The sequence below is a fragment of the Cervus canadensis genome, chromosome X, assembly GCF_019320065.1.
Source record: "Cervus canadensis isolate Bull #8, Minnesota chromosome X, ASM1932006v1, whole genome shotgun sequence".
Classification (NCBI taxonomy): domain Eukaryota; kingdom Metazoa; phylum Chordata; class Mammalia; order Artiodactyla; family Cervidae; genus Cervus; species Cervus canadensis.
The window spans coordinates 56,829,436-56,899,732 of NC_057419.1; the positions used below are offsets into that span (position 1 = coordinate 56,829,436).

The following is a 70,297-nucleotide window of genomic DNA, read 5'->3' on the forward strand; positions in this document are numbered from 1 at the left end:
TACAAAATAAGTGTTAATGACCTTGATAATCATGATGTTTATCTCACCGAGAGCCAGACATCCTGGAGTATGAAATCAAGTGGGCCTTATGAAGCATTACTATGAAAAAAAGCTAGTGGAGGTGATGGAATTTCAGCTGAGCTATTTCACATCCTAAAAGATGATGCTGTTAAAGTGCTGCACTTACTGTGTCAGGAAATTTGAAAAACGCAGTGGCCACAGGACTGGAAAAGGTCAGTTTTCATTCCAGTCCCAAAGAAGGGCAATGCCAAAGAATTCAAGCTACCATACAATTGCACTTATTTCACATGTTAGCAAAGTGATGCTCAAAATCCTTAAAGATAGGCTTCAATAGTACATGAAGCAAGAATTTCCAGAGGTACAAGCTGGCTTTAGAAGATGCAGAGAAACCTGAGATCAAATTGCCAATATTAGTTGGATCATAGAAAAAGAAAGGAAATTCCAGAAAAACATCTACTTCTGCTTCATTGACTACACTAAAGCCTTTGACTGTGTGAATCACAACAAACTGAAAAATTCTTAAACAGTTGGGAATACCAGACAATCTTACCTATCTCATGAGAAAGCTGTATGTAGGTCAAGAAGCAACAGTTAGAACTGGACATGGAACAATGAACTGGTTCAGAATTGGAAAAGGAGGATTTCAAGGCTGTATATTGTCACCCAACTTATTTAATTTATATGCAGAGTACTTCATGTGAAATGGTAGGCTAGATAAATCACAGGATGGAATCAAGATTGCTGGGAGAAATATCAACAGCCTCACACATGCAGATGATGTTACTCCAATGGCAGAAGGTGAAGAGGAACTAAAGAGCCTCTTGATGAAAGTGAAAGAGGACAGTGAAAAAGCTGGCTTAAAACTGAATATTCAAAAAACTAAGATCATGGCATCTAGTCCATCACTTAATGGCAAATAGAAGGGGGAAAAGTGAAAACAGTGACAGACTTAATTTCCTTGGGTTCCAAAATCACTGCGGACAGTGACTACAGCCGTGAAATTAAAAGACACTTGCTCCTTGGAAGAAAAACTATAACAAACCGAGACAGTATATTAAGAAGCAAATACATCACTTTGCCAACAAAGGTCTGTATATTCAAAGCTATGTTTTTTCCAGTAGTCATATACACATGTGAAAGTTGGAACATAAAGAAGGCTGAGTGCTGAAAAATTGATGACTCTGAATTGTGGTGCTGGAGGAGACTCTTGAGAATCCCTTGGACTGCAAGGAGATCAAACCAGTCAATCCTAAAGGAAATCAACCATGAATATTCATTGGAAGCACTGATGCTGAAGCTGAAGCTTCAATACTTTGGCCACCTGATGCAAAGGGTCGACTCATTGGAAAAGACCCTGATACTGGGAAAGATTGGAGGCAAAAAGAGAAAGGGGCAGAGGAGAATGAGATGGTTAGATAGCATCATCAACTCAATGAACATGAATTTGAGCAAACTCCATGAAATAGTGAATGACAGGGAAGCCTGGCATACTGCGGTCCATGGGGTTGCAAAGAATCAGATACAGCTTAGGGACCGAACAACAGCTCACAAAATTCAGATCTGAAGAAGGGTAGAATAGGAAGACAGTGATACTTTATGAGATAAAATTTCCAAAGTTCACCCTTAAGTGCTTCTATGGCATTGGCCTAATCATCAGATTCCTGGTTTTTGTCTAGAAAGACTGATTTAACACCTTCTGACTTTTTAGATGAAAGTCAGAGCACAGGTTAGGACCATGGATATGGTGAGATGCCCATATCATGGGCAAAAATAATGTTCTTCATTGTCCTTTTAAGACTTGCCCCCTCCCAACTTTCCCTTTAGGGGTCAGACAGCACTGTTTTCCTGGTCTCCAAGGCACACATATATTAGGGTAATCTTTGAATTCTTTTTGTAATGCCAAAGTGTAAATGTAATTCTTGCTCTCATTCTATCCTCCACTACCCCAGAGATCTCATTTGTGATCAAATCACATTCCTCCTGGCCTCTAGGTCCTACAAAAAATGGGTAAGAATGAAAAGAATGTTTTTACAATCACTCCTATGCTTTGAACTTTCTTTTCCGTATTGTATTTCCTGTAGATAAACATTTCATACATACCCACATACCAAAAATTCATAAATAAACTTTATTTTCTTAAATGAAGGAAATTTCCAAGATGTGAACTCATAAATGGAGATTTGCATGCCTGGTCAGGTTATTCAAAAGAGCTTCAAGTTTAAAATAGTAAATCATTCTCCAGAAATCAGTGGTGATTCAAATTTCAGAATGCATCAGAAGTCTCAGTAACTTCTTATTGGTCACTCATGACATCAACCTTTGATTTCTTCATATTTTTTGTGAGGTCTCTTCTCCCACCCCAGGAAGTGAGATCTGCCATTTTCTGATATTATGTTTTTCTCTGGTTCTAATTTGAAAGGTCTTTCTTCTGTACTACTCTGCCCCTTCAGATGGTTGCTCTGAGGATAGTCTTAAATTCAGAAATCTCCCCATAACACCACCTTTAGTGACAGTTTAGCAGCAAGAAAGTAACACTGCAACCCCACTGTCACATTAAAAAATCTACAATTTCACAAACACTAAATACTTTTACTAATCTTTTTAAATGCTGACAATTCCATGAAAAATTATATCTTATTATTGTTACTCTTTAAGATGTTTACTGCTAAGCACAGGGTTCAACAGATATTTTTGTTTTTACTGTACACTGGGCAAGAAGTCCCTTTGGAGTGAAGACTCAAGCTTCTCTGTTGTGCAAAACACTAAGCATGAACTGATTTTACATTTTGGGTTCTCTCCATACAAACTGGCTTCCTTGGTCCCATAACCCAAAGGTCATCTTGACTCAACTGTGGGTGAAGAAGGGTGAGAAAGAGAGCCCACAATGAGGATTTTTTAACACCTTTACTCAGATGAAATCCATAATGTGATGAACCTGGAGTCCTATTTTCAGTATAATGGATTTCCTTCTCCTTGCCTTTACCTCTGCCCCTTTCCACCAAGGCTGACATGGATGCTTATTTTTAAAAACTCACATTAGTTTTTTAAAACACTTGCTGCTTCAGTGTTGTCATCTTTGTGTGAGTGCTGCCTGAAGGCAGAGCTATTTTGATGTTTGCAGTAACTCCAGCACCCTGTGTAGCATCTGGCATGTGCACTAGATATTTTATTAAATGAGTATTTATTATCCGGACTGATGAAGGAGAAGTGAGCAGCAGGGATATGGACGCTTGGGGACTTCTCCCCAGACCTGCTACATTCAATGCTATTAGTGTGCAGTTCCTTAAAGATAGCTTCTCCTTGCTCTCCATTATTCAGTCTCCTGGCTTCTCTCTTGCCCTTGGGCTGCTCCTTCTGGAACTCTTACTTCTCTTTCTCCTTACATGTCAGAAACATCTGTATTGTCCAGGGTTGTAATCTAAAGGCATGACTGGTATTGAGTAATCACCTTCCAAGATGTTTTACTTATATAGTTTTTGACAGGAGACCTGAGTTTCTTGCTGATAATTATCATTAATCATATGGATATAAATTTGTATCTATGATGTGTAACAAAGAAAAAAATATGATGTTATTATCCCTAATGATTATACAGTGGAAGTGAGAAATAGATTTAAGGGACTAGATATGATGGACAGAGAGCCTGATGAACTATGGACGGAGGTTCATGACATTGTACAGGAGATAGGGAGCAAGGCCATCCCCAAGAAAAAGAAATGCAAGAACAAGAAAAGCGAAATGGCTGAATGAGGAGGCCCTACAAATAGCTGTGAAAAGAAGAGAAGCCAAAAGCAAAAGAGGAAAGGAAGGATATACCCATTTGAATGGAGAGTTCCAAAGAATAGCGAGGAGAGATAAGAAAGCCTTCCTCAGTGATCAGTGCAAAGAAATAGAGGAAAACAAGAGAATGGGAAAGACTATAGATCTCTTCAAGAAAATTAGAGCTACCAAGGGAACATTTCATGCAAAGATGGGCTCAATAAAGGATGGAAATGGTATGGACCTAAAGAAGCAGAAGATATTAAGAAGAGGTGGCAAGAATACACAGAAGAGCTGTACAAGAAAGATCTTCATGACCCAGATAATCTTGATGGTGTGATCACTCGCCTAGAACCAGACATCCTGGAATGTGAAGTCAAGTGGGCCTTTGGAAGCATCACTATAAGCAAAGTGAGTGGAGGTGATGGAATTCCAGTTGAGCTGTTTCAAATCCTCAAAGATGATGCTGTGAAAGTGCTGCACTCAATATCCCAGCACATTTGGAAAACTCAGCAGTGGCCACAGGAGCTGGAAAGGTCAGTTTTCATTCCAATCCCTAAGAAAGGCAATGCCAAAGAATGCTCAAACTACTGCACAATTGCACTCATCTCACACACTACCAAGTAATGCTCAAAATTCTCCAAGCCAGACTTCAACAATACGTGAACTGTGAACTTCCAGATGTTCAAGCTGGGTTTTAGAAAAGCCATAGGAACCAGATATCAAATTGCCAACATCCACTGGATCATCAAAAAAGCAAGAGAGTTCCAGAAAAAACATCTATTTCTGCTTTATTGACTATGCCAAGGCCTTTGACTGTGTGGATCACAATAAACTGTGGAAAATTCTGAAAGAGATGGGAATACCAGACTATCTGACCTGCCTCTTGAGAAATATGTATGCAGGTCAGGAAGCAACCGTTAGAACTGGACATGGAACTTATATGCAGAGTACATCATGAGAAACCTTGGGCTGGATGAAGCACAAGCTGGAATCAAGATTGCCAGGAGAAATATCAATAACCTCATATATGCAGATGACACCACCCTTATGGCAGAAAGTGAAGAAGAACTAAAGAGCCTCTTGATGAAAGTGAAAGAGGAGAGTGAAAAACTTGGCTGAGAGCTCCACATTCAGAAAACAAAGATCATGGCATCCGGTCCCATCACTTCATGGCAAATAGAGAAACAGTGCAAACAGTGACATACTTTATTTTTTTGGGCTCCAAAATCACTGCAGATGGTGACTGCAGCCATGAAATAAAAAGACGCTTACTCCTTGGAAGGAAAGTTATGACCAACCTAGACAGCATATTAAAAAGCAGAAACATTACTTTGCCATCAAAGGTCCATCTAGCCAAGGCTATGATTTTTCCAGTAGTCATGTATGGATGTGAGAGTTGGACTATAAAGAAAGCTGAGCACTGAAGAATTGATGCTTTTGAACTGTGGTGTTAGAGAAGACTCTTGAGAGTCCCTTGGACTGCAAGGAGATCCAACCAGTCCATCCTAAAGGAAATCAGTCCTGAATGTTCATTGGAAGGACTGATTTTGAAGCTGAAACTCCAATACTTTGGCCACCTGATGTGAAGAGCTGACTCATTTGAAAAGACCCTGATTCTGGGAAAGATTGAAGGCAGGAGGAGAAGGGGATAACAGAGCATGATATCCTTGGATGGCATCACCGACTCAATGGACATGAGTTTGAGTAAACTCCAGGAGTTGGTGATGGACAGGGAGACCTGGTATACTGCAGTCCATGGGGTCGCAAAGAGTCAGACACGACTGAGCGACTGGACTGAACTGATTATATGCTATAATGGGTGATTTAACCTCTTCGGGAGATCAAAGAACGTTTGATTAAAAATGATTAGTAAACTAGGCAGAAACAGGAACAATTGGCACTCTAGAAATAATATCATAAGTAAAGACTATGTGGAGCAGGAGAGAGCATGACCAAAATAAGAAACTGAAAGAAGTCTAGTATGGCCACTGCTGAGAGAAAAAGGGAATGGAAGCAAGTTGATGCTGAAGACACAGAGGTAGATACTTCTGACCATGCAGGGACTTGTACATATTGGTAAGGACAATATGTTTTCTTTTAAGAGTAAAGATAAAACCCATTGAAAGGTTTTGGGTAAGGAAGGAACATGGTCTTATTTCTACTTTAATTACATTACTCTTGCTGCTTCTAGATATCACAGCTGTAGGGGTTTGTTGTTGTTAAGTCACTCAGTCCTCCTGTCTGACTCTTTGTGACCCCATGGACTGTAGTATGCTAGGCTTCCCTGTCCTTCACTATCTCCCAGAGCTTGTTCAAACTCACATCCATTGAGTCAGTGATTCTATCCAACCATCTTGTCCTCTGTCATCCCCTTGCCTTCAATCTTTTCTATCATCAGGGTCTTTTCTAATGAGTAGGCTGTTTGCATCAAGTGGCCAAAGTATTGGAGCTTCACCTTCAGCATTAGTCATGATTAGTCATGAGCCATGCAGTTTTGATTTGGCATCCTCCCTCTTGCCCACCTAGTGGAAGAGACTGGGAAATGAGTTAACAGTATTAGCTAGAAGAGCCCATCACTGCTGAGCTTCATTCATGACCCTTTGCCTCAAGACAGCCACTGAGAAAAGACCTCCTATGCCTGAAAATATGAATCTGTGGACTCACAACAAAGCACTACTGGGCAGTGAAATGATTTTCAGAGTCTTATCTAAGAACAATAGTTAGTAACATTGACCACTTACCATGACAAACATTGTGCTAAGCACTTTCTAGTATTGTCTCATCTAGTTCTCACAGTAATTTTATGAGTTGGGAACTATCATCATTCCCATTTTACAAAACAGGAAACCTAGGCACAGGGAGATGAAATGACTTACCCAAGGCCACAATGCAAGTAAGTAGAAACAACATTATAGTGCAGGCAATCTTGATTCAGAATCCACATTCTGAATTATACTGCCTCTTGCCTATCAGTGGAAGGTTTTAGGCAAAATCAAACATACATTATTTGTCAGATTTTAAATGAGCAAACCAAAGTGAATCAATGATTTAGACCCCATGTTCAGTTCGTTTCTTTTTTTTTTTTTAAATTGGAGTTTAGTTGTTTTACAATGTTGTGTTAGTTTCTGCTATACAGCAAAGTGAATCAGCTATACATATACACATATCCCCTTTTTGTTGCCACAGAGCATTGAGTAGAGTTCCCTATGCTATACAGTAGGTTATCATTAGTTACCTATTTAGTACATAGTAGTGTATATATATCAATTCCAATCTCCCAAGTCATCCAACCCCCTTTTTCCCCCACTTGGTGTCCATACATTTGTTCTCTATGTCTGTGACGCTATGCTTTGCAAACAGGTTCATCTGTATCAGTTTTCTAGATTTCACATATATGCATTACTATATGATATTTGTTTTTATCTTTCTGACTTACTTCACTCTGTGTTACAGTCTAGGTCTATGTACATATCTGCAAATGGCACAAATTTGTTCCTTTTTATGGCTGAGTAATATTTCACTGTGTATATGTGCCACATCTTCTTCATCCATTCCTCTGTTGATGGACATTTATGTTGCTTCCATTCCTCCACTATTGTAAATAGTGCTGAAATGAACATTGGAGTGCATGCATTTTTTTAGTTATGGTTTTCTCTGGCTCAGGAGTGGAATTGCTGTGTTCAGTTATTTTCAGTTCCCTCTCCCTCATCTCCAATATGAAATCCCTTACCAAATTCTGTTGATAGTACCTCCTAAGTTTCTCTAAAATGAAACTTCTTTGCATCTTCAGTCTCTATCTAAGCTATAATCTAAGCTATGGTATAAATTACAATCTTTTATTGCTGAACTCCTGCACCAGCCTCCTAACTTGTCTCCCCTAATTTACCACAGCCTCCTCCAATCTGATCTCTACAATACAGCCAAAGATACATTTCAAAATACATACCTGGTTATGTTGCTCCTCTGCTAAAAAAATTAGTGGCTTTTTGGAGAAAAACAAAACTCTTTAGGATCTCTATAAACTCCTGTATAATCTGGCCCCTTTCTGTATCTCCAGCCTCAAATTGTGCTGTTCTCACTCACTTTCCTCCAACTTCTATGGCCTTTTTGATTTTTGGACATATATAAAACCCCATATGTAAGACCCTAGTGCTGACAGACCTTTGCCCATGATATTTCTTCTTCCTATGTACTTCCTCTTAACCTTACTAGCATTTACTCAACCTCTCAGGTAAGCTTTCTCTGATCTCCCTTGATATTTCAAGTCTCTTTCTCCCATAGCAATCAATATGTGCCAAACAAATACAAACTTGTGCACAGTGGTTTTCACAATGGTAGTTAAAGTTCCTGTTGCCTATTTGAGCATAACTAATAGCAAAAATCAGTACTCAAAGATTTTCTATTAGAGGCATACTCAAAGAGAGTGAGCTACATCCTGGGAATAGTTTCATATGTAGAATGCCTATTAGAAACCAGAATATCTCCACTACAATTCTGGTGCTGTGGAAGAATTTATTATTGATAGTATTTTTCTGGTATAATCCACTAGGACTAAATGAGAGGTTAATTGCTCCAGGTTCTAACTAACTGGGGATGCAGAACCCAGGATTCTTCCATGTCAGTCTCAATTATACCTTTAAAAGGCTGATTATATTTCATAGACCCAAGAGTTAGAACAAAAGGTATTATGTAGGGGATTTACTGCCCCTCCCATGAGTTTAGTAGCACTACTTCTGGGGGTTTTACTGAACTTTATGAACAAAGGGAATTATGTCTTTGAGATAAGAAAACAACATTGGAGTTAACAGATATTCTGACAGGCAGAACATTGAAATGAAGATGTAAATTAGTATTGGTTATACAGAGAGAAATTAATAAGAAAGGGACAGTACACTGAAGAAGGATGGGTGGTAGGTAGGCTTACCTAGCCTATAGATACCTGGCTGTGTAGCTAGGGTTACTTGCTGCAGACCAGGTGGGAGTGAAATCACTGCTAGTGATGTAATTGGCAGAATCCCAACAACAAGTTGGGTCTGAGATGGGACTTCTGATCATCCATTGCAGAAGTGGCCTTACTAAGAGGCAGAGTCATCTGACTTGCATCACATACCAGTAGCAGAAAGGAAAACCTGTACCAGTGCCTGTATCTGTACAGAGGATATCCAAAGGTAATCTGTTTCTAGGGACAGGGATGAAGAATTTTGATCTTTGGATTAAATTAATTTAGAACTCTGTGTCTGAGGTACCATATAAAGCATTCAAGCTCTCCTCTGCTACAGAGAGTACTGAGGTTATATATATATATATATATATATATATATATATATAGTCTAGGTATATGTATATACCTAGGCCAGAGTTCCAGAGAAGGCAATGGCAACTCACTCCAGTACTCTCGGGAAATCCCATGGATGGAGGGGCCTGGTAGGCTGCAGTCCATGGGGTCGCGAAGAGTCGGACACGACTGAGCAACTTGACTTTCACTTCTCACTTTCATGCATTGGAGAAGGAAATTGTAACCCACTCCAGTGTTCTTGCCTGGAAAATCCCAGGGACGGGAGCCTGGTGGGCTGCCTTCTATGGGGTCGCACAGAGTCGGACACGACTGACTTAGCAGCAGCAGCAGCAGGCTAGAGTTCTGGGAGCTGAACCCAGTTTGGGTTAGTGATGAAAAGAAGAGTCCTGCTCAATAGCGGATGTATTTGGGGGTCTGGTAAAACAATTCTTTTTTTGATTAAAAACATATTCTGTGATAAGAACTCCTACATAAGTTGGCTGTGTCATATATACAAAGCTGACAATAAACATGCTGCCAATGTCTCATCTTAAAATTAATAATCTTTCCATAAGCAGATCTGCATTCTATCTGAGCAATATACTATGAAGATTAAAGATTCATTGTATTTTAGTAACATAAACTAGAATGTAAAAGTCAATCTAACATTTGTTTACTGACACACATAATTGCTATTTAACTTCACTGTAATTAGGCATATATAGTAAGGAAAATTGGAAGGCCAATGAAAAATTTCTTTTTATTTAATGCTAGATAAATTGGAGGAAAGAATCTGCTTTTCAGAAGCTCTCTATACAGGTTTGTAGAATTATAAAAGTGCTTGTGAGAATTAGGTTAGGTTTTCACCTTGAGAGAGTAAAGATGTGGGATTAAAGAATCTCGTCAGTTTAGGGCTTCCCTGCTGGCTCAGATGGTAAAGAACCCGCCTGCAAAGAGGGAGACCTGGGTTCGATCCCTGAGTTGGGAAGATCCCCTGGAGGAGGGCATGGCAACCCACTCCAGTATTCTTGCCTGGAGAATCCCCATGGACAGAGGATCCTACAGTCCACAGGGTAGCAAAGAACTGGACGTGACTGAGTGACTAAGCACAGCACAGCACAGTCAGTTTAGGGAAGGGGGTCTGCATAAGGCCAGACCTCACAGTGGTCAAAGGAATCTGGATTACTTCTTTTTGTTGAAATTCTCAGAATATTTTTAAATGAAATACCAAAAATGTCCACAAAATTATGGTATGTTTCAAATTATCACATTAAACAAAATGGTATTTTAATAAGTATGAATAATACAATGCTATTGAAAGATTTTTTAAAATTGTTATATAGAAATATCAAAAATGTACCATAGGAAGCGTGCTCCCATCATGGGCTCCATATTTGAATTCATATGATGAATACTTTCAATGCTGCAATTTAGCAATAAAGATGAAAGTTGAAATTTGGTGTTTTTAGGGGATGTGAAGCCTTAGACAAGTGACATTTTTTTAAGGCTCTGCCTGTGATAGGCTTTTGAAGGAATTTAAAGCTGTTTGGAGAACTCTCTGAAGAATAAGTATTATCAAACACAGGTGATCAGTGTCAGTTATTGCTTCTCCAACAGGGAGAATGTGTCTGCCAGGAGTTCTGTGCAGACAGACAGATGATTAAAATTGAGAAGCTCTAAGCAACTGGGGAATGGGCCATTGCTAAAGCCACCAGACTAATTTTTTTTTCTAATAATAACCTCCCCAAAATATGATCCTTAACTATCATAAGGCTAGAATCTCCTACTTACACTACTGTCACCCCCATCCACCGAATTCAAAATGGGTACATTCAAAAGCCTGAGACTGACTAAGCATTGGGAGACAGTAGAGGTTAAACACACACACACATTCTAGCATGGACTTGGCCATAAGACTAGGATATTAACTCTGAGGGTGGTTGTATGGATTAAATAAGGCCAATATTGGGATTATCACAGTGCTCCACTAATGTTAGATAATGATGATGATGATTTATTCTCTCCAGTTGTGTTCTTCAGAGTCACCTTTGTCTTCCACCATCATTTTCATCACTGGGCCTTCAGCTTCTACCCAGGATAAAATGAGAGTTTCAGTGCCGAGGTGAAGGGTAAATGAAGTAATGTCTACAAAGTGCTTGACAGTGGAATAGGTATTCAGAATAAGGTAGTCATTATTATTAGCTACTTCTATACATGGAAAAAATATTTAATTAACTACACACAAAAAAATTTTTGTCCTGAAAATCAACAAAAAGAACTTCCTATGGATCAGTCAACTGTTGGTTTCTAATACCTGTAGAGCAATAACAGGCTATCAGGATGTATGTTCCCAGTACCCTAATGAGAAAAACACAGACTATTAGTTTCCTAAATATGGTTCCCAGAATAGCAGCATCAGCATAACCTGGGAATTTGCTAGAAATGAGAATCTTGGGTCCCACTCACAATCTACTGAATCAGAAACCCTGGGGTGGAGCCCTGCAATCTGTTTTTAACAAGACATCCAGGTGATCCTAATGCTCACTCAAGTGTGAGAACCATGATGTACTGGAGTAAGTACTGTCACAAAAATCTTGATTTTGTGCAAGGTAATTTTTTTTCACAAATATTGTACATTTCAGATGCTCTAAAATGAGAACAATAATATTGGCTGAAATTGTCAAGTCTAATTTTAAAGCAAATTCTAAATGCAAAAATAATTCCACAATAAATGACCCTTTTGGTGACCATGGAATAGTGCCTGCTGCTTCATTTCTACTAGAGTCATTAGATAAGACTTCCCTGTTCAAAATTTGTGCAGATTTAAGTTTCTTACTTAGATCTCTACACTAGGGGCCCCAAACCCCTGGGCCATGGACCTGTATTGGTTAGCAACAAGGGCCACACAGCAGGAGGTGAACCGCGGGCTAGAGAGCGAAGCTTCATCTGTATTTACAGCTGCTCCCCATTTCTCGCATTACTGCCTGAGCTCTGCCTCCTGTCAGATCAGCGTTGGCATTAGATTCTTATAGGAGTGCAAACCCTACTGTGAATTGTGTATGCGAGGGATCTAGCTTGCATGTTCCTTATAAGAATCTAATGCCTGATGATCTGAGGTGGAGCTGAGATGGTGATGCTAGTGCTAGGCAGTGGCTCAAATACAGATTATCATAAACAGAGAGATTTGACTGCACAGAGACCATAATCAATTGCTTGCAGACTCATATCACCACCCTATCAGTGAGTGGCAAATGAGAATTGTATAATTATTTAATTATATATTACAATGTAATAATAAAAGAAATAAAGTGTACAATAAATGTAATGTGCTTGAATCATCATGAAACCATCCCCTGGCCAGTCCATGGAAAAACTGTCTTCCAAAGAACTGGCCCCTAGTGCCAAAAGGATTGGGGACTGCTGCTCTAGAACATATTTCTGAGGATTCTGTGGCTTGTCGAATGTTCTTTGGACCCAGAAGCAATCAGGATAACTGAAAGGGGTGATATCCTATGTGATCTTGGCAAAGTTACTTAAGTTCTATCTTAATTTCTTCATCTGCAAAATAATAACAGTACTTTCAGGATTATTGCAGGAATTAAATGTCTTTCTACAGGTAGTGTCTAGAAGACTAGTTTTACCTGATTCGTGTGTATTATTATTATTACAGAGATATAGACTAATTTCAGCCCAAGCTCTTACCCAATTATTATTAATGGGAAAAACCTACTCCACTTAACCCTGCCTTCACTATTATGACCCCTTGTCATTCAGGCACATTCAGGAGCTTTATAGAGGAGAGGAGTCAAAGACACACACTTAGCAAAAAAAAAAAAAAAAAAATAGAAGATATTATTCAATTAGCTTGTGTGAGGTAACAAATATTTATTGATCATCTACTCTCTTCCAAGCAGCATGTTATACCGGAGAGTAAAACTGACCTGGATTCTGCCTTCACCAAAAATGAGGTCTAGAGACTTCCCTGGCAGTCCAGTGGTTAAGATTCTGGGCTCCCAATGCAGGAGGTATGGGTTTCATCTCTGGTTGGGGAACTCATGTCCCAAATACCGTGCAGAAACTAATCACACAGATGCACAACATGCCCGATTTAGAATTGTGATTGTTACTAAGGAAAATTATTCTGCCAAATATGTAAGGAGGAAGCATGACTTTCACCAGAATTCTGTACTTTGGCTTGCAAAGCATTGTCCTGACAGGTGGCAAGTCTTTGTTGAGGAGATGAGGCTAGGGAAAAATGTGTGAAACATTTATGAAGGCCTTTCTTGTAAGCTATGTTAAGATATTTTATCTATTATCTTAAGGACAATAAGACAGCACTGAGAAATTTCTGATTTTGGAATAATCAATCCTAGCTGCAGTGCATGAGAGCAAAAGTGGAGACAGGGAGACTAATTAGGAGTTTATTCTGATAATCTAGGTAGTGAAAGGTTGTTGCTAAACCATGAAAAGATGCCAGGATTCTTGGCCTCCAGAGAATAATTCAATCTGGGGCCAGAGATGAGGCTTGATTGCTCAGAGCTTTTGTGCAATAGAGTTTTATTAAAGTATGAAAGGGATAGAGAAAGCTTCTGACATAGACATCAGAAGAGGGCAGAAAGAGTACCCCCTTGCTAGTGTTAGCAATGGAGTTATATACTCTCCAATTAGTTATTACAATGAATCAAAAGAATGTCTGGAGGTTGTAAAGACCTCACTAGACCTACTCCCATAATTTACATTTTAAGATAACATGATTAGCCAGAAGGTTTTTTTCCAGAGACTGTCCTCAAGCAGGATACACTATTGTTATATAATCCTAAGGAATGTAGAGGGGAAAAAAGTTTGTCTTTTCTTCCTCCTTGAGAATTCCACACCCCTCTCTCCTTGGAGACCCCTGGAACTCTTATCAACCTGCCTAGGAAATTACTCTCTCAGTAGGAAATATGAGTGGTTCCTATTACTAGTGTTACATATACATACTACTTGAGTATCCTTTCTTTAAGCTGATGTGATTCAGGCAAGTGATGTTTATGATAGGATGCTGATTTACAAACAATTCATCCTATTTTATTCTAATTACAATACATACAAAGTTGTTATAGAAAATTTGGAAAACAGATAAGTATAAAAAAGGAAACAAATGTTCCATAATCCTTCAGTTACCTACAACTTTGATTCAACATCCAACTCAAAAAAATGTTCAAATTATATAAGTAATACATGCTTATTATAGAAAAATTGTAAAGTAAAATTGTCTTATAATTCTACTGTTATCCTTTTTTAATACTGGATATGTGTTTGTTTCTATGGTAAAAAATGTGTGGAATGTTTGCTGAACAAAAATTAAATGATAGTGTAAGTGTATTTTGTGTCCTATTTTTACGTTTAACATTATTACATAAATATTTCCCATGGTCACTGAGAATATTTGAAAACCTTAAATTTGAATAATTGTGTAATCATATGCATGTGCTATAATTTAGCTACCCAACAGCTTGTTGTGAACATTCAGATTCTTCCCAACTTTTCACTGTTATATTAAAATCTGGGATAAGCTTCCTTTGTCCCCATCTCTGCTTTCTGGTAATAGAGATATTTATACTCATCCTTGTAATTATTTACCTGGTAAACAATAGGGGGAGGTACGTTCATCTCTGTGAGACAGCATCCCTAGCCTAGAATTTCTGATCATTTTGTTCTAACCAACCAAGAAAACAGGTTGTTCAGGTTGTTGAAGGAATGGTAACCATACTATACAAAGGATGGATTAAGCAGTCAGGGACATTTATGGGAGGGAAATGAAAGTGAGACATTTGAAACTATGACATGGAAAAAGAAGTGGCCTTGCTCTTTTTGTTTTTCCAGAGGTTATTTCCCAAGATGCATAGGTATAATATCAAAAGGCATATTTCAGTTCAGGGCTTCCCTGGTGGCTCAGTGGTAAAGAATCTGCCTGCTAATGCAGGAGACGTGGGTTCAATCCCTGGGTCAGGAAGACCCCCTGGAGAAGGAAATGGCAACCCACTCCAGTATTCTTGCCTGGGAAATCCCATGGATGGAGGAGCCTGGTGGACTACAGTCCTTGGAGTTGCAAAGAAGTCAGACACAACTTAGCAGCTAAATAACAGCAACATATTTCAGTTCAACATAATAATAGTAAAAATTTGTATAATGCTTAGTCTACCAAGTACTGTTCTGAGCATGTTATATGTATATGTATTAAGTTACATAATCCTCTCAATATCCTATGAGGTAGGTACTATTATTGTTCCTATTTACAGATGAGCGCACCAAGGCCAGATACGTTAAATAACTTGTTCAGGGTTACACAACTAGTGAGTGGGAAGTCAGTATTCACACCCAGACATTGTGGCTGTAAATTATTCTATTCTACCAACTTTTATTGAGTACTCATTATATGACAAGTACTGTGTTAAAAATATAAAGATGATTGAACTCCTAACCTCAAGAAACTGATAGTAAAATGAATGAAACTTCCACATAAAAAGATAGTGTACTGTAATGTGGTAGGTCCTATTAAAGAATTAAGTCAGCATTCTATAAGGGCTAGAAGAGAGCCCCTCCTCCTTAGTTCAAACTGGAGGTTCAAGGAAAACTTTGTATAGAAGTATGCTCAGAAAGAGTATAAGTTTTCATCCAGGCTCAGTGGAAAACTTCCATGTTCTATTAGCAATTTTGTCATGGGCGTAGGAGGAGAAGGAGGCTTGCTGTATATTTGTTGATTTGAGGGTTAGACCGTCCTTTAAACCAAAGTGTCTAAGAAAGGAGCTACCAAATTGGGAAAATAATTGGATTCAATCATTGTTTGCTAAAGTTCAATTATTTACATTTCACTTTCATGTTTTAGACTATATCTGAATATCACCTGTACTATTATTTACTTAACATGCTTCCTTAAATAAACTGACTTATTTTACTAAAAAATTCATCAAAAATAGCCATACCATAAATAGAAAGTCAGTTTAACTTCCCATAAACAGAAGATGACCATAAAAATAAAGGCATACTTTTAGAAAATATTTAACTCTGTACCGCCCAAGATAATCCTTCATACCACTATTGATATGCCTAAGACATGTTGAAAAATGTAAATGAAGTGACCTCTTCAGGCCCTTCCTGCAACAACATTCTGTGCTTGGGTGACTAACTCTTACTTCTAAGTGTGTGCCTTCAATGTTTTATTTTCATCATATTTGTGTATATATTTTTTTCACATAGTCTTGAACATTTCACCTATGTGTTTATACCATGTAAACAGGAGTAGTTGCCTAAATCCCCATGACATACTGTAGACTCACTTCCCAAATCAAATCATTTATCTCATGTTATGAAGTGAATTACCACTTCTAATCTGCCTGCCTTACTTTTTTAAATTCACTACTAGCCTGACTTGATAAGGTAATGTCTTGTCATTGTGGCTGCTATGACTTTATTTGTGATATGACTTGAGAGGAGGGCGCTACCACAATACAGGGCCATTTGGACAAACATAGAGCAGAGGAAGAAAAAAATAAAGATGAAGTACTTCAATAGGTATCTTAGTGAAAATGTTTTAAGAAAGCACCAAAGACATACTCCCATACTTCCCAACTTCTTTCTTCTCTCCCATGTACTTTCTCATAGAAATGATGAGAATACAATAGGCAAGAGGGTGAAAGCCATTTTCCCATTGGTTTTGGGGGCAGTGGAAGATGGGCACAACCTATCTGTTAGGGAAATGAGAGCTACTTGTGGTAATGCAAGGATGATAATCATAAGCTTGCCCTAGAGGGGCCTGCAGGGCCCTGGTGCCTCTCTGAATCAAGCTCAGTAATAAATAAGTTCCTGTTCTATTTATACATTTCCTTATGCAATTTTGTGTATTTATTAGTTTAATATGAAAGCAAGAATGCAAATATTTTTTCATGTATACTCAATAGAATCCTTTCCTGACCCAGGAATATACATTTTTTTGACCGGGTCAAGGATCTTATTCCTTTCTTTCAGATGATGCCAAGGACCCGTTTTTCTGCTTTGGTTTAGTTGCTGATTATGGTCTCGTCCCCCTCCCAGTTTATAGATCTAAATGATGGGAAAAATCCATGCTTACCCAACCCCTAGCCCTAACACACACACACACAAACACACACACACACACACCTTAGTCAAAAAGTTAGCAACCTGAGGCACAGCTAAACTCAATGGATGGTAAAAGGCTTGCTACAACTTATCTTGGATGGTGCTCTTCCAAGAGAATTTCAAATCCTGGTCACCTGCTCCTGGTCCATTGGCCATTCCTAAGGTGAATTTAGCCAGGCCTCTGAATGTCCCAAGCAAGCAGTTCAGTTATTAATTTTTATAAGGTAATAATATATAAAATATGGGAGTTATGGGAAACATGGAGGCATGTTCCCAATATCTGTGTCCAGAAAGGGATGCAATCTAAAGCTGATAGATTTAAGAAATGTCATTGCTAAGGATAATAGTTATCTTATTTTGAATTCTTTGCTTGTATGAGGCACTGTGCTGTAGGTTATAAACTCATCAAGGGCAGATCCAGGTTCGGGGGGCCTGAAGCTTATACAACTTTGGTGACTCTTTAAGAAAAACACACTGGTCCCTCTCACGATCTTGGAAATTGCCCATTCAAATGAGGGACCTCATTAATCTCAAGCTTCATTAATTTTACTGTAAAGTCACCTCTGCATCTTTATAAAACTTTTGACAATTCTGAGAAGTACTAACAGTATACCTTTAAAAGAAATAGGTGAGTAAACTGACTTTTAGAGAAGTGAGGTCACTTGCCCAAGGTTGTATAGTTTGTAAGCTACATCATTGTTTTTCTCCCACAATCTCCTTGCAGACTTTCTCTTTTCAGCTAACTAGATTTCCTTCTCTAAAATATCCTTTTCTGGCAAAATTTAGCACTGTCTTCTGGCATGTGTGAGGAACTTAACACTTGTTCAACATTAGCAGAAGGGCAAAAGGTCTCCTTCTAGCTGAGCTCACAGGGGGAATATGCCCTCTGGGGAACTGCAGACCAAGAAGAAAGCAGTTGAGGAGGGTAATTTTGTTCTATTAGGTCTGAACTATGCACTACCACACAATTGCACTCATCTCACATGCTAGTAAAGTAATGATCAGAATTCTCCAAGCCAGGCTTCAGCAATATGTAAACTGTGAACTTACAGATAGATGTTCAAGCTGGTTTTAGAAAAGGAAGAGAAACCAGAGATCAAATTGCCAACATCTGCTGGATCATCAAAACAGCAAGAGAGTTCCAGAAAAACATCTACTTCTGCTTTATTGACTATGCCAAAGCCTTTGTGTGGATCACAAGAAACTGTGGAAAATTCTCAAAGAGATAGGAATACCAGACCACCTGACCTGCTTCTTGAGAAGCCTGTATGCAGGTCAGGAAGCAACAGTTAGAACTGGACATGAAACAACAGACTGGTTCCAAGTAGGAAAAGGAATACATCAAGGCTGTATATTGTCACCCTGCTTATTTAACTTATATGCAGAAAACATCATGAGAAATGCTGGGCTGGAGGAAGCACAAGCTGGAATCAAGATTGCCGGGAGAAATATCAATAACCTCAGATATGCAGATGACACCACCCTTATGGCAGAAAGTGAAAAAGAACTAAAGAGCCTCTTGATGAAAGTGAAAGAGGATAGTGAAAAAGTTGGCTTAAAGCTCAACATTCAGAAAACTAAGATCATGGCATCTGGGCCCATTGCTTCTTGGCAAATAGATGGGGAAACAGTGGCTGACTTTATTTTTTGGGGGGCTCCAAAATCACTGCAGATGGTGATTGCAGCCATGAAATTAAAAGACGCTTGCTCCTTGGAAGGAAAGTTATGACCAACCTAGACAGCATATTAAAACACAGAGCTATTACTTTGCCAACAAAGATCCAGCTAGTCAAGGCTATGGTTTTTCCACTGATTGTGTATGGATGTGAGAGTTGGACTATAAAGAAAGCTGAGCACCGAAGAATTGATGCTTTTGAACTGTGGTATTGGAGAAGACTCAAGGGTCCCTTGGACTTCAAGGAGATCCAGCCAGTCCATCCTAAAGGAGATCAGTCCTGGGTGTTCATTGGTAGGACTGATGTTGAAGCTGAAACTCCAATACTTTGGCCACCTGGTGCGGAGAGCTGACTCATTTGAAAAGACCCTGATGCTGGGAAAGATTGAGGGCAGGAGGAGAAGGGGACGACAGAGGATGAGATCGTTGGATGACATCACCGACACAATGGACATGGGTTTGGGTGGACTCTGGGAGTTGGTGATGGACAGGTGGCCTTGTGTGCTGCGGTTCATGGGGTCGCAAAGAGTTGGACACAACTGAGCGACTGAACCGAATTGATGCACTACTTTCAGCTACGCATTTGCTTGCTGTTCCATGGATAAGAGACTTAAAAATGCAGGCTTTTCTGTTTATATACAACTTGACTCACCCATACCAGTTGTATTTTGCTGGGCCCCTATCTCTCCTTGCCCTCCCCTCCTTTCTTCACTTCACCCTATTCTGCCCAACCTTCCACTCAGCCCCAGCTCCCCAAGACTTTTTGTTGTTGTTGTTCTACTGGGAACAGGGAGGGTGAAGTCTTCTTAGTGAGGCTTTTCCTCCCCTTCTTCCAGCCCTCAGACTGGGCTCCACCCTAGTAGTTTGTCAGCTGGCTTTCAAGAAAAGGAGGAGAGGCAGGAGGAAGAAGAGGAGGAACAGACAAAGGGAAAAACAGCATATCTTGGACCCTGACACCTAGGGTGTCTGCATATTTCTTAGCTGTTGCTTATTGCTTCCATGCTTAATTTAACTCTTACACCCCTCACTCATCTGACTCTTTGGTTATACAGAGGAAAGCACAGGCTGCTACTTCAAGGAGGCAGTCTCCTTAAACCTTAAGATGGGATGGAAGGATTTGAAGATAGTGCAAGTTTATTTCTTAAGGCAACTAATAAAAAAGAGAGTCTGTGTTGCTTCCTAGGAGAGGGAAACTTATCACAATTTCTAGTTCTCCATACCTGCTCTCCCACACTTTTTTCTGTGACTACATGGGCACTTGCTGAATATTAATGTGTCAAGAGGCAAAGAATATAAAGGAAAAGTCCTGCATTTGCCATTAGCTGTGGTCATGGCATACATAATTACATGTGAGCCATTTTGAGTCCTAAATTGAAGGAAAAAAAAAGCCAGTTCTAAAGACTAAGGGAAATGTGGAGTAATTTATGTACTGTGGTGTTGTTTAGTCGCTGAGTCATGTCTTGCTCTTTGTATGGACAGCGAGAGGCTCCTTCACTGTAGTCTCTTGGATAAAATGGTCATTCCCATTGCTCCCCCTCATGCATGTATCAAGCATGGTATTTGATATACCACAAGTGCTCAATACATTTTATTGAGTAAATAAGTGTAATAATGGAATGGAAAAATCTTTGTTTCCCCTGTTTCAATAATTTATGTTTTTCAAAAACGAGTTTACTATCTGAAGTCTTAGTTTTCTCCACAAATAAAGTTGAGGCAGTATTTCTAAAAAAAAACAAAACAAAACAAAAAAAAAACTAGGGCTTAAAATAAATAAAAAAGACTTTTAATAATAAATAAACTGTTTCATTATCTATAAATGGTTAGGTTTTCTTGTGAAATTTTTCCAGATTGAAAAAGTAACTCATTAGGACCCTGAGGCACACCAAGTCTAGAGAAGGAATTCTGATGGCTACTCTCCAAAATTTTACTTCAATTTTACTCTCATTTTCATCTGCCTATCACAAAAAAATATATTCACTCTTGATATAAACATTTCAATGTCCTTTCATGCACCTTAATCCAAGAGAAAACTTTTCATTGTTGTTGGAAATAGTATTGGCTGGGGTAGTGGAAATTCTATGTTGAGTAGAACTCCCCAAATTTTATACATTGAGATACTAAGGCTACACAGGATAAAGTGATTCATTTTTAAAGAATGTGTACACTTGTCTATATGGTTCCATGTCAACACTTTGGTACATAGTTAATAGTCAAGAACTATTATTGTCAATAATAATACCTGGAATTCAGGTTACAGAGATGATAACATCTGGTGCCTAACCTCAAGGGGTTTTATAGTCTAGTATGAGCAAGCAATTATATCAACAAATATGTGCCCAGAGGTAGAGAAGGGCAGAGAGGAAGCAATGTCAAGTTCTGCCTGAAGGAATTAAGTAAGGAGGCAAGATGATCTTGAATTAGTCCTTCCAAGGAGGTAGAGAACTTAAGCCATTTCAGACAGAGAAAGAAAGGTGAGCCAAAGCATAGAGGATGGAAATAACCTGGCAGTCTCAGGGATTTGTAATACAGGTAAGGCCGAGAAAATCTGCAAAATCTCTTCTGCCTGAGAGGGTCCAGATCACAGCAGGCAAAAGAATGAGTCCCAGAGTGCTGCCTTGGATGTTGGGGTACATGGTGATATTGTTCAGGTAGTTGGTAAACTACAGCAGGAATAACCAAGTTTGGGGTGGAATAAGAAATGAAATGACTAGAGACATTCTGGCATAAATATCAAGCATGTGGGCATATATGTGTTGGGAAGTAATGGGTTGTGAACCTGTTTTCTTATTTTTAAAAAGGGGCTTGGGAATTCCCCTGGCTATCTAGTGGTTAGAACTCTGTGCTCTCATTGCCGAGGACCCAGGTTCAATCTCTGATCGGCGGGCTAAAATCCTACAAGCTGCTCAGCAGGACTAGAAAAGGCAGTTGGGGGTGGGGGGCTTATAGAGTATAATAGCACCTACTCTTCAGGGTTGTTATCAAGAATAAATGAGAAATGATGAATGCAAAAACACCTGGCTTAGTGACTTGCCCAAATTAGGTGCTGAAAATACAGTAGCTATTATTATTTCTCCTGTCTCTCTCCTCCCTCCCTCTGCTTTGTTTATTCCCTCTTCTTTGCTCCCCTTTAAAAGAATTGTGAAAGGCACTGAAAAAGGCTTGTGGTTGCCTGTAACTTCCTGGCCTCCTATTAAATAAGTTAGAGAGGGACTTTCAGGCAAGGGTGAAGAAATCCTGGAAACATGGTTGTTTTTGCTATGAATTCAGCTCTTCAGGGATCTTCCACAATGCCTGGGAAAGAGGCCATCTGATGGGGTTGAGGACTCTATTCTTAGAGGTTTAGTATCTGGGAGACTAAAAAGAACCTTTCTGTATTCACAATTCTTTCAATGCCTCCTTCTTCCCCACCCACCCTTTAGCCCTCAGCTCCTTCCCTTATCTCTTGCTAGAAAATGCCTCCAACTCCATTCTCCTTTGCATTTAGTCTCCCCCCTGAGAAGACACTGTGAACCCCGCTGTCCTTGCTAGTGCCATACTGTTCCTATGGAGAGCTAGGAGTGTAAATATCTTCAAATTGCCAGCTTTCTTGCTTTTCCCTTTCCCTATTCCTCTCTTCCTATACAACACCCACCCCCAATTCCCACATCCCTTTCACCTTCCTTCAGTGAGTTAGCTTGTGTTTGCAAGCCTCTTTGTGAATCAGATCACTTCAGTTCAATCTTTTCGTGTCTGACTCTTTGTGATGGCATGGACTGCAGCATGCCAGGCCTCCCTGTCCATCACCAACTCCCAGAGTCCACTCAAACTCATGTCCATCGAGTCAGTGATGGCATCCAGCCATCTCATCCTCTGTCGTCCCCTTCTCCTCCTGCCTTCAATCTTTCCTAGCATCAGGATCTTTTCCAATGAATCAGTTCTTTGCATCAGGTGGCCAAAGGATTGGAGTTTCAGCTTCAGCATCAGTCCTTCCAATGAATATTCACGTCTGATTTCCTTTAGGATAGACTGGATCTCCTTGCAGTTTAAGGGACTCTCAAGAGATTTCTCCAACACCACAGTTCAAAAGCATCCATTCTTCCATGCTCAGCTGTCTTTATGATCCAACTCTCACATCCATATATGACTACTGGAAAAATCATAGCTTTGACTAGACGGACCCTTGTTGACTTTCCCTACTTTCTTCAATTTAAGTCTGAATCTGACAACAAGAAGTTCATGATCTGAGCCACAGTCAGCTCCTGGTCTTGTTTTTGCTAAGTGTATAGAGCTTCTCCATCTTTGGCTGCAAAGAATATAATCAATCTGATTTTGGTTTTGACCATCTGTTGATGCCCATGTGTAGAGTCTTCTCCTGTGTTTTTGGAAGAGGGTGTTTGCTATGACCAGTGCATTCTCTTGGCAAAACTCTGTTAGCCTTTGACCTGCTTCCTTTTGTACTCCAAGGCCAAATTTGCTATTATTCTAGGTATCTCCAGTCCCCTATAATGAAACGAACATCTTCAGAGGGTGTTAGTTCTAAAAGGTCTTTTAAGTCTTCCAAGAACCTTATTCTTTTTGAATAAGGAACTGAAATTGATTTGAGTTGTACTTGGTGCTGCTGGAGACTGAGAGACTACTGCCTGAGGCTAGACCAGAGTTCTCTGCCCTGGGTCCCGCCCCAGCCCCTCCTTTCTCACTCCTTGGTCTCAGCACCACCCTATTTCACCTTCTTCCACTTTTCCACTCTTCTAGCTGTTCCCTGTCCCTTTTAAGGCACTCCACCCTCATGATCTACTCATGAGGTATGTCATGGCGCGGCCACCCCACCTCCAACGCCGGTTCTGTGCCGCTGCCAGTCTTCTGTGACGTTGGCCTTACGTGGGTCCACTCCTTCCGTGCCCATCTCTATCCGTACGTCTGCCTCCTCCGTTCCCAGTCTGCTCATCCCCGTGGCCGCGCCCTGGTGCGTCTCGCTCCCCAGGCCCGCAGGGGCCCCGCTCCTTTGCCCTTCGCCACCTTCTGTCCGCCGGCACCGTTGCGTGCTGGACGAAGCGGAGTGCCTGTGGCACCCCCCGCCCCAACCCCCGCCGCCGCGCCCCGCTCCGGTGCGCTCTCCCGAACGCGGGTCGGGTCCCCGGACGGCTGCCATATTCGCACCGGCCGTCATTACCCCCCGCCACCCAAGGCGGGTGGAGGGACGCGAGGGTGCGTCAGCCGGCTGCGACATAGCCCGGCTGGCGACCCCGGCCCCGCTCCCGGGGCCGCCGGGGCGGCGACCCCGCGAGGTGGCGGGGTGGGTCGGCCCCCTCGTTTTTGCACGCCGCCGCGGCGGCGCGCTGCGCCCCTGGTGGACAGAGAGTGCGCGGTCACGCATCCTCTCCGCGGGCGGGCCGGGGCGGTCTGGCGCCGGGTGAGCACCTTCCTGGCCCCTTCCTCACCTCCTGGGTCTCCAGCTTGCCGCCGCGAGTTGCTCCGGGCCCCGCTCCCCACACGCCCGGCTCCTTGCGCTCGCTTTGGACTTCCCTTACAGCTCATTTAATTTGCCTGCAATGCAGGAGACCCGGGTTCTATTCCTGTGTCGAGAAGATCCCCTGGAGAAGGAAATGGCAACCCACTCCAGTATTCTTGCTTGGAGAATCTCATGGACAAAGGAGCCTGGCGGGCTACAGTCCATAGGGTCGCAAGAGTCAGACAGGACTTGGCAACTAAACCACCAACCACCGCCACCACCATCATGATAGTCACACCTCTAATCTAGCAGGGCAGGAGACAAGTCACTCCACCCACTCAGGTTGCCCCAGCAGCAATGTCTGAACTGACTCCCATGAACACGAGGTCCCCAGAAATGAAGTTGCTTCACGTGTACGGCTCTTTGCAATCCCGTTGACCATAACCTTCCATGCTCCTCCATCCATGGCATTTTCCAGGTAAGAGTACTGGAGTGTTGTCATTTCCTTCTCCAGAGGATCTTCCCAACCCGGGGATGGAACCCAGGTCTCCAGCATTGTAGGCAGACGCTTTACCCTCTGAGCCACCAGGGAAACCCAAGGCCCCCAGTGGGGCAGCTAAATGCCCATAAGAGACTTAGCCCTAAAGTACCCGCAGGAGTTCTTGCCGTTTTAGGGGGAAACCCTTGTCCTAGGCTGGGGTGCCCCTACGTGTTTCCACCAATCGTAGGCATTTGCCCCTCCTTTCTTTCTTTTTTTGTAGAAGGAAATAGCAACCCACTCCAGTACCCTTGCCTGGAAAATCCCATGGATGGAGGAGCCTGGTAGGCTACAGTCCATGGGGTTGCAAAGAGCCGGACACAACTGAAGGACTTAACTTTCCTTTTTTTCTTTTTAGAAAGGCGCTGGTGTGTGAAGCAGCAAAACCAGTAAAGTTATACTCTACTGGTATCTTCTCGTGGCTTACTGCTTTGAAGGAGTCCTCCACCTCAACTTTGTATTCAAGTAGTTCTATGGGGTTTGGGTTGGTTTTCTCAGCTCTTAGACTGGGCACATTGGAGAAGGAAATGGCAACCCACTCCAGTGTTCTTGCCTGGAGAATCCCGGGACGGGGGAGCCTGGTGGGCTGCCATCTATGGGGTCGCATAGAGTCGGACACGACTGAAGCGACTTAGCAGCAGCAAAAGCAGACTGGGCACTGTCCTCAAGGGTGTGTGGAGTTCAGAGGATGGGTTTGGCTGGGACTGAATTGGTAGAGGAGAAAGGGGAACAAAAGATCCTCAACCTTGGACACTTGGACCAAGTGAACCAACTTCATTTTTAGCCGAGGAAGAGAGCTAAAAGAGTATTGGCTTTAAAGGGAAGATTTTTTTTTTTTTTTCCAAGAAGTCGGCTTTGCTAGCTCCCCAATTTGGGGCTGAATGTTTGAAAGCTTTGTTTCCCTTGTTTCAAGGTTTGCCCAGCTAGGTCTGAATCGACTCTTTCTGCTCTGGCTCTCCTCCTCATTTTCTAGCCAGGAGAAAAGGCGGTAGGGGAAAGAGAAAGACAAGAGAAAGAGAAGACAAGAGCTAGTTGCCTGGTGTGCTGTCAGATGGGCAGGTGTAAGGGAAACAACTGTCTTGTGATCAAGAGTATGAGTCTCTCAGAGGACCGCATGAGCTCTGAACACTTCAGGAGTCCCCAGCTAGTGACCTGGGTGGTAAGTGACTCTGGAATTAGAACCCATCCATTCCCGTCTCCTCCCTCTAGATTATATCCCCTACCCCACTCCCACTTCCCACTTCTATAGGTTTTAGCAGAGGGAGTGCGGGAGTTGGAGTGGGGAGCTGCTGCTGCTGCTGCTAAGTCGCTTCAGTCATGTCCGACTGTGTGCGACCCCATGGACTGCAGCTACCAGGCTCCTCCGTCCATGGGCTTTTCCAGGCAAGAGTACTGGAGTGGGTTGCTATTGCCTTCTCCGGGGGTGGGGAGAGAAGGGTACAAACCCTATGTGAACTCAAGTGAAATTCAAGAAAAAAATGACTTGCTAAAGGGCTGAGAAAACAGGGCTTCGGGAGGGGAGGATTACTTTGGGTAGCCTCATGAGAGAAGTGAAGGGAAGCACGAATGGATGGATTTATTTAAATTAGTCCGCCCTGGTTTGGCACTCTCGTTTTTCCTTAAGAGGTAAGGTTTGTCTTTGACTTAACTCCACACAGCCAAATTTGCTACCAGAAAGAACAGGATTCGGAAGGTCAAAGTTCCCAGCTAATTTCCCAAAATAGTTGTGGGTACCTAGAGATGCTTCTAAAAGGAAGGAGACAGATATGCAGAGGGTTAAGGTTTGAGCCAAGGCTTTTGAACTGCAGCAAGGCCCTAAAGGCAACCGCAGGGAGGAGCTGCTTTGGGCATGCCAGTTCTTTAAGGAGGGACTGGGCTTGGATGTAGGAGTAAGCCTAGGCCCTGCCCTGGCTCTTTAAAACGTGGCCAAGGCAGTTGGTTTGTCCATGTAGGTGGAAGATTGGGCAGGATTTCTGGGGTTGCTGGAGAGTATCCATTTGTAGTGGTCACTTAGAAGAACTACCTTTTTGTGGGCTTTATATTTTTAACTCTAAGAATTTGGGGAAAAATAAATCACAAAATAAAACATTCTTTGGAAAAATAAATACACAGATGGACAAAGGAATGATCCTTTATGTCCTTTTGTACTATCTACATTGTAAAGAAAAGCATTTATGAAGCAGCACTCTGATGATACTTAATGTGATAATAACAAGGCAAAGAGAATAATCTCTAAATTTGAATCTGAAACTGATGGAGACTATGATGGTTGGAGTAACACAGATCTGCTTTGAAATCCGAATACTGCCACTTACTAGTCCTGTGACTGCACATTGATTTTCTCCTCTAAAGAATGTGGATTAATAATCTTGTCTCAAAAGATATTTGGGTAGATTAAACATCTCGTGGACGTGACAGAGGCTGCCACTCCATGTGTATCTTAGTTTCACCTCCTTTTCATACTCAGTTTGAGACTGTTTTCTCTAGAGCACCATTGATAGAATTAGTACTTTGCTGTCCTTAAAATCTCCATCCATAGTTCATCATGGATGGAGGTTTGTGACATTGTACAGGAGATAGGGATCAAGACCATCCCAAAGAAAAAGAAATCCAAAAATCAAAATGTCTGTCTGAGGAGGGCTTAAAACTATCTGTGAAAAGAAAAGAAGCAAAAAGCAAAGGAGAAAAAGAAAGATATACCCAACTGAATGTAGAGTTCCAAAGAATAGCAAGGAGAGATAAGACAGCCTTCCCCAGTGATCAGTGCAAAGAAATAGAAGAAAACAATAGAATGGGAAAGACTAGAGATACCTTCAAGAAAATTAGAGATACCAAGGACACACTTAATGCAAAGATGGGCTCAATAAAGGACAGAAATGGTATTGACCTAACAGAAGCAGAAGATATTAAGAAAAGGTGGCAAGAATACACAGAAGAACTGTACAAAAAAGATCTTCATGACCCAGATATTCACGATGGTGTGATCACTCACCTACAGCCAGACATCCTGGAATGTGAAGTCAAGTGGGCCTTTGGAAGCATCACTATGAGCAAAGCGAGTGGAGGTGATGGAATTCCAGTTGAGCTGTTTCAAATCCTCAAAGATGATGCTGTGAAAGTGCTGCACTCAACATGCCAGCACATTTGGAAAATGCAGCAGTGGCCACACAACTGGAAAACGTCAGTCTTCATTCCAATCCCAAAGAAAGGCAATACCAAGGATTGCTAAAATTACCGCACAAGTGCACTCTTCTCACATGCTGGTAAGGTAATGCTCAAAATTCTCCAAGCCAGGCTTCAGCAATATGTGAACCATGAACTTCCAGATGTTGAAGCTGATTTTAGAAAAGGTAGAGGAACCAGACATCAAATTGCCAACATCTGTTGGATCATCGAAAAAGCAAGAGAGTTCCAGAAACACATCTATTTCTGCTTTATTGACTATGCCAAAACCTTTGACTGTGTGGATCAGAATAAATTGTGGAGAATTCTGAAACAGATGGGGATACCAGACCACCTGACCTGCCTCTTGAGAAATCTGTATGCAGGTCAAGAAGCAACAGTTAGAACTGGACATAGAACAACAGACTGGTTCCAAATCGGGAAAGGTGTATGTCAAGGCTGTATATTGTTACCCTGCTTATTTAACTTATATGCAGAGTACATCATGACAAATGCTGGGCTGGATGAAGCACAAGCCAAAATCAAGATTGCTGGGAGAAATATCAATAACCTCAGATATGCAGAAGACACCAGTCTTATGGCAGAAAGTGAAAAAGAACTAAAGAGCCTCTTGATGAAAGTGAAAGAGGAGAGTGAAAATGTTGGCTTAAAGCTCAACATTCAGAAAACTAAGATCATGGCATCCAGTCCCATAACTTCATGGCAAATATATGGGGAAACAGTGGCTGACTTTATTTTTTGAACTTCAAAATCACTGCAGATGGTGATTGTAGCCATGAAATTAACAGATGTTTGCTCCTTGGAAGAAAAGTTATGACCAACCAAGACAGCGTATTAAAAAGCAGAAACATTACTTTGCCAACAAACGTCCGTCTAGTCAAGGCTATGGTTTTTCCAGTAGTCATGTATGGATGTGAGAGTTGGACTATAAAGAAAGCTGAGCACTGAAAAATCAATACTTTTGAACTGTGGTGATGAAGAAAACTCTTGAGAGTCCCTTGGACAGCAAGGATATCCAACCAGTCCATCCTGAAGGAAATCAGCCCTGAATATTCATTGGAAGGACTGATGTTGAAGCTGAAACTCTGATCCTTTGGCCACCTGATGTGAAGAACTGACTCATTGGAAGAGGCCCTGATGCTGGGAAAGTTTGAAGGTGTGAGGAGAAAGGGATGACAGAGGATGAGATGGTTGGATGGTATCACAGACTCAATGGACATGAGTTTGCTTAAACTCCAGGAATTGGTGATAGACAGGGAGGCCTGGCATGCTGCAGTCCATGGGGTCGCAAAGAGTCACACATGACTTAGCGACTGATCTGAACAGAACTGTACTTAAAACACCTTGCAAGAGGTGAAAGGTTACCTCAGAGTATTAAATTAGCTTTCTCAAAGACTGAAGGTAGAACATTGGTTTTGCTTACTTCTGATTTAACATTGTTCCCACTGGATGCCTTCTCCTTCATTTTTTGGGCAACTTAATTCCGATAATATAAGCAACAGGACTTTTGGACAATAGAAACCAGTGACTTACAAATGACCTCATCCAATTCTTCAGAATATTAGGGTGTACACTTATATATGAGAGTATGAGAGTTGTTAATCTTTGGCAACTTTTGGGAACACAGAGAATGGGCAGGGAATAGTGTCTTCATGTTAGTTTAGAGAGCAGACAGGCAGAAAACATAGGAAGGGCAGAAATACAAACTCAAAATTAAAAGTAATAGGTGAATCTGGTCCATCCTCAAGACCAGACCAGTTAATGGTTCTACTTTCAGAGCTCTGGGGACCTATAGGTACCTCTGGTTAAGGCAAGATAATTTCAGGATACATGAACTAGATTACCACTACCCTTTTTACAACTCCCTCACCCCATCATCCTAGTATGTAAATTTCCTTTTTTCTAAGTTTTACAAATGATATATTTTCACACTTATAAAGATGAGAAATGGTTCTTTAAAGCAAGCATTTCCTTAAGCATATTTTCAAACAAGTGCTATGTGGTTACAGGATGGAGAATAAAATCTAAGACTGTTCTTTAAAAGCCTTAACTTAATAAGCTTTTCTAAATTAAAAAAATTATTTATTAAAGTTTCAACATTGCTTACAACTCTGAGTGTAACAAATGTGTAATGTGTGTTAAGATTGTGTATTTAAAGTGGGGATTTATTTGAGGTTTTTATTATAACAACCACATATATAGTAATAATATCACCAATGATAACTTCATAGATTTTGTACTGTCTTTACATTCATCTAAGAATAGGGATGGATTTAATTGCATTTAATTTAATGATATTGAATGATTGTATTTCCTTTTGGATGACCACCTCAAAAATTTTAAGATCAATTAAATTCATTGTCAGCTCCATAAAGTTTTCTAAACATACCTCTATAAAATATATCTGGTGAACTTATAACTTTCTTAACAGAAATTAGAAAGAAATGGGAACCGGTTGTAAGAGAATACTTAACTGCTTCTGTCCTAAAAAGATCTAAACCTTAACTAGACTACTTAATGGTGTGTTGCAAGACATAATCACTATTGCTTTCAGGGTCAACTAGTATAATTTTTCCAAAAGTCTCTGATGTGCTATACAAAAATTTTGCATTTCTGACATAAGGCCTTGGTTGGTTCAGTTAACTGAATTCAAATAACCAAGTCACCAAGCCGAGTCTAATCATCTTTCATCTCTCCAGATTATGTGTATCTGGTGGTGAGGGAGATCAACCATTTATCTTTTCTCATTCTGGCAGGGGCATGATTATTATGTGACACATATTAAGCTTTGTCTTGAGTCAATTATAGTTTATTGTATCACTTACATTGATGAATAATGGGAAGGTTGCCTTTGGGAGTATAATCTTTTTGTAAATATGTGTTGGCATACTATATGTCAGGCATTGATAAAATTGTTAAAAACGAATTTTCAGTTCCTTCTATCTTCAGTCAGTTCAGTCACTCAGTCGTGTCTGACTCTTTGTGACCCCATGAACCGCAGCACACCAGGCTTCCCTGTCCATCACAAACTCCCAGAGTCCACCCAAACCCATGTCCATTGAGTTGGTGATGCCATCCAAACATCTCATCCTCTGTCGTCCCCTTCTCCTCCCACCTTCAATCTTTCCCAGCATCAGGGTTTGTTCAAATGAGTCAGCTCTCCACATCAGGTGGCCAAAGTATTGGAGTTTCAGCTTCAACATCTGTCCTACCAATGAACACCCAGGACTGATCTCCTTTAGGATGGACTGGTTGGATCTCCTTGCAGTCCAAGAGGCTCTCAAGAGTCTTTTCCAACACCACAGTTCCAAAACATCAATTCTTCAGCGCTCAGCTTTCTTTTTAGTCCAACTCTTACATCCATACATGACCACTGGAAAAACCATAGCCTTGACTAGATGGACCTTTCTTGACAAAGTAATGTTTCTGCTTTTTAATATGCTGTCTAGGTTGCTCATAACTTTCCTTCAAAGGAGTAAGTGTCTTTTAATTTCATGGCTGCAATCACCATCTGCAGTGATTTTGGAGCCCCCCAAAAATAAAGTCAGCCACTGTTTCCACTGTTTGCCAATCTATTTGCCATGAAGTGATGGGACCGGATGCCATGATCTTAGTTTTCTGAATGCTGAGCTTTAAGCTAAGTTTTTCACTCTCCTCTTTCACTTTCATCAAGAGGCTCTTTAGTTCTTCTTCTCTTTCTGCCATAAGAGTGGTATCATCTGCATATCTGAGGTTATTGATGTTTCTCCCAGCATTCTTGATTTTGGCTTGTGCTTCCTCCAGCCCAGCATTTCTCATGATGTACTTCTATCTTGAATTGCTTCTTTTTGCCCACCATGCCCCCATTTAAAACTTAACCTTCCTTCAAGTCCTATTATAGTCTTTTGCCCCCACAACAAGCTTTCCTTATCTCTGTAGCGATTCCTTAGAAATTATATATCACTATCTGTTCTGTTCAGTGGATACTTACCATAAATGAACTGCTTTTTAATGTACTAGTTTTCATATTTTTTATGAAATATTTATAATATTTTTTTCAGTATTAATCTCAAATCAGTTGCTGTTTCTATGAAAGCTTACCTGATCCTTGCATACAGAGATAAACTCTTTTGAGTTTTCATATCATTTTACCTACATTATCTGGAAGCTTCACAGCCCTGTTCCCTGTATTTTGGTCATTTGTGTATTTTTCTAAGCTTTTACCTCCTTTTCAGACAGAAATGTGCTTGAGGACATTACTATGATTGTTTCTTCAAAATATTTACCCAATAAACTTTCCCATGTAAACATAGGATAAATATATTATTGATGATCTTCTAAGATTTAGCTCCAAAATATCATGTTTTTGTCAGTGAAGGAGAACTTGATTGGGATGATTGACCTAGATGATCATGTAGTACAGCTGTCATCTAATTAAGAAGTAGAATGTGAATGAATAACATTGTTGTATCAGGCTCATTAATTTATCCAAAGATGATGTGAATCCTTGTTAGATGTATGTTCCGATTCTCATATAAAAATGTGTTCAATTCAGATGGTATACATGAAGTTGGGTTTCTATTGAATTTATTATCCCCAACTCAGTTTTATCATCTAGCCTCAGTTTCCTCATCACTAAAATAAGGGTAACTTGTGATTATAGATAATGTAAGTAAAATATTGGACCCAATGCCTAACTTCTAATAATTTCTAATGATTCTTAAGTAAGGGATCTCATCATTTTGTTACTAAATTTGTTTTATTTTAAATGTTGGTTTTTGTTTTTTTCATTTTATGTTGTTTTAAATTGAAAGATAATTACTTTACAGTTTTCTGATGGTTTCTGCCTTACTTCAACATGAAACAGTGATAAGCATGCATATAGCCCAATTGTCTTAAACCTCTCTCTACTTCCCTCCTCATGCCGATACTCTAGGTTGTCACAGAACACTGACTTTCGGTTCCCTACATCATACAGCAAATTCCCACTGGCTATCTATTTTACATACGGAAATCTATATGTTTCAATATTACTCTCTCAAGGCAACCCACCATCTTGGATGTGAGAGTTAGACTGTAAAGAAGCTGAACACCCACCAGAAAATTACTAGAGCTAATCAATGAATATAGTAAAGTTGCAGGATACAAAATTAACACACAGAAATCCCTTGCAATCCTATACACTAACAATGAGAAAACAGAAAGAGAAATTAAGGAAACAATTCCATTCACCATCACAATGAAAAGAATAAAATACTTAGGAATGTATCTACCTAAAGAAACCAAAGACCTATATATAGAAAACTATAAACCACTGATGAAAGAAATCAAACATGACACAAATAGATGGAGAAATATACCATGTTCATTGATCAGAAGAATCAATATAGTGGAAATGAGTATACTACCCAACGCATTCTATAGATTTAATGCAATCCCTATCAAGCTACCCACGGTATTTTTCAGAGAACTAGAACAAATAATGTCACAATTTGTATGGAAATACAAAAAAAAAACCCTCGAATAGCCAAAGCAATCGTGAGAAACAATAATGGAACTGGAGGAATCAATCTGCCTGACTTCAGACTATACTACAAAGCTACAGTCATCAAGACAGTATGGTACTGGCACAAAGACAGAACTATAGATCAAGAGAACAAAATAGAAAGCCCAGAGATAAATCCATGCACTTTTGGACACTTTATCTTTGATAAAGGAGGCAAGAATAACAATGGAGAAAAGACAATCTCTTTAACAAGTGGTGCTAGGAAAACTGGTCAACCACTTGTAAATGAATGAAACTAGAACACTTTCTAACACCATACACAAAAATAAACTCAAAATGGATTAAAGATCTAAATGTAAGACCAAAAACTATAAAACTCCTAGAGGAAAATATAGGCAAAATACTCTCTGACGTAAATCACAGCAGGATCCTGATGACCCACCTCCCAGAATATTGGAAATAAAAGCAAAAATAAACAAATGGGACCTAATTAAACAGCTTTTCACAAGGAAGGAAACTATAAGCAAGGTGAAAAGACAGCCTTCAGAATGGGAAAAAAATAAAAGAAAACGAAGCAACAGACAAAGAATTAATCTCAAAAATATACAAGCAGCTCATGCAACTCAATTCCAAAAAAATAAACAACACAATAAAAAAATGGGCCAAAAAACTAAACAGACATTTTGCCAAAGACATACAGATGGCTAACAAACACACAAAAATATGCTCAACATCACTTATTATCAGAAAAATGAAAATCAAAACCGCAATGAGGTACCATTTCATGCCAGTCAGAATGGCTGCTATCCAAAAGTCTACAAACAATACATGCTGGAGAGGGTGCAGAGAAAAGGGAACCCTCTTACACTGTTGGTGGGAATGCAAACTAGTACAGCCACTATGGAGAACAGTGTGGAGATTCCTTAAAAACCTGGGACTATACCTGCCATATGACTCAGCAATCCCACTGCTGGGCATACACACCGAGGAAACCAGAATTGAAAAAGACACTTGTACCCCAATGTTCATTCCAACCCTGTTTACAATAGCTAGGTTATGGAAGCAACCTAGATGTCCATTGGCAGATGAATGGATAAGAAAGCTGTGGTATATATACACAATGGAATATTACTCAGCTATTAAAAAGAATACATTTGAATCAGTTCTGATGAGGTGGATGAAACTGGAGCCTATTATACAGAGTGAAGTAAGTCGGAAAGACAAACACCAATACTGTATATTAACACATATATATGGAATTTAGAAAGATGGTAATGGTGACCCTATATGTGAGACAAAAAAAGAGACACAGATGTAAAGAACAGACTTTTGGACTCTGTGGGAGAAGGCAAGGGTGGGATGATTTGAGACAATAACATTGAAACATGTATATTATCATATGTGAAACAAATTGCCAGTCCAGGTTTGATGCATGAGACAGGGTTCTTAGGCCTGTTGCACTGGGATGACCCTGAGGGATGGGATGGGAAGGGAGATGGGAGGGGGTTTCAGGATGGGGAACACGTATTCCCATGGCTGATTCATGTCGATTTATGGCAAAACCACTAAAATATTGTAAAGTAATTAGCCTCCAATTAAGATAAATTTATTATTATTTTCTTTTAAAAGAAGCTGAGCACCAAAGAATTGATGCTTTTGAACTTTTGCACTGGAGAAGACTCTTGAGAGTCCCTTGGATAGAAAGGAGATCAAACCAGCCAATCCTAACAGAAATCAGTCCTGAATATTCATTGGAAGGACTGATGCTGAAGCTGAAACTCCAATATTTTGGCCACCTGATGTGAAGAGCTGACTCATTGGAAAAGACCCTGATGCTGGGGAAAATTGATGGCAGGAGAAAGGCGTGGCAGAAGATGAGATGGTGGGATAGCATCACCAACTCAATGGACATGAGTTTGAGCAAATTCCAGGAGATGCTGAAGGACAGAGAAGACTGGCGTGTTACAGTCACAATTTAGCTACTAAACAACAACAAAAACAATCTATATGCTTCAATGCTACTCTTTCAAGTCATGCCACCTTCTCCCTCCCTCATTGTTGACAGAAGTCTGTTCTTTATGTCTGTGTCTCCTTTGCTGCCTTGTATATAGGATCATCCGTAGCCTCTTTCTAGATTCCATATGTATACGTTAATATACAATATTTGTCTTTCTCTCTGAGGTACTTCACTCTATAAAGGGCTTACATTGTGGCTCACGAGGTTAAGAATCCACCTGCAGTGTGTGAGACCTGGGTTCTATCCCTGGGTTGGAAAGATACCCTGGAGAAGGGAAAGGCTACCCACTCCAGTATTCTGGCCTAGAGAATTCCATGCACTGTATAGTCCATGGGGTCCCAAAGAGTTGGACACGACTGAGTGAATTTCACTTACACTTACTTACTCACTCTATATAATAGGCTCTAGGTTCACCCTGAGCATTGAGTGACAGGCACATTTGGTCTTTGAATACAAAATGAAGCAGGGAAAAGGCTATCAGCGTTTTGCCAAGAGAACGCACTGGTCATAACAAACACCCTCTTCAACAGCGCAAGAGAAGACTCTACACATGGACATCACCAGAAGGTCAATACTGAAATCAGGTTGATTATATTCTTTGCAGCCAAAGATGGAGAAGCTCTATATTGTCAGCAAAAACAAGGCCAGGAGCTAACTGTGGCTCAGATCATGAAATCCTTATTGCCAAATTCAGACAAAAATTAGAGATACCAAGGGAACATTTCACGCAAAGATGGGCTCAATAAAGGACAGAAATGGTATGGACCTAACAGAACCAGAAGATATTAAGAAGAGGTGGCAGGAATACACAGAAGAACTATACAAAAAATATCTTCACGACCCAGATAACCACGAGAGTGTGATCACTCACCTAGAGCTAGACATCCTGGATTGTGAAGTCAAGTGGGCCTTAGGAAGCATCAGTATGAACAAACTAGTGGAGGTGATGGAATTGAAGTTGAACTATTTCAAATCCTAAAAGATGATCCTGTGAAAGTGCTGCACTCAATATGCCAGCACATTTGGAAAACTCAGCAGTGGCCACAGGACTGGAAAAGTTAAGTTTTCATTTCAGTCCCAAAGAAAGACAATGCCAAAGAATGCTGAAACAACCACACAATTGGACTCATGTCACACGCTAGCAAAGTAATGCTCAAAATTCTCCAAGCTAGGCTTCAACAGTATGTGAACCACGGACTCCCAGTTGTTCAAGCTGGATTTAGAAAAGGCAGAGGAACAAGAAATCAAATTGCCAACATCCGTTGGATCATAGAAAAAGCAAGAGAATTCCAGAGAAACATCTATCTCTGGTTAATCACTACGCCAAAGTCTATGACTGTGTGGATAAGAGCAAACTGTGGAAAATTCTTAAAAAGATGGAAATGCCATACCACCTTACCTGTCTCCTGAGAAGTCTGTATGCAGGTCAAGAAGCAACACTTAGAACTGGACATGGAACAACCAGACTGGCTCCAAATCAGGAAAGGAGTATGTCAAGGCTATATATTGTCACCCTGCTTATTTAGCTTATATGCAGAGTACATCATGAGAAATTCCAGGCTGGATGAAGCACAAGCTGGAATCAAGATTTCCAGGAGAAATATCAATAACTCCAGATATGCAGATGACACCAGCCTTATGGCAGAAAGTGAAGAACTAAAGAGCCTCTTGATGAAAGAGGAGAGTGAAAAAGTTGGTTTAAAGCTCAACATTCAGAAAACTAAGATCATGGCATCTGGTTCCATCACCTCATGGCAAATAGATGGGGAACCCATGGAAGCAGTGAGAAACTTTATTTTTTTGGGTTTCAAAATCACTGCAGATGGTGATTGCAGCCATGAAATTAAAGGATACTTGCTCCTTGGAAGGAAAGTTATGACCAACCTAGACAGCATATTAAAAGGGAGAGACATTACTTTACCAACCAGGGTCCATCTAGTCAAAGCTATGGTTTTTCCAGTAGTCATGAATGAATGTGACAGTTGGACCATAAAGACAGCTGAGCACGGAGGAGTGGTTGCTTTTGAACTGTGGTGTCAGAGAAATCTCTTGAGAGTCCCTTGGACTGCAAGGAGATCCAACCAGTCCATCCTGAAGGAAATCATCTCTGAATATTCATTGGAAGGACTGATGCTGAAGCTGAATCTCTGATCCTTTGACCGCCTGGTGCAAAGAAATGACTCATTGGAAAAGACCCTAATGCTGGGAAAGATTGAAGGTAGGAGGAGAAGGGGTCAACAGAGAATCAGATGGTTGGATGGCATCACTGACTCGATGGAAATGAGTGTGAGAAAGTTCTGGGAGTTGGTGATGGACAGGGAGGCCTGGTGTGCTGCAGTCCATGGGGTTGCAAAGTGTTGGACATGACTGAGTGACTGAACTGGAGTGAAATGAACTGAGGTTCATCCACCCTATTAGAACTGACACAAATATGTTCTTTTCTATAGCTGAGTAATATTTCACTGTGTATCTATACCACAAGTTCTTTATCCATTCATTTATCAATGGACATCTAAGCTTCTTTATTGTTCTTAGTTATTGTAAGTGGTGCTGCAAGGAACCTTGGGGACATTTGTCTTTTTCAATTATAGTTTCCTCAGGCTTTACTGGAATTACTGGGTCTTATGCAAGTTTTATTCCTAGTTTTTAAAGTAATATACATACTGTTCTCCATATCGACTCTATCAATTTCCATTCTCAATAGTACAAGTGGGTTCCCTTTGTTCCACACCCTCTCCTTAATTTATTGCTTGTAGATTTTTTTATGGTGGCCATTCTGACTGGGGTCAGATGATAGCTCATTGTAGTTTTGATTTGCATTTCTCTAATAAAGAGCAGTATTGAGCATCTTTTCATGTGTTTTTTTTTGCCACTTGTACGTCTTCTTTGGAGAAATGTCTGTTTAGGTCTTTTGCCCACTTTCTGATTGGGTTGTTTATTTTTCTGGTGTTGAGCTGCATGAGCTGCTTGTATAATTTGGAGGTTTATTTTTATCAATTGTTTCATTTGCTATTAGTTTTTCCGATTCTGAGGTCTGTCTTTTCCCCTTGTTTATAGTTTCCTTCTTGTACAAAAGCTTTTCAGTTTAATTATGTCACATTTGTTTATTTTTGTTTTTTATCCCCATTACTTTAGGAGGTGGGTCAGAGAGGATATTTCTGTGATTTATGTCACAGAGTGTTCTGCCTATATTTTCCTCTAAGGGTTTTGTAGTTTCTGCTCTTACATTTAAGTCTTTAATCAATTTTGAGTTTGTTTTTGTGTACGGTGTTAGGAAGTGTTCTAATTTCATTCTTTTACATGGAACTGCCCTATTTTACCAGCACCAATTATTGCAGTGATCGTCTTTTCTTCCATTGTATATTTTTGCCTCCTTTGTCAAAGATAAGATGCCCATAGGTGTGCTGATTTATCTCTGGGCTTTCTATTGAGATGTCTTGTAGATATTAATTAGGTCCAACTGGTCCAATGTATTGTTTAAAGCTTGTGTTGCCTTATTAGTTTTCTGTCTGAATGATCTGTCCATTGGAGTGAGTTGAGTGTTTAAATTCCCCACTATTACTGTGTTACTGTTCACTTCCCCTTAATAGTTGTTAGCATTTGCCTATTGAGGTGCTCCTATGTTGGGTGCATATATATTTATAACAGTTACATCTTCATGGATTGACCCCTTGATCATTATGTAGTGTCCTTCTTTGTCTCTTGTTATGTTTTCTATTTTAAAGTGTATTTTATCTGATATGAATATTGCTACTCCTTCTTTCTTTTGATTTCTGTTTGCATGGAATATTTTTTCTCTCTCCTCAATTTCAGTCTGTATGTATCCCTAGGTCTGAGTTGGGTCTCTTGTAGACAATGTATATAGGAGTCTTTTTTTTCCCCCAATTATTTTTATTAGTTGGAGGCTAATTACTTTACAATATTGTAGTTGTTTTTGCCATACATTGACATGAATCAGCCATGGATTTACATGTGTTCCCCATCCTGAACCCCCTTCCCACCTCCCTCCTCATCCCATCCCTCTGGGTCATCCCAGTGCACCAGCCCCGAACACTTGTCTCATGCATCCAACCTGGACTGGCGATCTGTTTCACACTTGATAATATGCATGTTTCAATGCTGTTCTCTCAGATCATCCCACCCTCGCCTTCTTTGTAGTCTTGTTTTTGTATCTCTTCAGCCAATCTGTGTCCTTTGATTGGAGCATTTTGACCTTTTACATTTAAGATGATTATTGATATGTATGACCTTATTACCATTCACTTTATTGTTTTGGGTTTGTTTTTATAGGACTTTTTGTTGTTGTTGTGTTTCCTATCTATAGAAATTCCCCTAGCATTTGTTGAAGAGCTGGTTTGGTGGTGCTGAAATCTCTTAACTTTTGCTTGTCTGTAAAACTTTTGATTTTTCCTTCAAATCTGAATGAGATGCTTACTGGATAGGGTAATCTTGGTTGTAGGTTTTTCCCTTTCATCACTTTAAGTATATCCTGTCATTCCCTTCTGGCTTGCAGAGTTACTGTTGAAAGATCAGCTGTTAGCCTTACAGGGATCCCCTTGTATGTTATTTGTTGCTTTTCCCTTGCTGCTTGTAGTATTTGTTCTTTGTGTTTAATTTTTGTTAGTATTATTATATAGAGAAATATGTATTGGCATGTAGCCATTTGGGTTTATTCTGTATGGGACTCTCTGAGCTTCCTGGATTTGGGGGAATATTTTCTTTCTTATTTTAGGGAATTTTTTGACTATAATCTCCTCAAATATTTTCTTATGCCCTTTCCTTTTTTCTAATTCTTCTGGGACCTATATGATTTGAATGTTGGGGAGCTTAATGTTGTCCCAGAGGTCTCTGAGACTGTCCTCATTATTTTTTATTCTTTTTCCTTTTTTCTTCTCTGCTTCAATTATTTCCACCATCTATCTTCCACTTCATTTAAACGTTTTTCTAATTCAGCTTCCCTACTGTTGGTTCCCTCCAGTGTATTTTTAATTTCAGTTATTGTGTTGTTCATTCAGTTCAGTTCAGTCACTCAGTCATGTCCCCATGGACTGAAGCACACCAGGCTTCCCTGTTCATCACCAATTCCTGGAGCTTGCTTAGACTCATGTCCATCAAATCGGTGACGCCATCCAACTATCTTATCCTCTGTTGTCCTCTTCTCCTCCTGCCTTCAATCTTTCCCAGCATTAGGGTCTTTTCCAATGAATCAGTTCTTCGCATCAGGTGGCTGAGGTATTGGAGTTTCAACTTCAGCATCAGTTCATTATTGATTGTTTATTCTTTCTTCTCAGTCCTCATTAAACATTTCTTGTAGCATATTGACACGTGCATCTATTTATCGATGTCTCCATTTTATTTTCAAGGTTTTGGATCATCTTTACTACCATTACTCTGGATTTTTTTCAAGTAGACTGCTTATTTCCTGTTCCTTTGTTTGGTCTTGTGGGTTTTTACCAAGTTTCTTCATCTGCTGCATATTTCTCTGTCTTTTCATTTTGTTTAATTTACTGTGTTTGGGGTCTCCTTTCTGAAGGCTGGAAGGTCACAGTTCTTAATTTTGGAGTCTGTCCCCTGTGGATGGGGTTGGGCCAATGCCTTTTGAAGGTTTCCTGGTTGGGGGGACTTGTGCCTATGTTCTGATGGATGGAGCTGGGTCTTGTCTTTCTGGAGGGCAGTGCCATTCCAGTGGTGTGTTTTGGTGTCTATGGGTTCTGTATGGCTTTGGGCAGGCTGTCTGCTAATGTTCAGGGTTGTGTTCCTGTTTTGCTGAAGAATTGATGTGGGGCATCTGGCATTGGAGCTTTCTGGCCTTTGGGTGTGTCTTGGTCTTAGTACTGAGATGGAGGCCTCTGGGAGGGCTCTGGCCTATTAATGTTCCATGGGGTCCCGAGTTCTCTGGTGGTCCAAGGTCTTGGATTTGAGTCTCTTGCCTCTGGGATTCAGTCCCTACCCCTTACAGTAGCATCAAAACTTCACAGGTCACACAGCACAGAAGACCAAACCCCTAGACCAATGGTCAAACAACTATCAACAGCCATGAACTCCCAAAGAGATTTACACACTTACATAGGGAAAAGAAGACGGAAGAAGGAGAAAAGGGGGAGGGGGTAAAAGGACAAGAAGAGGTGTCAAAAGAGAAGAGAGCAATCATGCCAATAATCAAACCCCTAAGTGAAAATCAACACTAAAATTTAGACTATCAAAGATACAAAATTAAAATCAAAAGATCAAAAAGCAAAAATCAAAAACATAGAAAGAATTAGACAGAATCAGATACAAACCATGAAAAACAAAATTCAAAGACATGGAATTTATTTCTTTAATCGTTTTTTTAATTAATAATTTTTTAATTGAAGGATAATTACATAATTTTGTTGTTTTCTTTCAAACCTCAACATTAATCATCCATAGGTGTACATATATCCCCTCCCTTTTGAACATACCTCCCATCTCCCTCCTCATCCCACACCTCTAAGTTGATACAGAGCCCCTGTTTGAGTTTCCTGAACTATACAGCAAATTCCCATTGGCTCTGTACTTTACATATGGTAATGTAACTTTCCATGTTACTCTTTCCATACATCTCACACTCTCGTCCCCTCTCTCTATATCCATATATCTGTTTCTCCATTGCTGCCCTGTAAATAAATTCTTCAGTACCATTTTTCTAGATTCTGTATATATACATTAGAATACGATATTTGTCTTTCTCTTTCTGACTTACTTCACTCTGTATAATAGGTTCTAGCTTCATCCACCTCATTAGAACTGACTCAAATACATTCCTTTTTATGGCTGAGTAATTTTCCATTGTGTATACATACCACAACTTATCCATTCATCTGTCGATGGACATCTAGGTTGCTTCCATATTCTATTATTCTTCCATGTGCTATTGTAAATAGTGCTGCAATGAACAATTGGATACATGTGTCTTTTTCAATTTTGGTTTCCTCAGGGTATATGCTTAAGAGTGGGATTGCTGGGTCATATGGTGGTTTTATTCCTAGTTTTTTAAGGACTCTCCATACTGTCTTCCATAGTGGTTGTATCAATTTACATTCCCATTAAAAATGCAAGAACATTCCCTTTTCTACACACCCTCCTTAGCATTTATTGTTTGTAGACCTTTTGATGATGGTCATTCTGACTGGTGTGAGGTGATAACTCATTGTAGTTTTGATTTACATTTCTCTAATAATGAGGACGTTGAGCATCTTTTCATGTGTTTGTTAGCCATATGTATGTCTTCTTTGGAGAAAAACAAATATTGAATGCCTCATGAATTTGCATGTCATCCTTTCACAGGGCCATGCTAATCTTCTCTGTATTGTTCCAATTTTACTATATGTACTGATGAAGCGAGCACTAGGGTGTTTTTTGTTTTGTTTTTTTAAGAAAAAGGATATAAAAATAAAAATTAAAGGAGTAAAAATAATCCATATTTGGACAATATGAGATTTTAAAAAGGGGAAAAAAGAGGGGGAAATATATAGAATGGTAGTTAGAAGACTATCCCAGTGATTCATCTGTCTTTCTGCTCCAGTTAATTTGCTTACTCAGAAATTACTCCAATATATCTAGAAAGGTCTCTGGACCAGTTGTGGGTAGTGTGGGGTCCGCTCAGACTTAAATCTTCCCTTGCTCCAGCTTATACTTATTCTCAAATTCTACAGTTCCCCTTAAAGCACAGGCTAATTGCAAGAATTTAAATCATTGCACCTGCCACTTCTGGGGAGATTTCCCCTTCTTTTCTTTGCTTACACAGCTCCTGGCATTCCACTTTGGTTTTGGGACTGCCTCTGCTTGTAAGTCTCTCCAGTGTCTGTTCTCCGCCCAGACACAGGGGGCAAAGTAACTGCTTATTAGGGCTGACTTTCTCAGTTGTGCTGGAAAGAGGGAGAGGTACAGCAGATGACACTGGGGTGTGTGGGGATTGCTTGCTATGGCTGGTCCCTGTGGAAAGTTACCATAGTCTGAGGTGGGTTGTGCATGTACCCAGGGGACGTGATCCTGGGCTGGGGATCCTCGGCAGAGGAAAGCCGTTCAGGCTACCAGGAAGTTGTGCATAGTGACCTACGGCTGCTTATAGCTTGGCGGTAGTTGCAATCTCTGGGGTTGTTACCATAGCGGCCCCTTGCCTTCTGCCTCTGGCCCTCCACCTGCTTCTCTGGCTCTGGGGCTGTAGACCGCAGCTGGCTCACCCCTCTTTGGTTTTCACTAGAGCATGGTCCTTTGTTTTGTGAATGTGTGAAGTTAGAGCACGGCACTAGAGCCTTTCCACAGGAATGATCTTTTGCTTCTCTGGCAGCTCCAGCATTTTCTTTGGTCTGCCTCTGCAGTGTCACATTAGCCCCCTCAGAGTATCTTCACAGCAGTCAACCCTGGTCCCCTCCCTGTGGACTGAGCTCCAAGGCCTGAGCCTCTACACCCAGCTGCTGCTCACTGTGGGCAGACAGAATAATGTGAGCCATTTCTCTGCTGGAAAATGCCATTCAGCACAATCTGTGGTGAATCATCTGTTTTACCTTCGGAACACCTGTCTTGCTGCACTCTCCTCTGAGGTTCCGAAGATCCCCTCTGCCCCAGCCTGTGAGGGAGTTTATTAGTGTGCAGAATATTTTTCTCCTTCATGACTCCCTTCCTGGGGCACAAGTCCCCATCCCAAACTCCTTTGTCTCCCTTTTCATCTTTATCTTTTGGCCTACCTCATTCCGAGGAGATTGGTTTGCTTTCTAGAAGTCCAGGGTCCTCTGCCAGCATTCAGATGTTCTGTTGGAATTGTTCCACATGCAAATGATTTTTTAATATATTTGGGGCATAGAAGGTGATCTCCCTGTCCTATTCCTCTGCCATCTTGAAGGTCCCCCTCTTCTATTTTTTTTTTTAATGATGGTAATACAGTGAGACAGGAAGCTGGGTTTTAAAGTCTGTAACAAGCTAGGTATTAAAAAAATTAGATATCTGTGTACCTAGACAATGTAAATTTAATGTGAGCAATCCAACTCTGGAAGTATTAAACATTTAAACAGCTGTAACTTAACTTTGGGCTTCCCAGGTAGCGCTAGTGGTAAAAAAAAAAACCCGCCTGCCAATGCAGGAGATGTAAGAGATTAGGGTTTGATCCCTGAGTTGGGAAGATCCCCTAGAGGAGGGCATAGAAACCCACTCCAGTATTCTTGCCTGGAGAATCCCATGGACAGAGAAGACTGGTGGGCTACAGTCTATAAGGTCACAAAGTCAGACACAACTGAGGTGACTTAGCACACACACGCATGCACACAACCTAGCTCTAAGGTGAAATCCAGGTATTTGATATTTTGTTGTAACCACAAACTCATTTCTAAAATAGAATCTATCATCACCCCTAGACTATTCCCCTATGGCTCATTCAATACTTCTTTTCACTTACCTAGACCTGCAATTTACCATCATTATAATCTTGGTGAAGTTATTTAAACTCTGCACTTGAGTTTTCTCATATTTTTGTTGAGGATAATAGTAGAAACTACCTCATAAGGTTGCAGTAAGGAATAAATGTGTTAATTTTGTAAAGCATGTAGAAGAATGCATGACAGTGTAGTAAGTAATGGGGAAGCATAGTTGTTGAGGTTCTCATATTTTGTGTTCAAAATGCTCGCTTCAGCTTTTTCCTCTGCCTCAGTTTCCTTGTCTACTTGGTTGCCAAGAGCTATGGAGTTTTTTTTTCTCTTTTTATCTGGCTCACTTCCTTTCTTTTTATTCTAATTGCCACCACCTAAATTTAGTCCATAGGTGCAACCAATTAGCCTACAGGCTGAATACAGCCTACACATTTGTTGTGTTTCCTCTAAATTGATAAAAGTTTGCTTTGAAAATGCATTTTAAATTAGTAATGTATTCCACATTACTCAAAATGTGAACTATACAAAGTGATATACAATGAAGAGTCTCCCCCCAGTCTTGTCCCCTAGTTGCCTCAGGAAACTAAAGTTATGTTTATTATAACTTCTTCCGCAGACATTTTATGCAAATCAAACAAATGAGTATTTTTTCTCCCCCTTCCCTTTATAGTAACATCCTCTGCATATTGTTTTGTTCTTTGCTTTGTCTCCTTAAAAATATAATTTGGGGACCTTTATACACACACACACACACACATATGTAAAGAAATAACTCATTCTCTTATATGACTGCAGAGTTTTTTTACTATATGGATGAACCACAATTTAAACAGTTTTCTATTGAATGACAGTTAAGATATTTACAAACTTTTGCAGTGTTGTTTGTAGTAGCAATAAAAAAAGTTTATAAGTATATGTATTAGACTGCTAGGGCTGCCATAACAAAACAATGTACAGACTGTATGGTTTAAACAACAAAAATTTATTTTCTTGTAGTTCTAAAGGTTGGAATTCCAAAATCAGGATAGCAACATGATTGGGATCTGTTGAGGGCCCTCTTTGTGGCTTGCATATGGCTGCCTTCTCCCTGCTCATATGACCTCTTCTTTGTGCTCCTGGAGAAAGAGAGTGAGCTCCCTGATGTCTGTTCTTGTAAGGATACTAATATCATTGGCTGAAGATTCTACCCTTATGACCTCATTTAACCATAATTACTTACATAAAATCCTTATCTCCAGATACAGTCACACTGGAGGATGGGAGTTCAACATATGAATTTGTGGAGGGACACAATTCAGTCTGTAGAAGTATGTCAGTTTTCCTGGACTCACACTCTTAAAAAATGGCTGATTGCCAACATTTTCATATTTTACTTAAAACTCTAGAATTCCACCTTCTCTTAAATAATCAGAAGATACTGAACCAGTATTCCTTTATGTCAACAGTTGCCTGGAGTTGGTAAACTGCATTCTCATTTCCTTTTTAAACAGGACATGTATTCTCAGACCATGATATTCTACATCTGGCCTAGGTGATCTTAATCTATCTGACTCTTCTAGGTTGAGTTTGTGACACCTATGTAAGGTCTTGCCACAATACACATAAAATAATCCAATAGCTTCTAGTTCTAACCTGAATCTTTTTGCCTCCCTTTTTACCTAGCAGACATCAGACTATGGTCAGAATATCTTCCCTAAAAACATTTTTAAAATTATGTCACTCTCTTTTGCTCCACAATCATTTACTGGGGGCCTACATAGTTCCAGGCATTATGCTAGAAGCTGGAGTTACAGTAGTGAACCCTTGCCTTCAGGGAGTATATAGTCTACTCTTCTTCTCATCTGAATTCCCTTTATGTCACTTATTGACTGATCTTATTTCCTCAGAGTAACCACACCACAGACCATTACTTTGAAATTTTTTCTGATGATTTCACTGTCAGTTATGTCCTCTTCTAATTGATGTTCCTATCCTCAAATTGTAATTATGCATTTCAGCATATATTATCTTGTAATGGTTGGTTTTATTGTTTTATGCATAGTTATATCTCACTATGTAGACTTAAGACCTCAGATCTCTACAGGATCCTATAACGTGAGAAATCATGTCCTGTATAAAGGGAGAAGTCATTTATCACCTACAACTAATTTTTCTCTTGTGCCGATATAGATTCCATGTTGTAAGATCTCTCAACTTTTGTGGAAAAGCAGGAAATAGAATTTTTTAATTTATTTTTAATTGGAAGATAATTGCTTTACAATATTATGTTGGTTTCTGCCATACATAAACATGAATCAGCCATAAGTATACATATGTCGACCTCCTTCAACCTGCCTCCCAGCTCCCACCCCATCCCACCCCTCTAACTGTCACAGAGCAATGGTTTTCATCTCCCTGCATCATACAGAAAATTCCCACTGGCTATCTATTTTACAAATGGTAATGTATATATTTCAGTGCTACTCTCTCAATTTGTCCAACCCTCTCCTTCCTCCACTGTGTCCACAAGTCTGTTCTCTATGTCTGCATCTCTGTTGCAATGCAAATAGGTTCATCTTTCTAGATCTAGAAAGTACCATCTTTCTAAATTCCATATATGTGTTAATATATGATATTTATTTTTCTCTTTCTGACTTACTCCACCATGTGTAATAGGCTCTAGGTTCATCCACTTCATTAGAACACACTCAAATGTGTTCCTTTTATGGCTGTGTAATATTCCATTGTGTGTGTGTGTGTACCACAACTTCTTTATCCATTCTTCTGTTGATGGGCATCAAAGTTGCCTCCATGTCCTAGCTGTTGTAAGTAATGCTGCAATGAACATTGAAGTACATGTGTATTTTTTTTTTCAATTATGGTTTTCTCAGGTTATATGCCCAGTAGTAGGATTTTGGGGGGCATATGGTAGTTCTATTCCTAGGGTTTTGTTTTTTTTTAAAGAAATCTCCATATTGTTCTCTATAGTGGCTGTATCAATTTGTATTCCCACCAACAGCGCAAGAGAGTTCCCTTTTCTCCACACCCTTTCCAGCATTTATTGTTTGTAGATTCTTTTTATGATGGCCATTCTGACTGGTTTGAGATGACACCTCTTTGTAGTTTTGGTTTGCATTTCTTTAATAATGAATGATACTGAGCATCATTTCATGTGTTTATTAGCCATCTATACATCTTCTTAGGAGATATGTTCTGTTCTTCTGTTTAGATCTTCTGCCCACTTTCTGAAGTTTCTTGAATTCTTTGTGTTTCTGGAATTGATCAGTGTGACCTGCTTGTATATTTTGGAGATTAATCCTCTGTCAGTTGTTTCATATGCTATTATTTTTTCCCATTCTGAGGGTTATTTTTCCCCTTCTTTATAGTTTCCTTTGCTGTGCAAAAGCTTTTAAGTTTAATTAAGTTTCACTTATTTATTTTGTTTTTATTTCCATTACTCTAGGAGATGAATCATAGAGGATCTTACTGTGATTTATGTCAAAGAGGGTTCTGCCTATGTTTTCCTCTAAGACTTTAAGAGTTTCTTCCCTTATATTTAAATCCATTTATTCCATTTTGAGTTTCTTTCTCTATGCTGCTAGGAAGTGCTTTAATTTCATCTTTTACATGTCCCATTTTCCCAGTACCACTTAATGAAGAGACTGTCTTCTCCATGGTATATTCTTGTCTCCTTTATCAAAGATAAGGTACCCATAGGTGGTGTGGGTTTATCTCTGGGCTTTAGGTCTTGTTCCTTTGGTCTGTATTTCTGTTTTTGTGCCAGTACCATACTTTCTTGATGACTGCAGCTTTGTAGTATAGTTTTAAATCAGGAAGGTTGATTCCTCCAGCTCCATTCTTCTTCTCAAGATTGCTATGATTAATCGGGTCTTTTGTGTTTCCATACAGAGTGTAAATTTTTTTCTTGTAGTTCTGTGAAAACTGCCATTGGTAGTTTGATAAGGATTGCATTGAATCTGTGGATTGCTTTGGATAGTAGAATCATTTTCACAGTATTGATTCTTCCAATCCAGGAACGTGGTATCTCTCTCCATCTGTTAATGTTGTCTTTGATTCCTTTTATCAGTGTCTTATAGTTTTCTGTATACAGTTCTTTTTTCTCCTTAGGTAAGTTTATCCTTATGTAATTTACTCTTTTAATTGCAATGGTAAATGAAATTGATTCCTTAATTTCTCTTTTTGAGTTTTCATTGTTACTATATAGGAACGCAAGTGATTTCTGTGTATTGATTTTGTATCCTGTGACTTTACTAAATTCATGGATTAGCTCTGTTTAATTTTCTGATAGTATCTTTAGGGTTTTATATGTAAGGAAATAGAATTATTTTAAAAAAAGAAATCTGCTTTTAAAAGAGAATGTAAAAAAAAGAATATACATATATACATATATGTATAACTAAATCACTTTGTTGTAAAACAAACTAACAAAACATTGTAAATCAACTATGTTTCAATAAAAAATTAAAAGTAAAGAGATGAGAGGAAGAAATACTATCAGCTACTTTGATTTTAATTTTTTAACATTGCTATATGAACCAGGGCAGCATCTGCTATGGACTGCCAATTTTCTCTATCTGACCTATATTGCAAAACACTTGAGGGTAGAGATTCAGTAAAGACCAGGTGGAAGCTTGGTATTATCTGCTCCCCTCCCTCTCTCTATATATATGTATGTGTATGTGTGTGTGTGTGTGTGTATATATTATATAATATATATAATGTAACTTATATAATGTATATATATTATATATAATATCTATATATATGTACAGAGTTTCTACTACAGTGTTGACTATTTATGACTATAAAGTTATCTATAAAGACTTGGCTATCATTAGTAAAATCCTCAAGTCAGCTGTAATCTCCAGTAATAACATAGCAGTTCTGCTTTCTCCTAATACCTAACATGTGCCTTTGAATGCAGGTATCAGGACAGCCTTCCTTGCCCTTACTTCTTTTTTGCCAAATGTACTGACCCAGATTTATTAACTGAGCTCCATTTTTTTTTTCTTTTTAAAAATTGATCATTTATTTTTCTAGAATTTGTTTCATTTTTCCTGCATTTCTCTTCCATTTTACTTCCCTTGAAATGCAAACTCAAGGTACAATATCCTCAGAAAGGTCTTAACAGTGCTGAACAGATCCTTAATTTTTAATTATTAGGGGCTGTTTATTCTAGCTCTTTTTTTCTCTTTCAGTGCTATCAATGATGTAGTTTTTTCATCTTCAATTAAAATAAGAATGCATAACAAAAATTTATTCATTTTCTTATTTTAAAGACTAGTTCTGATAAATATGTACAATGTAGCTCCTCCAGCTTTTTTTTTTATTTGTTTGTTTGTTGTAGCTAGATATTAGAATCAATATATAGCCTTGAAAATAAAAATAATAGTTAATGTTATGAATACCTTTATTTACATGACCTCCATAGGTACTACAAATTGAGAAGTCCCAGGACTCTTATGACTTCCTTGGTGGCTCAGATGGTAAACTGTCTACCTACAATGTGGGAGACCCAGGTTCAATCCCTAGGTCAGGAAGATCCCCTGGAGAAGGAAATGGCAACCCATTCCAGTACTCTTGCCTGGAAAATCCCATGGATGAAGGAACCTGATAGGTTACAATCCATAGGGTTACAACGAGCCAGACATGACTGAGCAACTTCACTTTACTTCTTCAGGACTCTTACAGGATTACTTGCCTTGGTGCTCATGAGTCAGGTAGCTCAGTGAGTGGAGAGGCCATTCAAAAGATAAAAGTGTTAAGGACTTTTGCATCTATGTTCATCAATGATATTGGCCTGTAGTTTTCTTTTTATGTGGCATCTTTGTCTGGTTTTGGAATTAGGGTGATGGTGGCCTCATAGAATGAGTTTGGAAGTTTACCTTCTTCTGAATGCAAGGATTCTTTAATATCTGCAAATTAATCAATGTAATACACCACATTAACAAATTGAAAGATAAAAACCATATGATTATCTCAATAGATGCAGAGAAAGCCTTTGACAAAATTCAACACCCATTTATGATAAAAGCTCTCCAGAAAGCAGGAATAGAAGGAACATACCTCAACATAATAAAAGCTATATATGACAAACCCACAGCAAACAGTATCAAAAAGATAAGTTTTCACCATTATCAATGGTGAAAAGTTGAAAGCATTTCCCCTAAAATCAGGAACAAGAGAAGGGTGCCCACTCTCACCACTACTATTCAACATAGTTTTGGAAGTTTTGGCCACAGCAATCAGAGCAGAAAAAGAAGTAAAAGGAATCCAGATAGTAAAAGAAGAAGTGAAACTCTCACTGTTTGCAGATGACATGATCCTCTACATAGAAAACCCTAAAGACTCTACCAGAAGACTACTAGAGCTAATCAATGAATATAGTAAAGTTGCAGGATATAAAATTAACACAGAGAAATCCCTTGCATTCCTATACACTAACAATGAGAAAACAAAAAGAGAAATTAAGGAAACAATACCATTCACCATTGCAACAAAAAGAATAAAATACTTAGGTGTATATCTACCTAAAGAAACAAAAGACCTATACATAGAAAACTATAAAACACTGATGAAAGAAATCAAAGACGACACAAACAGATGGAGAAACATACCGTGTTCATGGATTGGAAGAATCAATATTGTCAAAATGGCTATTCTACCCAAAGCAATCTATAGATTCAATGCAATCCCTATCAAGCTACCAACGGTATTTTTCACAGAACTAGACCAAAGAATTTCACAATTTGTATGGAAATACAAAAAACCTCGAATAGCCAAAGTAATCTTGAGAAAGAAGAATGGAACTGGAGGAATCAACCTGCCTGACTTCAGACTCTACTACAAAGCCACAGTCATCAAGACAGTATGGTACTGGCACAGAGACAGAAATATAGATCAATGGAACAGAATAGAAAGCCCAGAGATAAATCCACGAACCTATGGACACCTTATCTTTGACAAAGGAGGCAAGGATATACAATGGAAAAAAGACAACCTCTTTAACAAGTGGTGCTGGGAAAACTGGTCAACCACTTGTAAAAGAATGAAACTAGAACACTTTCTAACACCATACACAAAAATAAACTCAAAATGGATTAAAGATCTAAATGTAAAACCAGAAACTATAAAACTCCTAGAGGAGAACATAGGCAAAACACTCTCCGACATAAATCACAGCAAGATCCTCTATGACCCACCTCCCAGAATATTGGAAATAAAAGCAAAAATAAACAAATGGGACCTAATGAAACTTAAAAGCTTTTGCACAACAAAGGAAACTATAAGCAACATGAAAAGACAGCCTTCAGAATGGGAGAAAATAATAGCAAATGAAGCAACAGACAAAGGATTAATCTAAAAAATATACAAGCAACTCCTGCAGCTCAATTCCAGAAAAATAAAGGACCCAATCAAAAAATGGGCCAAAGACCTAAACAGACATTTCTCCAAAGAAGACATACAGATGGCTAACAAACACATGAAAAGATGCTCAACTTCACTCATTATCAGAGAAATGCAAATCAAAACCTCAATGAGGTACCATTACACAGCAGTCAGAATGGCTGCTATCCAAAAGTCTACAAGCAATAAACGCTGGAGAGGGTGTGGAGAAAAGGGAACCCTCTTACACTATTGGTGGGAATGCAAACTAGTACAGCCACTATGGAGAACAGTGTGGAGATTCCTTAAAAAACTGGAAATAGAACTGCCATATGACCCAGCAATCCCACTCCTGGGCATACACACTGAGGAAACCAGATCTGAAAGAGACACATGCACCCCAATATTCACCACAGCACTGTTTATAATAGCCAGGCCATGGAAGCAACCTAGATGCCCATCAGCAGATGAATGGATAAGGAAGCTGTGGTACATATACACTATGGAATATTACTCAGCCATTAAAAAGAATACATTTGAATCAGTTCTAATGAGGTGGATGAAACTGGAGCCCATTATACAGAGTGAAGTAAGCCAGAAAGAAAAACACCAATACAGTATACTAACACATATATATGGAATTTAGAAAGATGGTAATGATAACCCTTTATGCAAGACAGAAAAAGAGACACAGATGTACAGAACAAACTTTAAGACTCTGTGGGAGAAGGCGAGGGTGGGATTTTCAGAGAGAACAGCATTGAAACAAGTATACTATCAAGGATGAAACAGATCAGCAGTCCAGGTTGGATGCATGAGACAAGTGCTCAGGGCTGGTGCACTGGGAAGACCCAGAGGAACAGGATAGAGAGGGAGGTGGGAGGGGGTATCGGGATGGGGAACACATATAAATCCATGGCTGATTCATGTCAAGGTATAGCAAAAACCACTACAATAAAAAAAAAAAAAGATAAAAGATAAAAGTGGCTGCCCTTAAGCACTTGTAACTAGCATGGACAAAGACCACTGTGTTGTTTTATATTCATTTTGGTTGCTGCAGTGGCACCATGTTTCATTTGTTGGAGGAGACTGTTGCATGAAACAATATTATAAAATAATAAAGTGGATTGCATGAGATTTTACATGATTTTGCAGAGCAATGAGCTTATTTTGCTATGGCTTTTTGCCCTTTTTCTAAACCAGTTCTTTAGTGCCCAAGCTGGAGCTCTGTATTCCTTAAGGTTTTTATCAGATGATTAACATCATAGTCACTAAGAATCCTTTAATACTCATTTCAGATGTTCAATAGTAAAGCATACTGCTGACATATAAAAACATCTCCATTATTATTATTTCCAACATCATCAAACTATTTCAAAGTGTAAGATAGTAGCAATTACTTTAAGGGAAGAAAAAAGCATTGGTATCAGAATCATCCCTAGATTCAAATCCAAGTCATTTACCAGCTCTGTAACCTTGGGATTTTTAATTTCTCTGAGTCTGTATTTCTTCATATACATAATGGAATCAACAATACTTACTTCACAGAGATTGTGAAGATTAAATATGTCCCTTTGGATATACTGCAGAAATGAACTAATATTATATCTGGTATTTTCCTAAAAGTAGCCACTGAGGTGGGGAAGTGAGTTGGGAATACAGATGAAACAAGATTTTCCATGGCTGAGAATCACTGAAGGTGGGAATAGGCACATGGAATTTATCTTTACTTTTGTATGCATTTGCAATTGTCCAAAATAAAAAAATTGTGTGTTTTTTTTAATGCTGTAAGAGTGAACTCGTTTGTCTAATGGTTTATGGAGAAACTAACTGTTTTCCTTGATATCAATTTAACAGATTAAGCAGAAACTTGGAAAACTATAGGTCAAACTTTCATATATATCCTCTGTCATATACCATAGTGTTATAACTGGAGGAGACCTGAAAAGGGCTAAATAGTTTACTCAAAATGACACTCTTAGATAACAGTGGAATACAACACAGGTCTTCAGCTCCTAGGTAAAAGATTTTCCCATTGTTCATGCTGACTTCTTTAACTATAGCACTTTTTAACATAAGTTCTATCAATTTCTTGCATTTAAGATTTTTTAAAAATAAATTTACCTGTTTGATGGTGAACAAGGGGACTAATTTGAGGAATCTGAGGTTAATTTATACAATACTTTTAAATCTACACTTTCAGTTGATCCTTGCAATGATCCTGTGTGGTTCATAATGATCTTGTGAGCAAGAGTTATTTCCGCTTTCTATGTTAAGTGATGGGACATGTCCGAAGTTATTCAACAATTTGGTAATTGAACTAGAACTAAAACTCGGCTCTGGAGATCATTGAACCTCAAATCCACTTACACTGCTAGTTTTAAACATTTGTAATAATTCCCTTTAATTTTCCAGAATGAAGAATCAATCTCCAGCACATTCTAGGGTGATTTTTCTTTCACGCATATTTGAGTTTTCTGTGAAAAAGAAAATGGAGCTTAACATTAACCTCTGGGAGGAATGAACGTGGCCGAAAGCACTGAACACCTTGCAGGTGATTTTGTTAGAACATAAACTCACCTGAGAATACAAAAATCGTAAGATTAGGTATTGTTATTGTGAGTGGCTTGGATCTTTAAAGTGTGACTGTATGTATTGTACATAAGTGAAGTTGCTCAGTCATGTCCTACTCTTTGCGATCCCATGGACTGTAGCCTGCCAGGCTCCTACATCCATGGGATTTTCCAGGCAAGAATACTGGAGTGGGTTGTTATTTCCTTCTCCAGGGATTCGTCCCAACCCAGGGATCGAACCTGGGTCTCCCACATTGCAGGGAGACTCTTTTCTGTCTGAGCCACCAGAGAAACATACTTTTGTGTAATTTAGTTTTGGATTTTCTGACAAAAGTATTCCTGAAATCTTATATGGAAATTTCACATTTACAGCTTATAAAGAATTTTTATAAGTGGTGTCACAATGAACTTCATGACAATGCTTTGAGGGATAGGGTTAAGCTGATGCATCTCTATTTTGCAGATGAAAAAAACTGAGGTATTGGAAAAGTCAAATGGCTTGCTCAACTCTTTTCTTGTGTTTCTTATCTCCTTATCTTTTAATTACCTCACATTACTTCACTCTTTCAAGCTTAGCTAATTATTATAATAATGATGCAATATTCAACTTCATTTTTTCACATGATATATCCAGTCTTCACTGTCCTCATGGTAATATGTTCTTTCCTCTTAAATTCATGTTTTGCTTTTAGCATTTCAGTTGCCCCTAGTTTCTTTAGTCACATTCAGGAAAGCTGAGAAAAGAAACTATAGGCATTTCTTGTCTTGGAGCCCCTTCTGAATACCTTCTCTGGTGTTGGTTCCTATAATTTGAACTATGCACCTCAGACACCCTCTAGATTTTGTGTATGTTGAAACTCTTGAATGGTAAAATCATAGTAAGCTACCTGCTGAGATGACACAAGAGGAGGGTCTTTGATTTTGAGTTTTCCAATGGTTTCTATGGTGATAGGTATGACCCTTTTTGGAAGAAATCAGAGAAGTAGAGGATCTTTGTTTCCTTTTATTAACTATTTTTTTCTAGCAACCATTTACCCTCAATTATATAATCTTCAAGTAGAGACTGGAAGATCTCACTGGCACCCAGGTCAAGGAGCATTATAGCTCTAGAGTGCTGAGATTCAAATCTCAGTTCTACCATTACTAGCTGGAAGATTTGGGGATAAGGTTCTTCATCTTTCTGTGTCTCAGTTTCCTCATTTGAAAAATGGAGAAATAATGTGCCCACTCTTAGAATTATGAGGATTAAATAATATAAGTACTGATTCTATTAGCAGTACCGTACATAGCACTTATTAAGTACTCAGTGACTGTTGGTAATTATTGTTCTTTTATCACCATTTTGTTGTTAATGTCATACTCAGAGTAGCTTCAATCTTGAAGATTTTCCCAGAGGGCTATCCTAAAACTTTCTATTCCCCTGGAAGATATACAATTAAATTGTCTGAAAATATATGTGTATCTATTTGGCCTATAGTTATCTTTTTCTAATATAAGAGACATAAGAAATGATTTTTAAAAATACCTATAATCTCAAAACCCTCAAACATTGATTTTTTCATTTTTCAAGCAGTTCCAGAATTTCTTATATGTCAGAGGCTGAAAGTAAGTGGTATCTGCTCACGATCTTCTGAAATGATTGGTTTGTTGTCCTTAAAGTTGTTTTTCTTTTAGTAGAAACTTTATTAGAAAGAAGGTACTCACCAGATTTAGGATATTAGGAAGTAGTGAGGGGGTACTATAAGTACTGTAATTTGAGTTAGAGAATAAGTGTTCTGGTTCTGACTCCATCATTTTTAAACTATATGGCCTTGGGCCTCCAAATTAATTTCTTGTGAAATGGGAATGATACATGAAGGCTATCTATTTCCCTATTGTAAAGTTATGTAGATGCACATGAGGGATTATTATTTGTATTGCAAAATGCTCTATCTTGTTAAGATACAAAGTAAATTCATAGGTCAGTGTCAGGATCCCCAATGCTTTGCTTTCCTCCTTAAAGATTCAACTTCTCACTTCATCCCTAGACACTTTTTCCTCCTCAATTCTGACCAAAGAGTGGGATGTGTTTTTACTTGTCAGTCACCTGCTCCTGATGCTAAGAAAGACTGAAGGGAAAAGAAGAGAGTGGCAGAGGATGAGATGGTTAGATAGCATCCCTGACTCAATGGACCTGAATTTGAGCAAACTTCAGGAGATAGTGAAGGACAGGGAACCCTGATCTGCTGCAGTCCATGGGGTCGCAAAGAGTTGGACACAACTTAGTGACTGAACAACGAACAACAGCACCTGCTCCTGTCCTTTGAAGGCACTGTTCACGTTCATAAAACAAGCAGATCACTGTGGAATACAGTGGGTAACAAAATAAACTTAGAACATGACAAAAGTAGTATAATCTTATGAAATTTCTATGGTCATAGTCCCAGGTGCATGGTTTGTGACGTTTTGTATATATGAGACTGACCTGCTATGGATGGGACTCAATCTTCCTCCCTCTCTCCTTTTTTTCCTCCAGTACTCCCTTCCTTAAGAGAATAACCAGAAAGTCCAGCTTCTAGGATGTTTCTTTTTTTTTTTTTTTCGCCATGCCACTCAGTATTCAGGATCTTAGTTCCCCCGTAAGGGGATCAGGGATGGAACACGTACCCCCACTCTCCCCCCATGCTCCAACACCCATGTAATGGAAGCACTGAGTCTTAACTATAGGGCTGCCAGGGAAATTCAAGAAAGTCCAGCTTCTAGACACAAAGGCTAAAAGAGCCAATTCAAGTAGAATAATGATTATTATCTTAAGTAGGTAATTTGCATTTCTGAAGCCCTCCTACCCATATGGCTCACATCTCAATGGCCCAGCACATATCAAAACCCACTTTGGGTATTTCCTGACTAATTCTTCCCCCCCCCAATTATTTTTATTAGTTGGAGGCTAATTACTTTACAATATTGTAGTAGGTTTTGCCATACATTGACATGAATCAGCCATGGATTTACATGTGTTCCCCATCCCAATACCCCCTCCTGCCTCCCTCTCCATCTGTTTTCTGCATCTGACTTCTGCATTACTTATTCATTACTAGATTTCTTCCTCCGTTAACCCCAACCCCTACCCCTAAAGAGGCTTCATAGAAGCCTTAGGGCTCAGCAGAGAACAATTTTAAATCTTTTAATTTTACATGGGGAAGTTGAGGCTTAAAAAGAAAAATGCCTTGACAAAGATTATAAGATGTAATTCCTGGGCATCTAACTCCCAGTTCAGTGCTCTCTGCTATACTTGCTGACTCTCCATGTCTGTTTGACCCATATCTAAAACATAACAAGGTGCCTAGTATAAACTCTGAAAGTGAAAGTGTTAGTCCCTCAGTTTTATTCCACTCTTTGTGACCCCATGGACTGTAGCCTGCCAGACTTCTCTATCCACGGAATTCCCCAGACAAGATTACTGGCGTGAGTATCCATTCCCTTCTCCAGGGGATCTTCCTGACCCAGGGATTGAACCTGGGTCTCCTGCATTGCAGGCAGATTCTTTACTATCTGAGCCATCAGGGAAGCCCAGAATAACCTCTGACACATAATAGTTATGCATAAATATTTTGTAAATGATGAATGTATACATGAACAGCACTACTCACATTTATGGATCAAAGAAAAGAAAATGTGGTTTGAGATAAAATTGGAGATATTTTAGAGTGTCAGAATTCTCCAGATTCTTTGATAGCAACCCAGAAATTTTCCTCATAATTTCAGTAAAAGATTCATTGTGTGTTATTGCCTATCTAATTATCTAATAAGATTATTTTCTTCAGTTCCTAACAGTCAATAAATAAAGAAATTATTTATAAGTTTATCTTTTACTCTTTTGTGTGTCTGTAATATAATTTGTATCCTTCCTGATTGTTCATTTAACTGCATTAGGTTTTAAACAGCTGTTGTAAAGTGACCTGTAAAATGAACATTTCTGTGGTTAAATGTAGTTGACATCCAAAACAATTAACTGACTTATAGACTATCTTTTGAAATGCAACCAGGTCATAAATGAAACTAATTGTAATCGACTTGGTGAAACTTAGCGTGATCTGAAATCTGACCAGTTAAGTCAAATGCAAGCTGTGACTTCATCTTTCTTGCCCTATATTTTCATCTCTAGTGAGATTAGAATGTAGCTAAATGAAAGGAAATCTGGTTGATGACGTGCTGGTAGGTACTAGTGATGGAAATGATTATGATGGTATAGGGCAGCTGAATGAAGCCACCTAGTGTTTACTTTCATTAAGAGGAAAAAGGGCACACTTGGTGGCTTCATTCAGCTACTCTACAACATCACAATCATTTCTCTAACTTGGGATTTCTGGTTTTCTTTAACAGTAATCTTTTGATATTCTGACTACCTGCCCTGTGTTGCAAACCTCTTATATATCCTATCTCCCCCACCCCCTGCCACTTTCTTCCTCGGAGCAGTTCTCTCAGGGTTTACTCGAGATGCTGCCTCCCAGGCTGGAAGTCCTAAAAAGTCCTGCCAAATAATACATAACTCAACTTTTAGGTTGTGAATTATTTTTAGTTGAATATATATCTGAATCACTGTGCTGTACACCTGCAACTAATATGACATGGTAGATCAACTATACTTTGATTTTTTAAAAAAGAGGAAAAATTATCTAAAAGAGAAATAGAAAATAGTATATATGAACCACTCTTGGCTTGTATGTTTAATAGAAGTAGAAAGATAAAATGCTTCTTTAGAGAGATTTGGCACTGATGTGTAAGCAAGTTCATTACAGTAAATATCCATACAGGAGGGTGGAACTCTCCTGTATGGAATGAGAATTAGGCCAGAAAGGGGAAGATTCTGGAAACTATGTAGCTATAATGATATCCCTATGAAGGTAGTGCTAGTTGGAGAAGTTGGGAGAAACAAATTCATGTACATAGAAGACGTGAGGGAAAGAGGCAGCTAATACTGCTGGGGACCAGTCAGGGCTATCTTGGTAAGCAGAATATGCAAATTAGAATGTTGTCCAAATTCTGACTTCTTAGTATCTAGTAAGTCCTGAAAAATAATATTTATAGAATACAAACAGGTGTAACCAAGGGTTAGTGGCATACTGTATCCATACAGTGGGTTAGATTTTATTTTTAAATTGTCTTTCCCTTGATTCTTTTCCAGATATGGATCAACTCATAAGCAACTTGGAGGTCCAACTTAATTCAGAAGGTGGCTCAATGCATATTTTCAAACAGGTCGGTTATCAAGAAAATGAATATTCATATTGAGCCATAATAGTGTTCAGTACATGGTAATCATAGAGCTGAAGCTCATTTTTCTTTCTAACAACATGATGGGGACTGAGAAAGAGTGAAGGAAGGGAAGTTTCCAGAAAATACTTGGATGCCTGGGTTTCTGGCTCAAATAGGGAGTAAATCTGGCATAAAAGAAGTATATCCTTTGGGATCAAGGCTATATGGACAAGATTAGACACTTCGTAGAAAACAGAAATCATTTATCTAGCACTGTTGAATATTTCAAGCACTCTGAAGACTAAATGCAATGTCTTATTTGATCTTTACAATAACTTTTTTGGACAGTGTGTTAGTCAGTATTCTACAGATAGACAGGAACACCAGAATGTATATTTTTCAATCTCTGTCTATCCTTATATCTACAGATGTACATAAAATTTGTATCTATCTATATCTATCTACTCCATATGTCTGTAGATACAAATCATATATATATATATATGTATATCTTTACACCTAAAATAAAATTACATCTATATCTATATAGCTATCCAAATATACATATCTTTATCTATCTACCTATCTATAGAGAAATAATTTTTGTGTGTACTTCTTTATTTATTTTTCAATTGGAGGAAAATTGCTTTACAATGTTGTGTTGGTTTCTGCCATACCACAATGCAAATCAGCTGTAATTATACATATATCCCCTCCCTCTTGAACCTCCCTCCCCTCCCCTCATCCCACCACTCGAGGTCATTACAGAGTACCAGACTGGGCTTCCTGTGTTATATAGCAACTTTTCACCGCTATCTATTTTACACATGCTAGTGTGTATATATATATATATATGTTGATGCTGCTTTCTCCATTCATCCCATTCGCTCCTTCCTTTGCTGTGTCAAGTCCATCCTCTACATCTATGTCTCCATTCCTTCCCTGCAAATAGGTTAATCAATATGATTTTTATAGACTCCGTATATATGTATTAATATACAATATTTGTTTTCCTCTTTCTGACTTACTTCATTCTGTATAAAAGACTCTAGGTTCATCTACCTCACTAGAACTGACTCAAATTCATTCGTTTTCTGGCTGAGTAATAGTCCACAGTATATATATATACCACGTCTTCTTTATCCATTCATCTGTCAATGGACATTTAGGTTGCTTCCATGTTCTAGCTATTGTAAATATTGCTGCAATGAACAATGGGGCACATGTGTCTTAGAATTGTGGTTGTCTTGGGGTATATCCCACAGTAGTGGGATTGCTGGGTCATATTGTAGATTTGTTCCTAGCTTTTTAAGGAATCTATAGAGAAAGAGTTTTAAAAAATGTCTTTTATTGAAGTACAGTTGATTTACAATGTTGTGTTAATTTCTACCATACAGCAAAGTGATTCAGTTATACATATGTGTATATATATACGTTTTCATATTCTTTTCCATTATAGTTTATCACAGGATATTGAATAGAGTTTCCTGTGCTATACAATAAAACTTTGTTGTTTATCCGTTATATATATAACATGTTGCTAATCCCAAACTCCCAATCCATCCCTACCCCACCCCTCCCCCACCCTACCCCCATTAGCAACCACAAGTCTGTTCTCTATGTCTCGGATGTATGCCTAGGAATGGGATTATAGGACCATATGGTTTATATTCTTTGCAGCCAAAATGGAGAAGCTCTATACAGTCAGCAAAAACAATACCAGGAGCTGACTGTGGCTCAGATCATGAACTCCTTATTGCCAAATTCAGACTTAGGTTGAAGAAAGTGGGGAAAATCACTAAACCATTCAGGTATGACCTAAATCAAATCCCTTATAATTATGCAGTGGAAGTGAGAAATAGATTTAAGGGACTAGATCTGATCTACAGAGTGCCTGATGAACTATGGATGGAGGTTTGTGACATTGTACAGAAGATAGGGATCAAGACTGCCCCCAAGAAAAAAGAAATGTAAAAAAGAAAAATGGCTGTTTGAGGAGGCCTTACAACTAGCTGTGAAAAGAAGAGAAGCGAAAAGCAAAGGATAAAAGGAACGATATACCCATTTGAATCCAGAGTTTCAAAGAATAGCAAGGAGAGATAAGAAAGCCTTCCTTAGCGATCAATGCCAAGAAATAGAGGGAAACAATAGAATGGGAAAGACTAGAGATCTCTTCAAGAAAATTAGAGATACTAAAAGGTTGTTGCTGAACCATGAAGGATGCCAGGATTCTTGATCCTCTGGAGGAGAAGAATTTAATCTGGGGCCAGAGTCGAGGCTTGATTGCTCAGAGCTTTTGTGTAATAAAATTTTATTAAAGTATAAAAGAGCTTCTGACACAGATATCAGAAGGGGGACGGAGAGTGCCCCCTGCTAGTCTTCAGCAATAGAGTTACATACTCTTCAATTAGTTATTACAATGAATCAAAAGAATGTCCAGAGGTTGCAAAGATCTGCTAGACTCATTCCCACAATCCACATTTCATGATAACAAGATTACTCAGAAGGTTTTCAGGAAGGAGAAACTGTCCTCAAGCTGGATACACCCTTATATAATCCTTAGTACAGAGTCCAAACCCAGCCGTTTGTCGTGTGTGTAATCATCAGTTCCAGGCTTAATGATAGAAACCTTTTATGTGACTAAGAATCAGGAATGTAAAGGGGAAAAAAAAGTTTGACCTTTCCTCCTCCTTGAGAATTCCAGACCCCTCTCTCCTTGTGGACCCCTGGACTTCTTATCAACCTACCTAGGAATTTATTCTCTCAATACCAAAGGAATATTTCACGCAGATATGGGCTCAATAAAGGACAGGAATGGTATGGACCTAACAGAAAAAGAAGATATTAAGAAGAGGTGGCAAGAACACACAGAAGAACTGTACAACAAAGATCTTCATGACCCAGATAATCACGATGGTGTGATCACTCACCTAGAGCCAGACATCCTGGAATGTGAAGGCAAGTGGGCCTTTGGAAGCATCAATATGAGAAAAGCAAGGAGAGGTGATGGAATTCCAGTTGAGCTGTTTCAAATCCTCAAAGATGATGCTGTGAAAGTGCTGCACTCAACATGCCAGCACATTTGGAAAACTCAGCAGTGGCCACAGTACTGAAAAACGTCAGTCTTCATTCCAGTCCCTAAGAAAGGCAATCCCAAAGAATGCACAAACTAACACACAGTTGCACTCATCTCACACGCTAGTAAAGTAATCTCAAAATTCTCCAAGCCAGGCCTCAGCAATACGTGAGCTGTGAACTTTCAGATGTTCAAGCTGGATTTAGAAAAGGCAGAGTAACCAGATATCAAATTGCCAACATCCACTGGCATGGATCAAAAAAGCAGTAGAGTTCCAGAAAAACATCTATTTCTGCTTTATTGACTATGCCAAAGCCTTTGACTGTGTGGATCACAATATACTGTGGAAAATTCTGAAAGAGATGGGAATACCAGACCACCTGACCTGCTTCTTGAGAAAACTGTATGCAGGTCAGGAAGCAACAGTTAGAACTGGACATGGAACAACAGATTGGTTCCAAATAGGAAGAGGAGTACGTCAAGGCTGTATATTGTCACCCTGCTTATTTAACTTATATGCACAGTACATCATGAGAAACGCAGGGCTGGAAGAAGCACAAGCTGGCATCAAGAATGCCGGGAGAAACATCAATAACCTCAGATATGCAGATGACACCACCCTTATGGCAGAAAGTGAAGAGGAACTAAAGAACCTCTTGATGAAAGTGAAAGAGGAGAGTGAAAAAGTTGGCTTAAAGCTCCACATCAGAAAACTAAGATCATGGCATCCAGTCCCATCACTTCATGGCAAATAGATGGGGAGACAGTGGAAACAGTGTCTGACTTTATTTTTGGGGGCTCTAAAATCACTGCAGATGGTAATTCCAGCCGTGAAATTAAAAGACACTTACTCCTTGGAAGGAAAGTTATGACCAACCTAGACAGCATATTAAAAAGCAGAGACATTACTTTATCAACAAAGTTTTTTCCAGTAGTCATGTATGGATGTGAGAGTTGGACTATAAAGAAAGCTGAGCACCAAAGAATTGGTGCTTTTGAACTGTGGTGTTAGAGAAGACTCTTGAGAGTCCCTTGGACAGCAAGGAGATCCACCCAGTCCACCCTTAAGGAGATCAGACCTGTGTATTCATTGGAAGACTGATGTTGAAGCTGAAACTCCAATACTTTGGCCACCCAATGGGAAGAGCTGACTCATTTGAAAAGACCCTGATGCTGGGAAAGATTGAGGGCAGGAGGAGAAGGGGACGACAGAGGATGAGATTGTTGGATGGCATCACTGACTCAATGGACATAATTTGGGTAAACTCTGGGAGATGGTGATGGACAGGGAGGCCTGCATGCTACCGTTCATGGGGTCACAGAAAGTCGGACATGACTGAACGACTGAACTGGCTGATGGCAACTGTAGTTTTAGTTTTTTTGAGGAACCTCCATACTGTTTTCTATAGTGACTGCATCAATTTGCAATCCTAAAACCAATGTAGAAGGGTTTCCTTTCCTCCATACCCCAGAGAGAGAAAGACTTTAAGGAATTGGCTAACATGATTATGGAATTCTAGTGAATCCAAACTCTGTTGGGGTAGACTGGCAAGCAGGAGAGCCATAGAAGAGTTATTTTATCAGTTCAGTTCAGTTCATTTCAGTCACTCAGTCGTGTCTGACTCCTTGCGACCCCATGGACTGCAGCACGCCAGGCCTTACTGTCCATTATCAACTCCTGGAGCTTGTTCAAACTCATGTCCATTGAGTCGGTGATGCCATCCAACCACCTCATCCTCTGTTATTCTCCTTCTCCTCCTGCCTTAATCTCACCCTCCCCCGAAAAAAGAAAAAAAAAAAAAAACTTCACGGAAGCATTAAGAATAATGTTTGACCAAATATCTGGACACCTGGCCCAGCCAAGTTAACACATAAAAGGAACCATCACAGATAGGTATTCTTAATTTTCCTATTTTACAGATAAGAAAGTTGTGACCTTGGGCACTCCCAGAACAATGATTCAGAACAGATTATCTGGTTTTTACAGCTAAACATTCTGTGTTAGATGTGGGATTTCCATTTTGCTCAAGGTTGAGTTCTAAAGTCATTGACTGCATAAGTGAAAACCAAATACAGTCAAATTATCCTTGAAAATCCCTTAAATTGCCTGTAAAATTGAGTATACAGTTTTGTTTAGCCAGAACTGATCTGTTTCTTTAATTAAGTCACCTTATAAATTATCTGGCTGACATTTGGAAGTGATATTACCTTCTGGTGGATGCAGGTGTTCTTTGACTTGTGGCCTCAGCACTCCAATGTCCGTATGCTTCTTCATATTGATTTCTTCTCTGTTTCTGTGTGTGTCTTCTCTGTGTGCCTTTTATAAAAATATTTGTTATTGAATTTAAGGCCTACCCAAATAATCTAGGAGAATCTCCTAACCTGAGTATTGGGACATGAACATACCTGTTGAGGGGAACACCATTAAGCACACTGCAATGCGTTACGTATTTATTTTTCTAATATGTAATAAATATATAGCTATTTAAACAAAGTAATTTTTCTATTTGAAAACAATATCTGATGCTTTGAGAAAGAAAAGATGTTTCATTTTTTAATCAATACACATATACATACACTAATACACATATACATACACATGCATGTATACATATGTACATACTTACATATATACATTTCTAACCTAATTTTGCCTGGATGTAGCTGCTACTATGCTTGATACTTTCTCCCAGCCCCTTATGGTTACCTGTTTTATTACTTTGCACAAATTGATTAATTCTTTTGTCTTATAATGCTTCATTTTCTGGTGCTATTATGATGGTGGGAATTAAAATTTGAGATCCCTCTAAGTTTAGATTAGGTCTAACTTTTAATAATATCCAACTCCATCCACCTCTCCTTTCTCTAAGACCCAAATACCTGATGTCCTTATTAGAAAAGGTTTGGAGATTCAGAGGGTTAAAGTGACTTTTTACTTAAGCAGTGAATGTGCACATGTATGTGTATATGTGCATACATGTGTACTTGGGCATGAAAATGGTTAGTCTAAACCCAGAGCAAAGCTAGAAGGGACTTGTGTACAAAAGCAGCTTTCTTCTTTCTGTTTGGGAGCAGCCTGAGTTTTATTTCATTACCGTGACAATACTCTTTTCTCTCCTTTCCACCTGCTGTGTTCCTGGAGTATTTTATTCTTTCATTTTCTTTTTAGCCATGCCTTCCCACTTACAAACTGTAACTCAGAGATGTCTTAAGCAATTGATTTCTCTGACCCTCCACTTCCCAAGGCCTGTCTATCCACATCAAATGCTCAAGAGCTTAAATATTTGTGAAATTGACCACCTTTCTCTGGGTTTCTTTCTAGAATTGAAGGTGCTAGGTGTCTTTATCCATCCTCTTTGGTGCTATATCAATAAATAACTCTTTTTTATTGACTCAAATTGGCTTAAAGTCTGATTACAATTCTAAACATTTGAGGGAAAGGACTGTGAAAATTAAAACTTCTCTGAAAATTACCCCCAAGTGTCTGTACTTTTTTTCATACCTAACTTTCTTCACTGGGCTTCACAAGTGGCTCAAATGATAAAGAATCTGCCTGCCAATGCAGGAGATGCAGGTTTGATCCTTGGGTCAGGAAGATCCCCTGGAGTAGGAAATGGCAATCCACTCCAGTATTCTTGTTGGGATAATCACATGGATAGCGGAGCCTGGCGTGCTAAAGTCCATGAGGTTGCAGTCAGACATGACTGAAATGACTGAGCATACACACACACAGTCTTTTTCATATACTCAAAAATATTAGAAAGCTGCAGCTTGAAGTTTTAAAGTCATGAATGGGTAAAGTATTTTCTGTCTTTGAAAAGTGATACTGACTGGTGGTGGTGGCTTAGTCGCTAAGTCATGTCCGACTCTTGAGACCCCATGGACTATAGACCAACAGGCTCCTCTATCCATGGGACTTTCCAGACAGGAATACTGGAGTGGATTACCATTTCCTTCTCCAGGGGATCTTCCAAACCCAGAAATCGAACCCGGGTCTCCTGCTTTGCAGGCAGACTCTTTACCGACTGAGCTATGAGGGAAGCCAATTCCCTCCTATGATACTGACTACAGAATACTTAAAACCTGGTCATCACACAATACTGAAGATTAAAAGAGGTGATTTAAAGAGAAAAATCTGACAACACATCTTTAGATCAATTCTCAGATGAGCTTTCAAAGCTGTGGTCATTGTATTCAGTGAAAAGTAGAATGGGGAATCATCTTAGTGATAAGTCTTAAAAATATCTGAAAATCTGAGACTGAAAACAAATTCACTTCTTATGTTAAATCTTTCTCAGAACCTTTAAGTATAGTATGCTGTGTATAAGGAGAAGATATGGCAGATAGTTGTGTTTTTTTAAAACCATATGATAGCTATATTCAAAATATGAAAGAATTCAGACTTTATATTGAAATTCTTATTAAAATTATTTTGACTATATTAAAAGAATTCTCAGTGCATACAAAAAGCATTCACTATTGTAATATGTAGATATGGAATGCTTATCCTATTAAGTTTTCAAGTCATAAAGCAAGAAGCAGTAAGGTAAACCTTGAGAGCTGCTTTCAAGCACAGTCTATTTTCTTAAGAAATTATAATGCAGAATACAGTATTCACAAGCCAGAGAATCATTGCTATGGATTGGAGTCACTTAAGCATAACAGGTACACTTGAAAATGATAGGTATAGAAGAAAATATGTGATGACATACTTTGAGGAAGTTACTATTAAAACAAAACAATCCAGATGGTCAATAAACACATGAAAATATGCTCAGCATCATTCATTATTAGAGAAATGCAAATCAAAGCTACAGTGAGGTTTCACCTTACACCAGTCAAAAGGCCATTATCAAAAAATCTATAAACAATAAATGCTGGAGAGGGGCTGGAATAAAGGGAACCATCCTACACATTGGTGGGAATGTAAACTGATTCAGACATTATGGAGAACAGTATGGAGATTCCTTAAAAAACTAGGAATAGAACTACCACATGACCCAACAACCCCACTACTTGGCATATACCCTGAGAAAACCGGAATTGAAAGAGACACATGTACCCCAGTGTTCATGGCAGCACTGTTAACAATATCCAGGCCATGGAAGCAACTTAGATGTTCATCAACAGATGAATGGATAAAGAAGTTGTGGTACATATATGCAATGGAATATTACTCAACCATAAAAATGGATGGATTTGAGTCTATTTCACTCAGTATCATGTGGACGGTGACTGCAGCCATGAAATTAAAAGATGCTTGCTCCTTGAAAGAAAAACAATGACAAACCTAGACAGCATATTAAAAAGCAGAGACAGAACTTTCCCAACAAAGTCCATACAGTCAAAGCTATGGTTTTTCCAGTAGTCATGTACTGATGTGAGAGATGGAGCATCAAGAAGGCTGAATGCCGAAGAATTAATGCTTTTGAATTGTGGTTCTAGAGAAGAATCTTGAGATTCCCTTGGATGGCAAGGAGAATCAAACCAGTCAATTGTAAAGGAAATCAGTCCTGAATATTCATTGGAAGGACTTATGTTGAAGCTAAAGCTGCAATACTTTGGTCACATGATGCAAAAAGCCTACTCATTGGAAAAGACCCTGATGCTGGGAAAGATTGAAGGCAAGAAGAGAAGTGGGTGACAGAGGATGAGATGTTTGATGGCATCACTGGCTCAATGGACATGAGTTTGAGCAAGCTCCAGGAGATAGTGAAGAACAGGGAAGCTTGGTGTGCTTCAGTTCATGGGGTTGCAAAGAGTCAGACATGACTTAGTGACTGAAAAGTAAAAGCAATGTCCTATAGGTTCATCTATGTTGTTACAAATGACAGCATTTCCCTTTTTAAGTCTGAATAATATTCCATTTTATTTATTAAGTACATCTTCTTTATACATTCATCCATCAACAGACATGTGAGTTATTTCTGTATCTTGGCTATCGTGAACAATGCTGGATGAACATGGAAGTACAGAGATCTTATTGAGATAATTCATTACCCTTGACTATATACCATGATGTGGGAATTCAGGATCATATGGTAATCTTATGTTTAATATTTTTTGAGGAACCTCTAAACTGTTTTTCACAGTAGTTCTATCAATTTACATTCTCACCAACAGTGTACAAGGATTTCCTTTGCTCTACATCTTTCCAATAGTTGTTATCTTTTGTCTTTCTGATATAGCCATTGTAAAAGGTATGAGGTGATCACCCACTGTGATTTGGATTTGAATTTCTCTGATGAGTAGTGTAATTGAGCATGTATCTTTTGACTTTTTTATATACCTATTGAGCATTTGCATATCTTTTATTTGAGAAATTTCTATTCAGATCTTTTGTCCATTTTTAAATTGAGTTCTTTAGGTTTTTGTTATTGAATTGTATGTGTTTATGTAGCTTGCCTATTAACTTCCCCTTATCAGGTTTATGACTTACAAATATATCCTCCCATTTCACAGTCTGCATTTCAAATCTGTTGATTGTTTTCAGTTTGCTGTAATCCCTTTGTCTATTTTTGCTTTCGTTTCTTGTGCTTATGGTTGTATATCCAAAAAGTCATTGCCCAGACCAATATCAAGAAACTTGCCCCCAGTGAAGAACACATTGTCGGTGCAGATGCTGTGATGGAGGGTCCAGCCACAAAAGACATTGTCATCACACACAGTAGGTGGTGCCACAGGAACATGAAGCAGCTGGGTGCTGAGTCTATGGCCGACAGGTCCTGGGCTGGAGCATGCAGCATTCATTCCCCAGGCAGAGCACCCATTCCACACAGCTACTTGGTACCAGACCTGGGGCTGACAGAGGCAGCCCAGAACCCAGGTAGCAGCACAGCCACCTATATTCCTGAACCTACAATGCCCCAACCCTCAGCTCAAGTCTAGTCCACCTCACAACCTTGCATGGGATCTTCGACAAACACAGTGGTGAGGGATGTGAAACCTTGGGCTGCTTCTGAGCAAATCTGTGGACTGCTACACAGGCACCATATGGTTTCACTGTGACCATACAAATCTCACTTGCTTTGGCAATCACCCTCTTTGTTGTCCAGTCACTAAGTCATGTCCCACTCTGCGACCCCATGGACTGCATCACGCCAGGCTTCCCTGTCCTTCAC

General features: G+C 39.2%; 1 non-coding gene across 1 annotated transcript; it reads right to left on the reverse strand.

Moving 5' to 3' along the window:
- Positions 1-42,786: 42,786 nt before the first annotated feature.
- LOC122436115 lies at positions 42,787-42,892 on the reverse strand. The gene has a single exon (XR_006267885.1). It is a non-coding gene; the product is annotated as a U6 spliceosomal RNA (small nuclear RNA).
- Between the last annotated feature and the right edge of the window lie 27,405 nt (positions 42,893-70,297).